This window comes from Eurosta solidaginis, chromosome 2, assembly GCF_040869045.1.
Source record: "Eurosta solidaginis isolate ZX-2024a chromosome 2, ASM4086904v1, whole genome shotgun sequence".
In the NCBI taxonomy this organism is placed as follows: domain Eukaryota; kingdom Metazoa; phylum Arthropoda; class Insecta; order Diptera; family Tephritidae; genus Eurosta; species Eurosta solidaginis.
This window is the reverse complement of record NC_090320.1, coordinates 88,792,855-88,864,943: the sequence shown is the minus strand read 5'-3', so window position 1 is coordinate 88,864,943 and position 72,089 is coordinate 88,792,855. Positions and strand designations below refer to the sequence as shown.

At 40.2% G+C, this 72,089-nt stretch overlaps 1 pseudogene; it reads left to right on the top strand.

Moving 5' to 3' along the window:
• The first annotated feature begins 44,428 nt into the window (after window positions 1-44,428).
• Window positions 44,429-48,021, top strand: LOC137241563 (uncharacterized; annotated as a pseudogene).
• The last annotated feature ends 24,068 nt before the right edge of the window (window positions 48,022-72,089 follow it).

The following is a 72,089-nucleotide window of genomic DNA, read 5'->3' as shown; positions in this document are numbered from 1 at the left end:
AGTTCTATAGGTGGACGGCTTTTCGAGATATCGCCATTAGGGTGGGCCAGGTGTGACTCTAGAATGTTTGTACGATATGGGTATCAAACGAAAGGTGTTACTGAGCATTTTAAGAGGGAGTGGGCATTAGGTCTATAGGTGGACGCCTTTTCGAGATATCGCCATTAGGGTGGGACAGGGGTGACTCTAGAATGTTTGTATGATATGGGTATCAAACGAAAGGTGTTACTGAGCATTTTAAGAGGGAGTGTACATTAGGTCTATAGGTGGACGCCTTTTCGAGATATCGCCATTAGGGTGGGCCAGGGGTGACTCTAGAATGTTTGTACGATATGGGTATCAAACGAAAGGTGTTACTGAGCATTTTAAGAGGGAGTGGACATTAGGTCTATAGGTGGACGCCTTTTCGAGATATCGCCATTAGGGTGGGCCAGGGTGACTCTAGAATGTGTTTGTACGATATGGGTATCAAATGAAAGGTGGTAATGAGTATTTTAAAAGGGAGTAATCCTTAGTTCTATAGGTGGACGGCTTTTCGAAATATCGCCATTAGGGTGGGCCAGGTGTGACTCTAGAATGTTTGTACGATATGGGTATCAAACGAAAGCTGTTACTGAGCATTTTAAGAGGGAGTGGGCATTAGGTCTATAGGTGGACGCCTTTTCGAGATATTGCCATTAGGGTGGGCCAGGGGTGACTCTAGAATGTTTGTACGATATGGGTATCAAACGAAAGGTGTTACTGAGCATTTTAAGAGGGAGTGGACACTAGGTCTATAGGTGTACGCCTTTTCGAGATATCGCCATTAGGGTGGGCCAGGGGTTACTCTAGAATGTTTGTACGATATGGGTATCAAACGAAAGGTGTTACTGAGCATTTTAAGAGAGAGGGGGCATTAGTTCTATAGGTGGACGCCTTTTCGAGATATCGCCATTAGGGTGGGACAGGGGTGACTCTGGTATGTTTTTGTACGATATGGATATCAAATTAAAGGTATTAATGAGGGTTTTAAAAGCGAGTGGCCCTTAGATGTATATGTGAAGGCGTTCTCGTGATATCCACCAAAATGTGGACCAGGTGATCCAGAAAATCATCTGTCGGGTACTGCTAATTTATTTATATATGCAATACCACTAACAGTATTCCTGCCAAGATTCCAACGGCTGTTGATTTCGCCTTGTAGAACTTTTTCATTTTCTTCTACTTAATATGGTAGGTGTCACACCCATTTTACAAAGATTTTTCCAAAGTTATATTTTGCGTCAACAAACCAATCCAGTTACCATGTTTCATCCCTTTTTTCGTATTTGGTATAGAATTATGGCATTTTTTTCATTTTTCGTAATTTTCGATATCGATAAAGTGGGCGTGGTTATGGTCAGATTTCGCCCATTTTTTATACCAAGAAAAAGTGAGCTCAGGTAAGTACGTGGGCTAAGTTTAGTAAAGATATATCGGATTTTGCTCAAGTTATTGTGTTAATGGCCGAGCGGAAGGACAGACGGTGGACTGTGTATAAAAACTGGGCGTGGCTTCCACTGATTTCGCCCATTTTCACAGAGAACAGTTACCGTCATAGAATCTATGCTCCTACCAAATTTGAGAAGGATTGGTAAATTTTTGTTCGACTTATGGCAATAAAAGTATTCTAGACAAACTAAATGAAAATGGGCGGAGCCACGCCCATTTTGAAATTTTCTTTTATTTTTGTATTTTGTTGCATCATATCATTACTGGAGTTGAATTTTGACTTAATTTACTTATATACAGTAAAGATATTAAATTTTTTGTTAAAATTTGAATTTAAAAAAATTTTTTTTTAAAAAGTGGGCGTGTTCTTAATCCAATTTTGCTAATTTTTATTTAACACATATAGAGTAATAGTAGTAACGTTCCTGCCAAATTTCATCATGATATCTTCAACGACTGCCAAATTACAGCTTGCAAAACTTTTAAATTACCTTCTTGTAAAAGTGGGCGGGGCCACGCCCATTGTCCAAAATCTTACTAATTTTCTATTCTGCGTCATAACATCAACCCATCTACCAAGTTTCGTCGCTTTATCTGTCTTTTGTAATGAGTTATCGCACTTTTTCGGTTTTTCGAAATTTTCGATATCGAAAAAGTGGGCGTGGTTATAGTCCGATATCGTTCATTTTAAATAGCGATCTGAGATGAGTGCTCAGGAACCTACATACCAAATTTCATCAAGATGCCTCAAAATTTACTCAAGTTATCGTGTTAACGGACGGACGGACGGACGGACGGACGGACGGACGGACGGACGGACGGACGGACATGGCTCAATCAAATTTTTTTTCGATCCTGATTATTTTGATATATGGAAGTCTATATCTATCTCGATTCCTTTATATATGTACAACCAACCGTTATCCAATCAAACTTAATATACTCTGTGAGCTCTGCTCAACTGAGTATAATGAACACACCATTAAACAAACATACATAAATATGTAAAACTGAGCCCGAGTTTGCAAAGCTTCTCATTCGCAACGAAGGAGAACTTTAAAAAACAAATATACATGGTACACAAATTAATATAGAGACAAAATGTCTCAATTGTGTTGTTAGTGCAGAAATGAGAAAAACTGAATTAAGCATGAAAACAAATACCAGCAGGATAGCCTAGTGGTTAAAGGCAACTGCAGTTTCCCCAAGTAATTCACGGTTCGAAGCCCGGTGAAACCTTTGATAACATTACAAATTTGCCTGATGATGATTACGTTGGCGGTTTTCGAAATGGTCCATCGCAATATGCCAGTAAATGTTTCTTTCTTTTCAGTTTCTCTTAGAAAACATAATAATTGGAATGCAATTATTATAAGCCGGTGTTAAGCTCATGAATTCTTAAATATAAGTATAAACTTAAAAAATTTTATTTAACTGTTTTTAGCTTTTTATTTTTTTCCATCTAGCATTTTTTCTGAAAAAGTTCTGGCAACACTGAGTATGAGTTTAAAGCAATAATTTTAAGAGTAAGCAAGCCACATTCTCACTTGTAGCAATCCAAGCTTGGCATCTGGCTCATACAGATCGAGATGTAAACAGTATTGGAAAAACGATCGGTGGTGCTCTCCGTCTCCTCCCGCCATCCGCCCTCCTTCAATTGTCTTTATTAGCACGCTTTTATTAGCTTTATCTGTATGTTCCTTTGTAACTTTTCATTCGTTGTAACGCGCCTGCGGCCTTATTTACATGGTTTTATAGTTGGCTTCACCTTATTTTTAATCCCGTTAGGGTCATATCGAGACCCTTCCGGGATCATTTCTGGATGGTTTTCGGGATCCGTCCGGCATCCCGCCGGGGTCATTCGGGACTTTTTCGGGATCATTTTGGGACCATTCCGGGGATCATTCCTGTATAGTTTTCGGGATAAGTCCGGGATCCCTTCGGGGTTATTTTGGGACATTTTCGGGACTATTCGGGTATCATTTCGGGACAATTTCGTTATCATTTGGGGACCCTTCCGGCATCATTTCTGGATGGGTTTCGGGATCCGTCCGGCATCCCGCCGGGGTATTTTCGGGATCATTTGCGTACCTTTGAGAGATAAATTCTTGATGGTTTCCGGGATCATTGCGGGACTTTTTCGGGGTCATTTTGGGTCCCTTCCGGCATCATTTCTGGATGGTATTCGGGATCTGTCCAGGATCCCGTCGGGGTCATTTAGGGACTTTTTCTCGACTAATACGGGATAATTTGGGGACCCTTTCGGCATTATTTCTGGATGGTTTTCGGGATCCGTCCGGGATCCCGTCAGGGTCATTTCGGGACTATTAGGGGATCATTTGAGGACAGTTCCGGCATTATTTCTGGATAGTTTTCGGAATCCGGACGTGGTCATTTCGGGACTATTTCGGGATCATTTGGGGTACCTACCGGCATCATTTCTGGATGGTTCTCGGTATCCGTCCGGGATCCCGACGGTGTAATTTCGGGACTATTTCGGGATCATTTGGGTTACCTATCGGCATCCTTTCTGAATGGTTTTCGGAATCCGTCCGGGATCCCATCAGGGTAATTTCGGGACTGTTAGGGGATCATTTGGCGACCTTTCTGGCATCATTTTTGGATAGTTTTCGAGATCCGCACGGGGTCATTTCGGGACTATTTCGGGATCATTTGGGGTACCTACCGGCATCATTTCTGGATGGTTCTCGGTATCCGTCCGGGATACCGTAGGGGTCATTTCGGGACTTTTTGGGTTCCTTTGGGTTCCCTTCTGGCCACATTTCTGGATGGTTTTCGGGATCCGTCCGGGATCCCTTCTGGGTCATTTCAGGACCTTTTCGGGATCATTTGGGTCCCTTCCGGCATCGTTTCTGGATGGTTTTCGGGATTCGACCGGGATCCTCTCGGGGCCATTTCGGAACTTTTTCCAGACTAATACGGGATCATTAGGGGATCCTTTCGGTATCATTTCTGGATGATTTTAGGGATCCGTCCGGCATCACGTCAGGGTCATTTCGGGACTATTAGAGGATGATTTAGGGACCTTTCCGGCATCATTTGTGGATAGCTTTCGGGATCCGTCCGGGATCCCGACGGGTCATTTCGAGACTTTTTCCAGACTAATACGGGATCATTAGGGGATCCTTTCGGTATCATTTCTGGATGATTTTCGGGATCCGTCCGGGATCCCGTCAGGGTCATTTCGGGACTATTAGGGGATTATTTGGTGTACCTTTAGGCATCATTTTTAGATGGTTTTCGGGATCCGTCCGGGATTCCGTCGGGGTCATTTCGGGACTATTAGGAGATCATTTGGGCACCTTTCCAGCATCATTTTTGGATGGTTTTCGTGATCCGTACAGGATCCCATCAGGGTCATTTCGGGTATATTAGGGGATCATTTGGGAAACTTTCCGAATCATTTCTGTACAGTTTTCGGGACTATTTCGGGATTATTTGGGGTACCTTCCGGCATCATTTCTAGATGGTTTTCGGGATCCCGCCGTCGGGGTAATTTTGGGGACCCTTCCGAAGTCATTTCTGGATCCGTCCGTGATGCCGTAGGAGTAATTTCGAGATTTTTTTGTTACTTTTCAGGGATAGTTTTGGAACCCTTCCGGGATCATTTCTGGATCCGTGCGAGATCCATCCGGGGTCATTTCCGGACTATTTCGGGATAATTTTGGGACCCTTCTGGAATCATTTCTGTATGGTTTTCGCGATCCGTCGTGGATCCCCTCGGGCCATTTCGGAACTTTTTCTGGACTATGTCGGGATAATTTAGGAACCCTTCCAGGATTTTTTCTGGATGGTTTTTGTGATCCGTCCGGGAGCCCGTCAGGGTCATTTAAGAACTTTTCCGGGACTATTTCGGGATCATTTTGGAACCTTCAGGGATCATTTCTGTGTGGTTCTCTGCATATGTCTAGAATCGTGTCGTTGTTATTTCGGGTTTTTTGGGACTATTACGGGAACTTTTGGAGACTCTTCCGGGTCATTTCTGGATGGTTTTCGGGATCCATCCGCTATATCGTCGGGGTCATTTCCTGGCTTTTTCTGGATAATTTCGGGATCATTTGGAGATCCTATCAGGTTATCAGCTCATTTAGATCTTTTTTTATTCAAATCCAAAAATAAAATGCATTAGACAGAAAAAATATTTAAACAGATAACTTGATAAGCAGGTTAACGTGAATAGCCCATATATTTCATTTTCTCCTTGCGGACGGGGCCGCGGGTAAAGGCTAGTACCAAATAAAGTAAAGAATTGAGATTTAATGAAATTTTAGGATAAGTTTTTATAAGAAATTGAGTTAAATAAAGTGAACTTGTACGACTTGGAAAAGGGCCCCAAAGTATAAATTTATTGTACGGAATCCTGGACACGGCGAGTATACTCCAGCAGTTAGTTAAGAAGCATCGTGGCACAGGGAAAGCTTCGTTACAATTGGCGCCCGAGCAGGGACCCCCCAAGTCGTATCACTTACTAATCAGCGGGAAAATTTCCCGAGAAAAATTCACAAGATGATTGAGCCACACGATACAACGTGGCTGGATAATGTCGCCAAAGATCAGCTGGTAACCATAGCCCAAGAGCTAGACATCGAGCAAACAGGCACAGCGCGGGAGATCGAAAACGGATAGTTCTAGCAATTTCCAAGGAACCGACCGACTCCGAGATATACGCAAAATTCATACTATGGAGGCCACACGCAGGGCCGCAGAAACCAACTCAGAGAACGAGAGTGGATCAAAGATAACAATCCCACCGTCTGCAAGTGAGACGGGAGATAGAGGTCCAAAAAAGACACCAGAACCGGCACAATTTACATTTCCGACACAGAAGCCACAACAATCACCCCAGTGCCCACCCGCAGCAAACACCGTATGCTCGAAGGTTGTGAAAGCCTAAGGTATTGAAGCATCGGCCCTCGTAATCGCACCCGTTATTGCTCAAGTACGGAAGTGGTCGGTGAAATACGATGGTGGATTGGATCCCCTAGCCTTCAAAGAACGATTGGAAGAACTGGCAGAAGTATAGATGGTAAGTGCAGACCTCCTTGCGAAAACCATGCCCGAATTGCTTTGCAACACCGCCCTCCAGTGGTACCGCAACAACAACGAACACTGAACCAATTGGGCGACCTTCAAGCGTGATTTCTTCGGAGTTTTCTTACCGGCCAGATATTTCGAGAAGCAGCCACCCGGATTACCTTCTATATATCCGTCGACGATATTTCAACAGCTTAGCCGAACTTCTCACCCTCGCGGAATGCCCCCCATTCACAATGGCCACCGACGGATGTCAGAAGTACCACAACGTGAGATGGCCAGACAAGTCGTAAGCGAGAAAGCAATGATCGCAAGATCACCTGATCAGCAGCCACCTTAAGATACGATTCCAAACATACAGCACCACTCCCCACCCAGAACTCCGAACAACGTATGCAGAAGGTGTGGCCGTCTCTACGCCCTAGTCCAACTTGACGGACAACCAGCAGAAGCCATCATCGATACCGGGGCCTCACGAAGTTTCATATCAACCGTCGCAGTAGAACGCATAGTAAACTCAAGAGGCGGAGAAAGGGTAGCCGCAGCTCTCCAAATAGCCATGGCCGATGGTATTAACAACCAAATCTTCGATGCCATACACGTTATGCCTGGGGTCAGTAATGACATTATGATCGGCCTAGATACGCTAGGGGGAATGGGAGCTGCAGTATCCTGCGGAGGAAAGCCACATCGTTTTGGCCGAACCGTTTAGGTAAAACGCGTCCATACCATGTGTTATCGCACCACAAGTGGCGAACGGTAGAAGAGAACCTCTTATTACGAATGCTGTCCCACCCAAGGAGACCAAAGGAAGACGCTCAAGGCGAATCAAAACAAGAGGTGAGACCGACACGACAAATCATGACAATTCCATCACACAAGCCTCTGGGAACGTGGATTACTCGGATAGTCATCACAGCAACAACCTGGGTCGGCTAGTAAAATCAACACGTTCAGCTTCCAGCAATGAAAATAACTGCGTCACTTTCGAGCATTACGAAACATGGCAAAGGTTGCCCGGGGCTCCAAACAAGCAGCACAGTCCAATCAACTCAGTACCGGTAACCCAATCCCAGATGTACACCAAAACCACTACGCGCCGGACTTTATCACACGCCTTGAACAAAGACATAGTACCAGCGACACATACAATAACATTAACCAGAACGTGGCGTATGCACTGTCGCGACAGCCATTGAGGACCCTACTACAGGCCACGACAACGAATCCACAATTTAAGTGGTGGCAGCGACGCGTCTAGGAAGTACATACCAACCCGGGGAAGCATGCCGACTATGTGCTAGTGGACGGACAACTCTACCGCCACATTCCATGCCAATCCCACGACGAGGATACAGTGCCATGGAACTTACGCGTACCTACCCCGCTCCGACAGGGTGTACTACAAGAAAACGACGACACACCAAGCGCGGCACATATGGGTATTCGCCGGACGGTAGCAAGGATCGCCAACCGCTATTATTGGCTAGGGATGTTTCGCGACATCAGCCGTTACGTACGCCAATGCGAGTCTTGCCATAAGTGGGCAGGAGGGCAACAGCCTTTGCTTTAGAGTATTTTATTATTAATTAATTACTTTTTAATTTTATTATTTTAGTATTAGTATTACCTGTTATACTTTTAATAGCTTTAATAATACATTTGTTTATTGAATAAATTAATTAATTTATAACCCATTCTATTAGTTGTCGTTGTTGTTGTTGTAGCGATAAGGTTGCTCCCCGAAGGCTTTGGGGAGTGTTATTAATGTGATGGTCCTTTGCCGGACACATATCCGGTACGATCCGGTAACACAGCACCATTAAAGTGTTAGCCCGACCATCTTGGGAACGATTTATATGGCCAAATTAAACCATCAGGCCATCCCTCCCTCCCCACCACAGAGTTCCATGAGGAGCTTGGGGTCGCCAGAGCCTCGTCTGTTAGTGAAACAGGATTCGCCGCGGATAGGTGAGGTTGACAATTGGGTTTGGAGAAGCTATATATTGCGCTGGCAGCCTGAGAGGGTTGCGCTGCACAACCCCTTGAATCAATTTGGTATTTTAGTCGGCTCTTATGATAGGCATACCTAGCGCGGGTATATTCTAGCCCCCTAACCCGCTGGGATAGGGCGAGGTTATATTTAACGTACACAATTATAAATCAACTATAATTAATAAGTTTGATTTTTTTAAATCTCTATCGTCATATCGGAAGGCAGTCTTTATTCCGGGAACGCAATCCAATCAACTAAAACATAATAGTTTACTTAAATGTTGCAATTTTTCGGTAATATCTACAAACTGCAACCTTATCGAAAGAATCCAAATGCATTTGGGATACCATTTCGTGCTCTGCCTGTTATGAAATGGTAACTCAATCTCACTAATTTACAATAATTTCACAGCATAACCGGAAAAGTCACCTAAAGCTGTTTTCGAGAAAATTAGCCTTAACATTTTTGAAATGTTTTTCAAAAGTTGCTAACTTTAATAACTTTTTAATTTACAATATCATTGTATGCGTTGCAAAAGCTAAAACGTTAAATAAAAATTTTGTTTTTCACATTTACATGTATCGAATCGCGCACTAGCTAAATCTTGGATAAAGCGACTTTTTCGGTCATGCCGGCAAGCCACAGCATTGTTGTGTCTAGTATAACATCGTTGAAATATCGATGTACATAAATGGTAACTTCGGAATAATCACGGGCGAGAAAAATTAAAACGTAAATTCTTTGCAAGGACTTACTTACTTAATTGGCGCTTAACCGTTTAAACGGTTATGGCCGTCCAACAAGGCTCGCCAGTCGCTTCTTCGCTCTGCCAAATAGCGCCAATTGGTCACACCAAGTGAGTTTAAATCGTTTTCCACCTGGTCCTTCCTGGTATGGGGGCCGCCCTCTTCCTCCGCTTCCATAGGCGGGTTCCGGGTATTTTCTTAGCCGGAGCGTCATCTATGTTGATGCGTAAAGCTCGTACAGCTCATAATTAAATCTTCTTTGGTACTCGCCATCGCCAACGCCTAATATTTCGAAGAAACTTTCCACTGAACACTCCCAGAGCCGGTTCATCTGATGTTGTCATGGTCCATGCTTCGTTGCAGAAAACTTTTAAAAAATAAAGTAAACTGCAAACTCATTTTAAATTAGTTTGATTTCCTGCAAGGTATCAACACATAACAAAAAATATATACATTTGTATGAAGGTGTATAACAATGCGTATTTTGAAGACCTTAATTCGTTGTGGAAGGGAAAAGACCACGCCGCACATATTTAAAAAGAATTTTATACATATCGTAAGACTGGTGCTAAAACACATTGTGGCTTTTAATGGCTATTGACTTGAATGACCTGCATCATGGGGATTATTTGCACTCTAACACTTGTTTAGTTTTTTAGCTTAACGTATGTGTGAATGTGTGAATGTTTTAATCGGCAATTGGCGCCCCTGTGCTGGTCTCATTCGCAGGTCAATTTTGTGGTCACGCTCCATATAACAATTAACCTAGCGGTCTATACATAGTTGAAATCTTGTACAATCCAACCCTTACTTATAAACATATATACATATGTATATAAACACAAAGAATGGTAGGTATATTCGTCTTCTCTTTTTGCTTTAACACTGGTAAATCACGACTTCAAAGTGCTTCGTAGTGTTCAAAGACTAACTAGCAACAATTAAAATGAAAAATGTGGTCAAATTACCATTGCCAACTCAAGTCATACTGCAAATACTGCAGACCTATACGATATGGTTCCCGAGATGGTCGGGCTAGTAGCTTAATGGTGCTGGTTACCGGAAAGTACCGGATCGGCATCCGACAAAAGACCTTCAACATTGATAACACTCCCCAAGGTCTTCGGGGAGTATCCTTATCGCTACAACAATAACAATGATATCACAGTGCTCCTTGGAATACCCATATATTGCCCTAATACTCTGTTCCATCTCTAGCTTAAAATGTTTAGATTAATTAAATCTCATAATTTAACCTACTTGGTCTCTTATTATTATTTATATGATGTTTTGTTATATGGAAAAAATGTTAATTATGAACACGCAGTTCAAATTATCGTTTAAAGTTTTTCAGATAGAAAAAAATTTAAAATTTTCGAAAGAAGCACATTAATTTGAACAACCTTTTTTTAGGAATATCCGTAGCTCAAAACTAATGCGTTTCTCGTGCATACGGAAGCACTACTAGTTTGCCCTCAATCTCTTATACATACTTTCAACTGGAGATGTCCTAGGCGGTGGAAATTGTCCCCCGTTACATACCTTATCTATAGTTCCGATCTATATGAAGGTTGCCAGTTTATATTTTGCACTCTTATTGGCACTGTTTCGTTGTTACTTAAATTGTTAAGATCTAATTCCGAAATTCAAAAGTTGATTCTTGTACGATTTTAACCTGAAACAATTTTTTAAACGGTTTTATTTAGCTTGACTCTGTGTAGCGGCCGACCGGCCGTTGTTTACGAATTTTGTACTTAAAATTTAAGTATTTTCCCGATAATTTGTCCATTTCTCCCTTAATTTAGAAAGTATAAACATGAAACTCGGTGATATATATTTTAATATATCATATAAGATTTTCTGCTAAGCTACAAACTTGAAGCTTGGAATATATGTAGTTCAGAACCCGATGAAAATGCAATAAGAAACAAGTAAGGACGGGACTGTCTGCAGCTGTGCCGCTGACTTCATACCTTTCATGACTGGGGCTGAACAATAATCTTATCCCATTCGTAATCTCCAAATAATGATCTGTATAAGATAAGAAATATATTGTAACGAATTTGCTGCAAATCCTCTTATTTGCCCTTCTGCTAAGTTCGAATCACTAAACTGTTGAATAAATAACTCCAATATTGAATAATGGAAAAATGGCCTTTATTAAAGTTCTTCACAATAACACTTATACTTTGCAACTAGCTGGCTTAATAAACAAACTGATAGCTTAAATGAAACTGACTTTCAAAATAATACTGCTATTGCTCGCTAGATAGCGTCTTAATCGAAACTGCCCATAGCGCCTCTACCGCTGATGCTTTTATACTCTGTGATTTCCTCGTGGCATCTTCTAGGCGCTTCCAGAATTTTACTTAGTTAGTTATAAATTTCTCAGCTACAACTGCAGATGTATAATTTTTCATTTGAGTAATACTTGCACAAATGATTGCCCTCTCTTGTGACAACTCAGATAAGATATATGCAAGTGTTTGTGCATTGCTTCTCCGCTGCTCGTATACGTGCATGGTACATATGTGTAGACGCAATTATTGATTCGTTTATGTAGACACATAATGATTGAATTATTGATGTGAATTCACGTCACTACTTAGCATCGGCCTAGAGATGGCAGTACCCCTTAGTCTTGCTAATATTCGTAACACTGCCCTCCACCTAAGTCTGATCGTCCCGATCAGACAAATCTCTGGATCTAAACGCCGCTAGCATCTCCAAATGTACCACTCTTCTACTTCGTGGTTTCCCATAGGTTTGTATGCGGTAGATGGTGTGACTGATCTTCTTCACAACTTTGTAAGGGCCTTCCCAACTGCACCGAAATTTGGCTGGAAAACCTTTCCGCCGGTTAGGGTTGTATAACAGTACCAAATCTCCCGCCAAGAAACCTTCCGAATTAAAGTCCTTGTCATACCGTGTTTAATCTTACTACTCATTACCCTGGGCCGCTCCTTCACACTCTGTTGTTTGGCCATTGAACTACTTCGTAGAGCTTGCGCCAGATGGATTTGCTTTGCATAATCAGTATCGTTCCGACGCTTCACAACAGTAGTGTGCCCTGGCTTGAAACCACCCTTGCATTCTTTCTGCGAAATTATTTCCTTCGTTTTAGTACGTCCGTTAGGGCTTTTCCATGCCAGTGTTTCTCTCACAGGTACCTTCGGTTTTGATTTGTTTGGCCCATTTGTTCCAACAACCTTTACCTTTGAATTTCGTGGTCTTTGCCGAGTTTGCTGCACCCGATTAATGCTGAACCCTTTCCCCAAACTAAAGTTAAGCAGTATTTCCTGGTTCTTTTAGCGCATAATTTTTCTCCGCATATCGATCCTGATGTCATGGTCAACTAAGAAGTCCACTATCAATATGACTTCATCAACAATCTCCGCCACAATGAATTTGTGTAGAACCATGACCTTTCCAATTAATACTTCACATACCACTTCTCCCTGGACTTGGTTATACTCGCCAGTAATCATACGCAATCTTGCTCCAGGTAATGGCTTTACTCTCCTGTTTACCAGATCAGATCGGATCAAGGAATAAGATGCGCCCGTGTCTACAGTCAATACACGCTCCTTGTCATCCACATTTCCTTTGACGGTAAGACTGCTCGATTTCCTTCCTGTTTGCGAGATAGGTATCACACGACATTCAATAGCTGGCGCAAGTTCTCGATCATTACATTTGACTCGCTCTTGTTTATCTCCTCCAGCTTTGCGTTTACGACCAGCCAAGTTGGAACTACAATGATCGGTGCTGCAATGACGTGCAATGTGACTTGGGTTACCGCACTTGAAACACTTCATAACTCCGGCATTGTTTTGTTGTAAGCCCTTCAGTGCTTCTAAAATTGTGCCTACCCAATCTGGTATTTCCACTTCCACGCGATGAGCTTTGTATACGGGCTTACTCAAAAGTGACGATGTTTGCTGAGTCAGTGCATGGGATACCGTTTCAGCAAATGTTGGCTTTGGGTTCGCTTGTGTGGCTCCCTTCGTTTTGACGTCCCGTATGCCGTTAATAAAGCTCTGAATCTTTACCCTTTCAGTGTATTCCACGGGTGCGTCCGCATTTGCAAGATGAGCCAATCTTTCAACATCCGAAGCAAACTCCTGTAATGTCTCATTTGCTTTTTGGTAACGGTTTTGCTACTCAATTTGGTATATCTGTTTTCTATGCTCGCTTCCATAACGTCTCTCGACAGCGCCATTAATGCTTCATAGTTGTTCCGCTCTCCCTCGTGAATCGTCTGTAGGATTTCGGCTGCTGGCCCCTTCAATGCTACGAATAGAGTAGCAACTTTATCTTCAGCATTCCAGTTGTTCACTGCTGACGTCTTCTCAAATTGAAGCTTAAATACCTCGAAAGGAACAGAGCCGTCAATAGATGGAGTTTTTACCTTCGGATTGCTCGCTGGAACAGCTGGGCGATTTAGTTGTAACTGTTGCATAAGACCTTTCAACGCTTCTATCTCGGCATCAATTTTGTCCTCGAGTTGTAAAATTTGTGCATCCTGCTCTTCCAGTTTCGCAAAGAGCTGCGATGATACCTGTTCCGAAATTTTTGTTGACATTCCAGATATACGTGCCCCTTGCGCTTCCAGTTGAGATGACATATATGTATGTCTTCTGTTCTTCCAATTGCGACGCCATTTCTGAAATGCGTGCCTCCTGTGACTCCAGCTGAGATGCCTAGAGGTGGCAGTACCCCAGCCTAGAGATGGCAGTACCCCTTAGTGTTGCTAATATTCGTAACAATATAGTGAACAGATGTACATACCTAAACGATTTTAAGATAAATATAAAAAAATGGCAAAAAACCCCCTTATCTGAACGATCGGTTGTATGGGATATATATTATATATAGCTCCAATCGAAATGGTTTTTACAGGAAATCTTCTATGATATATTAGAATATATATCACCAAGTTTCACGTTTTTATATTGGAAACTTTATGGAGAAATGGCCAAAAATCTTTCTATCTGAACGATCGGTTGTATGGGATATATATTATATATAGCTCCGATCAAAATGATTTTTTCATGAAATCTTCTATGATATAGCTCCGATCGAAATGATTTTTACAGGAAATCTTCTATGATCGGCTGTATGGGATATATACTATATATAGCTCCGATCAAAGTGGTTTTTGCAGAAAATCTTCTATGATATATTAAAATATATATCACAGAGTTTCATGTTTATACTTTCTAAATTAAGGGAGAAATGGCCAAAAATCTTTCTATCTGAACGATCGGTTGTATGGGATATAACTATATATACCTCCGATCAAAGTGATTTTTTCAGGATATCTTCTATGATATATTAGAATATATATCACAGAGTTTCACGATACTTTCTAAATTGCGGCAGGAATTACCAAAATCGTCTTGTCTGAACGATAGGTTGTTTGGGAGATATATGTTATAGTGGTCCGATCCTACCGGATCCGACAAATGTCTAATATAATACAAAAATACATCCTTGTGCCAAATTTCATTGAGATATCTCAAAATTTGAGGAACTAGTTGGCGTTCAAACAGCCAGACGGACGGACGGACATGGCTATATGAACTCAGTTCGTCGCCCTGATCAATTCGGTATACTTAATGGTGAGTCTGTCTTCTATATTTCTCAACGTTACAAACATCGGGCCAAAGTTAATATACCATTTCATGTTCATGAAAGGTATAAAAAAAATTAGTTGATGATTTCATACACTTACAAAGGGGTCTGTAAGAGAACCTAACCTAATCGAACATGATTCTTTTACCTGTGCGGATAGCGTATGTTATGAAGAAGCATTCGGACCCAGAGACAATCAGCACTCTGGCGGAAAATTTCACTCCGTTGTAGTGTATATTAACACGTGCTGTTCCTAATAACACCCCCTTAGTTGCATTAGCATGACACGAAGAGACGTTATTAATTTTCTCTTTCCTTTTTTCGGATTCCAGCATTGCCCTAGCCTGCTGTGAGGTTGAAGGTGTGTAGTCGGTGGCGTTTTGAGTCCACCTTGAGTCCAGACAGCAACTGTTGCTTTTGACAAAATCTATTTTCCCCGTGGATAACCTACGGAATTTTTGGAAATTTCGTTATTTGTGCTCCGTACTGTTGCACATCTTACATGCCAATTTTGGTGCTCTGGCTTGGGAAACCCCCAGTTTTTTTTAATTTCCCTAGACTTCGAATTTTGACTTTTGGGCGCTTTTGTGGGTTTGCTACTCTTAAGGTCAGAAACAATCTCTAATGGTTGGAAGCGATTGGACAGGAATTTGCCCATATCCTCCCATTTCGGGATATCTCTTTTCCTTTTCACGGTCTGTTCCCAAAGAGCTAAGGTAGATTCAGGGAGTTTTGTTGAACACAAGGTTATAATTGCATCCTAATTTGTGATGTCAATCTTTTGACATTGCAGCGCAGATATGGAATTATTTATTTCACGTTGCAATTTTCTAATTGAGGTTCCACACTCCTGTTCGACTGACGTCAGATTAAATAAAAGTTTTAGTTGCGTGTTGACTAGGATACGCTTATTTTCGTAACTGTCGCTTAAATTTTTCCAGGCGGTTGCAAACCCCTCGTTTATTAATAATCACCTCCCCACTATTTCTTTTGCCTCCCTTGCATTTTTTGTTTTGTTTGTTTAATATAATTTCTCGACATCTTTCAGATCGGTATTGAGAATGTAAATGCCGTGAACATGTCTCTAAAGGCCACCAGGAAAGGTAGTCGCTTTTAAATATATCGGTATCGCAAGGCGGAAGCCGCATTTTATGTCCACTGCGCGAAGGATCTTCATCTTCTGCTTCATCTTTTGCAGGCTGTCTGGTGATAGTTGCGACTTCAGCCGCCACTGCAGACATGTATTGCAGGCAGCATGCGCATGAAATTTTATTCTTTTTCCTAAGCGCGTTGAGTTACTCTTTGGACAGCTCAGTATTGCTGAGAAGACTTTCATATGCAGACTTGGTTTTCTTCCAAAATGCCCTTAGCTCCTCCTGCAATAGTGCAAGGGTGTGCATATTCCGGGATTCGACCGGGGTGGAGTTGAAGTCTTGTTCAAACTCTACTAATCCGCCAATCTAATATAAGTCTCCATTGCTCTAATTAATCTGAGTATTAAGTTTATTTAAAGGTGTCGAGAGCGGGGGTAAACGACTTACTGGCGTTGGTGTGTATGCAACCGCAGCGAAATTTATAAGTGTGTTTTTTGAAAGTAGTAGTATAAATCCTGCTGTGGTTGTAATGTGTCTCTAGAATTTTAAAAACACGTATAGAAATACGGATGTGAATTAAATGTGTTAACACAGAGAGAAATCCTGATGTGGATTTAATGTGTTAAAGCATAAAATTTGAAACAGATGGAAATCTTGACGTGGACGTAATTTGTAAAGAGTGATATGAAACACAGATAGAAATCCTGACGAGGATTTAATGTGTATACAAAAAAAAACAACAATGTGAAGTGAACGCTAATGAGTATACCAGAGTAGCCAACCAGGGTACCTTTCCCAACACAAAAGAAATCAATTTGTTTATCTAACTTTACGTGGACAAGTACAATTTCAATTATTTATTATAAAAAGGGTAAAAAATACAAGCGACATAGTATAAATTGTGTTTGTGATTAATTGTGTGATTTGCAACGAATATGAAGCCACCCAACATAGTGATACTTTTTCGGCTTTTGGTATTATTTTGATTAAGTGCGCAAACTGATTAATAAAGTGAGTTCCGTGATGGATATGCTAAGGCTATCAACCAAGTGAAAATATTGCTCCTGTCGCAAGATTTTTATCAACGTATGTGACGACGAGGGGTATCCACAGTGCAGTGATGAGTGTAACAAAAAAAAATAATTCACTGCTTGTCTGCCTTGAGCTGTGTCGGATAACCTTTCCACTGGTGGGGGGAATTACCCAGTAGTCAAAAGGCGTTGTGTGTGCTTTAGCAAAACACGAAATTTATCACTTTCCTATCACAGAGTGCACTTTCGTACGTAAATCGCGTAAATCAAAAAGGTTTTGTGCACTACCGAGCAACCACGTACCTTAATTGCTGTGAGAGAATCGTTGATCGTTGGATTGGGCTGCGCTGTATTGATGTCATGTTGTGTGATGACGTGATGGACTGTATATGATGATGAATGGACTGTATGTGATGATGTGATATCGGATGATGATTTTGTATTGTCATGGACTGTATTTGAAGTTATGATTTATGATGCGACGAGTTGGCATAAACTACTCGTTCGTTTTTTACCTTCCATGAACATGAAATGGTATATTAACGTTGGTCCGATGTTTGTAACGTTGAGAAATATAGAAGATAGACTCACCATTAAGTATACCGAATTGATCAGGGCGACGAACTGAGTTGATATAGCCATGTCCGTCTGTCCGTCCCTCCGTCCGTCTGTCTGTTTGAACGCAAACTAGTCCCTCAAATTTTGAGATATCTCATTGAAATTTGGCACAAGGATGTATTTTTGTATTATATTAGACATTTGTCGGATCCGGTAGGATCGAACTACTATAACATATATCTGCCATACAACCCATCGTTCAGATAAGACGATTTTGGTCATTCCTGCCGCAATTTAGAAAGAATCGTGAAACTCGGTGATATATATTCTAATATATCATAGAAGATATCCTGAAAAAAATATTTTGATCGAAGCTATATATAGTTATATCCCATACAACCGATCGTTCAGATAGAAAGATTTTTGGACATTTCATTAATTTTATCCCAAACAACCGATCGTTCAGATAGAAAGATTTTTGGCAATTTCTCCCTCAATTTGTAATATAAAAACGTTAAACTTGGTGATATCTATTCTAAGATATCATAAAGGTTAGGTTAGGTTCAAGTGGCTGCCGTCCATATTGGAGCGGCACCCTTAGGCCTTTATAGGCCCATTGTGAAACCACACGGATTTGTTCCTACTCTCCTAATCAAACCACTCCGTTGAGTTTATGAAGCGTCGTGTATTGACCTCAGCTATATCAGTCAGATCTACGAGAAACATCTTGCCCATAAAACGTTGCCTTCTTCTACCGAGCGCTGGACATTCTAACAGTTTCAGGTTCTTCTTCGTTGCCGCAGCTTCTACAATAATCATTAAATGGAGCGCCAATCCTTTCCGCATGCGGTCCAATACAAACATGACCGTAAGAAGACCTACAACTAAGGAAATATCCCTCTACGGAGGGCGAGAAGCTCTCGCGATCTCTTCTCATTCCATTCCGGCCATGTGAGTTTTGCCATGTGGCATCTATCATGATGCTTCCACTTGGCTCCCGATTCCATCAGTAGAACCTCCTTTATCTTGAGCTAGCAGGTGCAGAGCGGCATGCTAAACCTCTTCCAGGATGGCGAAAGCGGAAGGGATGTACCCTTTCTTGAAAGCTCATCCGCCATCTCATTACCTGGTATGCCCTTATGTTCCGGAACCCATACCAGATGCAGAGTAAACCGTTCAGCCATCACGTTAAGTGATCTGCGACAGCCTACTACAGTTTCAGAATTAGCTGTGACAGAGTCAAGGGATTTCAGTACTGCCTGACTATCTGAGAAAATATAAATGTGTTTCTGAGAGACTGCCTTCTCCCTAAGGCAGTCCACAGCATCTTGTATGGCCGCAAGCTCGGCCTGAAATACGCTACAGTGATTCGGAAGGCGAAACGATCTTTGCATCCCCAATCGTTCCGAATAGACACCCCCTCCGACCCTGTTATCCAGTTTAGATCCATCTGTGTAGATCTGAATGCTGTTAGTGGGCCAATCAGAGTCATTCGCCCACTGTTCGCTCTCAGGGATTAATATCTCGTATCCCTTATTAAAGTTGGTATGTGGTTTGCAGAAATCTGTCCATTCTGGTATGCAGAATCTGTCGAGAATTTCAGTATGTTTGCAGTGCGATCATGTGGTCAGTTTCCTCAGCCTTATAGCTGCACATGATGCATATTTAATGCCTACTATATCTATGCGTATTAGGTTCAGTATTACATTCATAGCCTCCGTTGGCGTTGTGCGGATGGTTCCGCTTATGCATAGTAGTGCAGATCTTTGCACCTTTTGAAGAGCAAGAACCGTCGAGGATTTATTCAGGGCGGGCCACCATACCACAACCCCGTATAGCAATATTGGCCCAAATATGGCCGTGCATATCCAATGTACTATCATGGGGGACATACCCCATTTCCTTCCAATTGCCCCTGTACATGTGTAGAGGGCAACCGTGGCCTTACGGACACGTTCCGTAGTGTTTTGTGTCCAGTTCAATCTCTTATGAAGTGTGAGCCCTATATAGTTGGCGGACTCACTTAACTTAAGCACTATGTTTGCCAGCACTGGAGTTGAAAGACGTGGTATCTTATACCTCCTCGTAAAGGGCACCAGCTCCGTTTTATTTGGGTTCACACCCAGACCATTATCAACGGCCCATGCTTCGACCCTTCTTAATTCCACCTGCATCATATCGCAGAGCGTTTGTGGAAACTTCCCACTTATCACCAAAGCAAGGTCGTCAGTATATGCTATAGCTTTACAGCCCCTCCCCTCCTCCATATCCCTTAGCAGCTGATTCACCGCCAAGACCCACAGTAGAGGGGATAGGACTCCACCTTGGGGAGTTCCCGTACTGACGAACCTGCTCACCGATACCCCTGCAAGTTCTGCCTGTACTACCCTGCATAGCAGCAATTATTGCACAAGACCCACCAGCTGAAAATCGATGTCCAGATCAGTCAGTACCTTAATGATTGAGTCAGGTTTAATGTTATTGAATGCTCCTCCTATGTCTAGGAAGGCTGCCAGGCAGTATTCCTTGAAGGAGAACGATCTATCTATGCACGATGTAATTTCGTGCAATGCCGTTTCGGTTGATTTACCCTTCATATAGGCGTGTTGTGCTTCAGAGAGTTGGTCATTCACTGCCTCCCTGATATGTGTTTCCATCAGCCTCTCCATCACCTTTAGTTGAAACGAAGATAGACTGATGGGGCTAAAATCCTTAGGCTTCGCTTGGCATGCCTTGCCTGCCTTGGGAATAAATACCACTTTAGATATTTTCCATATACTTGGGATGTGGTTTAGTGCCACGGCACCTCCTATTATAGCATATAGCCAGCTAGTGCTGCATTCCAGTGACTGTTGCAGTTGTATAGGTGTAACTCCGTCTGGCCCTGGAGTTTTGAATGGTTCAAAATATTGGATGGCCCAAGATATCTTATCCCTTGTAATTAGGTTGTGCAGTATAGGTTGCACTGTTGCTTGTGTCAAGTTTGTGTATCCCCTGGTTCGTTCCTAGCTGCACCTGGAAAGTGTGTATCCCGCAGGAGATCCAGCGTTTCCTCCCCAGTTTCGGCCCACGAACCAACAGGCTTTTGCAAGCATCCTGGGGCCGTATTAGCCGATCTGGAAAGTACTTTCCTGAGTCTTCTCCCTTCAGACACTGTTTCCATGTTGCTACAGAAAACTTGCCAGGAGGATCTTTTGGCTTTCCTTAGCTCAAACTTATAGTTTCTAAGATGTTCTTTATATACTTCCCAATGCTGCTCATCGCCAGAGGCTTTAGCTGCATTGTAAGTGGTCCTACTTAACCTGCGAAGGTTTTCTATTTGTGAATTCAATCATGGTGGCTTCTTTTTACCCCTTTGAATTCTCTTGGGACAGACTTTATCTAGTGCATTGCGGCATGCCCCCGTGAAGTTATTTACCAGTCTTTCTAGTTCTGGTATGCTACCTGGTGTTTCGGGTACACTCTCAAGCAATATCTTAACTAGTTCCCTATTGTATTCTTGCCAATTTGTATTTTTAATATTTCTGATGGCAGCGCTCTGCTTTTTCACCAAGCCTAAGTGTAATTGGATGTAACAATGGTCAGAGAATGAGTGGTCCTTAAGGACCCTCCAGTCTCTGACCCACTTTTCCGCATTTTCTGAGACTAAGGTGACATCGAGAACTTCACTTCTTGTTTATGTAATAAAAGTTGGTTCAGTTCCCCTATTGCTTATGATTAGTCTAGAGTTTAGGATGAAATCAAAATGTAACTCACCCCTTTCGTTTTCGTCATTGCTCCCCTAGGTGGAGTGGTGCGCGTTTACATCTCCTCCAAGAATTAGAGCACCTGATGTAGCTTCCACCAGCTTCCTGACGGTCGATGTCGGCACCGTCTTCTCATGGGCTAGATAAAGTGATGATAGCCTGATTTGACCCATGCTCAGGCTCAGGCTGATCGTTGTTGTGTCTTCATCACTAAATTGAGAGGAAGAAAGAAAACATTAAGTTTGGTACTAACAAGTATACACGATCTTGGCTTTCTCGAGGTGCCACAACTTACCAGTGTGTAGCCGGTGGACTTGAGTCCGCAAATGTTTTTTCCTACCACCCACGGATCCTGGATGAAGACAATATCAGCTGCGCCTTTAGATGTCAGTCGGAGCAGCAGTGCAGCTGAAGCTGCTTTACTATGGTGCAGGTTTATCTGGAGGACCCGCACCAACATCGCACACTTTCTCTCCCTCCTTGAGCGTAGAGTTAAACGCATCCTCCATCATCAGCTCCTCCTCCGTATAATGCAGGTGTAACCCGCCTATCCCCATGGATGAGGTAGACGAGGCGTAGCCGTCCCGCGTATCCGGCTCTCCCCCATCTGCCTTCGTAGCCACGTCCTCGTCGCTACATTCTTCTTCTGGCTCCAACTCGGCTGCCATGTTCCTAGCGGCGTTGACGTCGTTACTATAGACCCTTACAGTCACGGTGTCTAAACCATAATTTATCTCGCCTCCAGTTTTCCCCAATACTGTCAGCGATTCTTCATTCAGTAGGAGGACAGCCTAACGTGTGGCTCTTTCCCCCTTTTCCACGCTGACAATTCTCCAGTTGGCGGCTGGCAGCGTCGGGTTGAGGATACTTATCATACTGAGTATCCTCTCTGGTTCAGCTGGTATTGCCGGTAGCCACACCCTTGCTCGTGGCCGTGACGGTATGTCTTTGAAATCGACCGCCCTGAGCTTCGCTGCAGGGTAGACTTCACCTAAAGGCTCTACCGCCTGTTTGTATATGGCTGCGAATTTTGTCCTTAACCACTTCTGCAAAAGAGCGCCCATGCACCTTCGGCCTCTTTGGTTTGGTAGGCACTACTTCCGCCGACCTTGCCCTTTTGGTTGCCACTAGTGCCCCCCTTTCTTCTGCCAGACGAAAATCGGCTATCACCTCTTTCGCCCATTGAATCTCTGCCAGTATTTCTCCTACGCTGTTCCCTACGCTTTCCGCTCTACTCTCGAGGTCTGGCGTACGTGCGGATCTGGTTAGGATCCTTGCAGCCGCTCTCCTGTGCTTGTATCCAACTTCACTGGGATTTGGCCGTTCACTAGGCTTCGTGAAGGGCGTGGGTGTCGGGGGTGGGCCACGCAGGGCCTGCGCACCAGCTTCAATCGAGGCTGCATTCTGCATACCTGCTGCGTTTCTGCTAGTGCCAGGAGTATCCCGGAGAACACCCCCTTGCCCTGGCTCACTGCCTAAAGTTTTGTTAGGGAGAGGTTTCTTACCCGGCATCGCCACTGGTCTTGAACCATCCACTTTTTTAGCCATATTCTGGCGGTTAGAATGACCTTGCATCGCACTGGTCACCGTTGTGGTGGGCAAAAGCCCTCCCGGCCTTTGAAGAGCGCCGGTCTCTTTTTATTTTTTTGTATTTTTGTTACTTTTGTTCATGTTCCCACGAGTGGCGGAGAAGAGGAAAGTCCACCCGGGCAGAGATCCGCAATACCCGGGTAAGGTCTCCATACAACCTGGTGCGACCTGGTGCCAGGAGGGCTCCGTTCGCGACTGGGCTATTTAGGGGCCCCCGGCCTGGCTGATCCTCGGCACGGAAACGCATAACTCCTTGATCCAGCCCCCGAGAAGGAAAGGGAACAGGAAAGAAGGAGTCATAGAGAAAGAGTAAAAGAAAGAGAGAGAAAGATACCCCAGAAACCATGGTCAAGAATCATTTCCGTGTAGCCATGCTATTAATGAGTCAGGCACACAGCCCTGATTCCTGATCTTAGCTGGACACCGTCCTGACATCGTACAGGCTCAATACTGTAGTGTCCATTTCCAGTCGGCACACTCGTGGAGGGTTCAGTTGGGGATTTACGCCGATTCGTTGGGGATGGGTTTAGAGACAAATTGAGGTTGTATATAGTTTTTACTTGAACCGGTTTCAATTAATATTTTAAGGATTTTCCCGTTCCTCGTTCTAAGCTCAACGTAGGGTAACGAGGAACTCTTCATCCTAAAAAATTAACGTCAATATAATCTGCTTGATTATTATCAGGGCTGGTTTTTCGCAAAAGATAATGCAAATTTAAAATTTTTTATTTTGCCAGAATTAAAATCCTTTGATGGGATCATCAGCAACGATAGTCTCAAAGATCTCCATGCAACCATTAACGGTCGTGATAATATAATCAAGTTCGGTAATGGTAAAGAAGTTAAAATTAAACAAATGCTTTCCCCTGCCGTAAAGAAAATCGAAGTTAAGACCGAACATATGACACCCTCTCAAAAATTTTATATGCAACAACTTGTAAAAAAATATGATCCATTATTTACTGAGCCAAATGAAAAGCTAACCTACACCACTACCGTAGTAGGCGAAATAAGGACGTCTTCCCACACGCCCGTATACACTAGATATTAACATACCCTGTTGGAATGAGAGAACTCGTCACCAACGAAATTCAAAGCTTACTTAATGATGGCATAATAAGGCCATCGCGTTCCCCATACAACTCACCTGTATGGGTAGTCCCAAAAAAACTAGATGCCTCTGGAAAAAAAACGCTCCTCCTATGTCTAGGAAGGCTGCCAGGCAGTATTCCTTGCAGGAGAACGATCTATCTATGCACGATGTAATTTAGTGCAATGCCGTTTCGGTTGATTTACCCTTCATATAGGCGTGTTGTGCTTCAGAGAGTTTGTCATTCACTGCCTCCCTGATATGTGTTTCCATCAGCCTCTCCATCACCTTTAGGTGAAACGAAGATAGACTGATGGGGCTAAAGTCCTTAGGCTTCGCGTGGCATGCCTTGCCTGCCTTGGGAATAAATACCACTTTAGATATTTTCCATATACTTGGGATGTGGTTTAGTGCCACGACACCTCCTATTATAGCATATAGCCAGCTAGTGCTAAAATTCAGGACGGTACCTCTTATTCACGTAATTGACTTTAATAAGTACGAAGCACTTTTGACAGACATTCACACTCACATAACAAAGCGACTACCTAAGGACAGTTTTCTTTATCCAATCCTTATACATGAAAAAAACTAAACCCTCGAAATCCTTGAATCCCTTAAACCAATAAAGAAACTACGTAAAGAAAGAGCTATTAATATCCTAGGCCCTGCGTGGAAATATCTGGCTGGATCACCGGACCACGATGACCTAAAAATCATTAACAACAACCTGATGAACTTAAACGAATATAACAATAAACAAACGATAATAAATGAACTTTTTAGTAAAAGTTTAAGCAATATACCACAATGACAAATTCAATTTTAAATGCAATAAGTAATTATAATAGTATAGTCGATGAAATTGTAGTAGATTTGCAAAGTAAAATAAAGTTAATAGAAGATGAATTAATAAATATAAAATACGCCATACAATGGGCTAAAGGAAATATCCTTAATACTGTAATACTTAACAAACAGGAATTAAAAGAAGCATTAGAAAAATTAAAGACAGAAGAAATAACATTTAAAAACGCAGAATAAGCATTAGAATTTTCAAAAATAAATGTTTTATGTAAAGAAATGATAATTATCTATATGGTAAAAATTCCACTTACAAGTAATGAAACTTAGGAAAGTAATATTAAGGCCAGTAAAAAAGCAAAATAATATTGCAATAAATATTCAATACGACGAAATTTTTAAATGTAAAAATAAAACATACGGCATTCGTAAGCCATGCGAAATATACAATGAAATATCAATATGTAATAAAAATAATTTAGTAGACTTAAGTGAAGATCAATGTATACCTAGATTAATAAATAGTTTGAATTCAAGTTGCTCTACGATGTCAGGTCAGCACATATCTGCGGTAGAAAAAGTACAACCAGGCATTCTCCTGCTAAACAACTTCAATGGTCAGATAGAAGTTAACGAGGCACCACAAGAAATTAATGGGACACACCTTATCCAATTTTATAATTCAACAGTAAAAATAAATAATCAGTTATACAGAAATATTGCATCCCAATAATTTGAAGCCATACCTTCAGTCCTGCAGCTAAACCCAGCTGAAAAAGGTCATATGGACATTTTATCATTAGAAGTTCTGCAAGAACTATATATCAACAACACAAAGCGAATTGATTTTTTGAGAAAGACAACATTTTCTATTGGGACACTGACAATCGTAATCATCATAGTGCTGGTGGGTATATTAATTATCATCCGTACACGTAAATCAATTAGTATTGAGTACATTGAAAAAAGCCAAGCAGCTCAAGCTGAAATTTCTACAGCCAGACAAATAAAATCCCGACCTACATCAAGTTCAATGATCTTCCGTTCTTCTAATGACCGAGGATGTTCATTCTTGAGTGGGGAATAGTTAACACAACAAACGTTGCAATAACAAAATTATTGCATCACAGCAATATCAAGTGAAAATGCGAACATTTAACCTGATTGTCTCCCATGGGCAAACGACACCACACGCGCTACCAAAATATGATGACGCTGCTACAACAAACCCGGCAAATTTCCCAGCACATGCAGGTGCAACGTGACCTGACAAATATACAAATGTAGAATTAGCCGTAAAGTAGAATTAAGAATAATTGTGAAATCAGTTCTAATTTGAAAGTGAACGAATAAAGTCAGACTTCGTGTCCACAAAATATATTTTTTAAGGATATAATGTAGTAAAATCCTAACTTATATAATATATATCCCATACAACCGATCGTTCAGATAGAAAGATTTTTAGCAATTTCTCCCTTAATTTCCAATATAAAAACGTTTAACTTGGTGATATTTATTCTAATATATCATAGAAGATTTCCTGAAAAAATCACTTTGATCGGAGCTATATGTATATAGTATATACCTATCCCATACAACCGATCGTTCAGATAGAAAGATTTTTGGCCATTTCTCCCTTAGTTTCCAATATAAAAACCTGAAACTTGGTGATTTATATTCTAATATATCATACATTTTTATATTCTAATATATCATACATATCATTTCGATCCGAGCTATATATAATATATATTACATACAACCGATCGTTCAGATACGGGGATTTTTTGCCATTTTTTTATGTTTACCTTAAAATCGTTTAGGTATGTACATCTGTTCACTATATATTTCTTATCTTATACAGCGCATTATTTGGAGATTACGAATGGGATAAGATTATTGTTCAGCCCCATTCATGAAAGGTATGAAGTCTTCGGCATAGCCGAAGACAGTCCCGTCTTTACTTGTTTTTAATTTTATTTTATAATTATTTAAATTTTTAAATATTAATATTCACATTGAAAATTTATAAACACTGACAATAAAATTTTATTTTTGAAATAATATTCAAAATAAAGTAATTCAAAAATAATTTACAAAAATATAGTATATTTAAATAAAGTAGATAACCCTACATTTACTCCCCCTCCAGTGAAACGAAAAATAAATTTTTTAATGTTAATTTTCAGTGTATATTGATTACTGTAAGAATTTTGTGTTATAGTTTGAAAGATATTTGAATTTTGTGTTAATTGCTTTAAAATTTTATGTTGATATTGATGTAAGTACCCAATCTTTTGATGATTCGATGTACTTAATAGCTTATTTTTGTTGTTGTTATTGTTTACTTATTGTATTAATATTTTATGTATATTAATATTTGGTTGTGTTATTGTTATGTTGTTGATGCTAAAAATAACTTAATAGCTGTTTGTTAAATATTGTCAATTATAATTATGTTTTTGAAAAACCTAGAATGAGGTTGAAAGATAGTAGATGACAACTTTGTGTGCACAATCACTCAAAAATTAAAAAACTTTTATTATGCAGAATATATGTTCAATATATAATTGTACTCTGCTTAATGTATTTCCAAGTTGTTGATAAGGAATGAAAAGTTGATTCCTTAATTCGTTTGAGGGTGATATGAAATTGCGAATTATTCGTGTCATGTTAATGAGTTTAATATTGAGTTTTTATATGTTTTTAATTTCAATATGAAAGAACTGATATATGGAGATATATTTTCCATAAAAAAATTATTTTTGGAAATCTTTTGAAATTTTTTAAAATTGATTGTAATGATTAGTTTTAGTTTAAAAATTTTAAGTTATTTTTTGGTTTTTTTTTTTTTTTTGTTTTCGAATTGTAAATGAGGTTATTGTATTGACGGTTCTTATATACATAATTGATAAATGTATTTATTTATATACTGGAGAAGAAGTTTAAATTTTTTGTAAAATTTAATAAGTATTTAGTGTTAAGATCAAAATTTTACTCACACATAACAATTTAATAAAAATTATTCATTAAATTTTTATCTTTATGGAATAGTGGATTGATGAGTTCTTTTGTAGAAAATTATTGATTTTTGTTTATTTATATTGAAGTATTAAAGTTTGATAGAAGAAAAATGTCTTTTGCACAATGTAGAATTTGGAGTTGTTATATATTTGTAATGGTAGAGGTTTTTTATTGGTTGTTTAACTTTTGTTGTCACGATGTTGAAGCTGGAATTTTGCAAAAAAAATTTTTAATATATAGTGGTTATTGTTTTTTAAAAAAATTCTTTGTAAATTTTTTTCCTTTAATCAAATAACTGTGCTCATATAGTCGATATGTATCTTGCTATATTTTCATTTATTTAGTCCATTCTTTAAATTGGTTTAAAAGTTTATGTGTATTTATTTCTTTCACTAATTTGTATGTGTTCTTAGTTAAGAAGAACAATTATTTGTCGTTAAAAATATGTTTAAAACTATGATTTTATTTGTATGCACATTCCTCTCTTATTTTTCTTCTATACATCATATTGCCTAATAGTGAATTCCGGATAAGATGCAGGATCGCCAAATATATTAAATCATAAGGAGACCTTCCGGCCTGCCAAGTTAGCGCAACGACTCGGCAAGCCTTCCCTGATTTGATCTTGGTGGATAAGAGGTTCTCCATGAACGAACCAGTCGACCTCATACTTGGCGGCGACATCTATCCCCAGATAATCCTAAACGGCATACGGAAGTACGTTTTAACTTAGATAACACTGGTTTACAGCCAAAATGCACCAGAGACGCCATTATGAAATTCCTATGTAAAATCACCGCCTGATTCCGAAAATCAAGGTTATTTTAATTCTATGGTAAAGTTTTTGAGATATTTACGAATAACCGTTAAAAAAAAAACAAGTAAGGACGGGACTGTCTTCGGCTGTGCCGAAGACTTCATACCTTTCAGGAATGGGGCTGAACAATAATCTTATCCCATTCGTAATCTCCAAATAATGCGCTGTATAAGATAAGAAATATATATAGTGAACAGATGTACATACCTAAACGATTTAAAGATAAATATAAAAAAATGGCGGTTCTGTTGTATGGGATATATTATATATAGCTCCGATCGAAATGATTTTTACAGGAAATCTTCTATGATATATTGGAATATATATCACCAAGTTTCACATTTTTATATTGGAAACTAAGGAGAGAAATGGCCAAAAATATTTCTATCTGAACGATCGGTTGTATGGGATAGATACATATATACCAAGGGCGTAGCGACGGGGGATTTTGGGGGTTCAACCCCTCCCCTTGCCACAAGATAATTTGATTTTTTAGGTCGTTACAATTCAAATATTTGATGTTTTTATGTCTATGTTAATAAATTTCTTTATAAATCCGCTATGTATTTACTTTGTTGGGGATATTATATTTTTAATATGCAAGCATATGTATGTACGAAGTGAACACTTATATTTTAATCATATTCTGTTTCATAATAATTCTGAAATTTATTAAATACTTTTACTATAATTTCATAAAGAAGTTTCCTTGTAAATTTGCCTAACGACCATCTACGTACATATCAGAGAACAGCAAAAATCGAACACAACAACGTTCGATTACATTCGGCAACATGATCGTGTTCAATGATCCAACTTGCTTAAACGAACATAACCGACATTGATTTAAAATCAAGCAATTTATTGCAGAAACGATATAATATAGAGACATTGCATAGACGAAAAATCGTGTGAGGCAAGCTTCACAAAATTCTAGTAGGTCACATTCACCACTTACCACAGCAGAATTTGTTAAACTACCACTGTCTGTATTTGTTATTTAATAATTATTTGTACACTTTTTATTCAGCTAATGTGTTCAGAATTTTAACGTTTACTCACTAAAACTCCAATCAATGTATTTCTGTGCATAAATTATGTTAAAAATTGTGTTAAAGTTTTTGGTGTGGTGAAAGTGACCTCCTAGAATTTTGTTACGCTCCGCTGCTTTCCACCGAAGTTCGCGCATGCAATATCTTTATATTCAAAAATTTTTGTTTATTGCATGTGTGAATATAATCAATTCAGGCGTTTGCTCGTTTGCCTCAACCGCGATTACATTCATCGGAATGAAAAGGCAAATATAAAAACTCCATGCGTCTGAATATTTGCATGATTCTTCTGCCCTTACGTCACGGCGACAAGCTACATATGTATAAACATTTCTTACGGTTCTGTTTGTTTGCCGAACTAAACGATACTAATTCTCGTGCTTTGATTTTATTCTCCATATTTAAATAATGTTAAATTTACAGCATTTTTTTGAAGTACACATTTCCTATTTTGAAATAGAATACAAATTTGACATTATTTTCGATGTGGAAAACACATTATTATAGTGAAATAGGTATCAAATTTTTTTTTCATAAAAAAAAACACATTTCAAACATGTAAAATTCAAATTATTTGATAAATGAAAAAATAATGTGGCTTTCACATTTTAAAATGTAAAAACCACATTAGTGTTTTTCCCGTGTAGGTATGACTTTTTTATATTAAATTTTTTTCTATTCGATCAGTTTCTTTTAAATTTTATATACGTAGACGTTAGATCTCATGCATTGGCTCAAAAAGTATGAATTCTACTTATTCGTGAAGGAGGTACTTTGGTTTTTTTTATCAATTTATCTATGATTAATATTACAGGAATGCGATTCTGTGGCTTTTCCTAATGTTCACATGTTGTTGAAAATCTTGTGTACACCTCCAGTAATAACGGCAACGAATGAGAGGTCTTTGTCAACTCTTAAGCTGATTAAAAACTATTTGAGAAACACGATGAGTGAAAATCGATTGAATGGCTGTGCATCTCTAAGCATCCTCCGTGATCAAATTGTTACCGCTGACGAGATTTTAGATGAAATGGCAAAGAAAAGCCGACGCATGCGCTTGAGTTTTTAATGTAACCTCTGTCAGCTCTGCTGTGGACGCTGGTCATCAACCAACTGCTCGGGCGATTCGATGAGGGACCCGTAAAACTTATGGCTTCCGCAGATGACGTTGCAATTGTCATAAGTGGAAAGTGCCTTCCAACGATTAGCTCTTTGATGGATCGGGCGCTTCGGGATATTCATACCTGTGCATCTAATGTCGGATTGAATGTCAATGCGGAGAAGACGGATATGGTCTTGTTTACAAAGAGGTACAAATTCCCAAATTGGATCAAGCCTAAGTTAGGAGAGGTGACCTTACAGGAGAAACCTTGCACACAATATTTAGGAATCATCCTAGAAAGTAAGCTGTCATGGAAGCTCAACGTGGAGGAGAGGGTGAAGAAGCCTTCAACGGCACTTTATGCATGTAAAAGAATGCTGGGGTGTACGCTTATCGCCTTATCTTTCTCATTGGGTTTTTACAGCGATTGTAAGCCCTATTCTATACTATGGGGTTCTTGTTTCGTGGAAAGCCACATAAAAAACAACCTACCTCAAAAAATTAGAGGGGGTATGCAGACTATCAATGCTTAGCATTACGGGAGCCCTGAAAACAAAGACGGCTGCACTGTATGCCATTCTGCACATTCCACCTGTAGACCTGGTAGCAAAGAACATAGCGTTAACAACTGCAACCAGGCTCGGTGCCTCGGGGTAGCTTGAGCGCCGATCATACGGCCATAGTAGTATAGCGTCATAAATCACAATACGAACAGAGTACCTGATTCCCTATCTGCGCTTCGAGGGCGATCTTAAGGCCACAATAGAGGTGGACGGATGGCGCAAGGTTGCTCAAATGGCAGACGAGACGATACATGTGTACACAGATGGTTCCAAAGTAGTGGAAGGAGTAGGGTCTGCGGTATACTGTGGTGATGCCGAAATAAACAGATTCTACAGGTTGCCTGATTACTGTAGCGGTTTCCAAGCAGAAATAGTAGCCGTAACCAAAGCGGTAGAAACCCTGGAAAAGAGTAGCTTAAGCTGCAGCCGTGTTAGCTTTTATATTGACACTCAAGCAGCAATTAAAGGAATAATCTCGCATAGCACAGCATCTAAATGCGTGTTAGAGTGAAAGCAGTCCCTGGAGAGAATCGGGACAGGGAGAAGCATACATCTATATTGGATCCCAGGGCATATGGGAATAGAAAAAGGACGCATCCCTTGAAGCTTGCTCCGTAGACGTCCCAATTAGACTGGGCGAGATTAAGCGAAGGCGAGAGGTGCACATAATCGACCAAGTCGGAAAGGCGTAGGTTCATGCGCGGCGCTGTAAAGTGTCGAAGATTATGTGTAGGTCTTGCAACCTTAGACTAACAAAGTTGCTTCTGTCATTAAAAAGAGAGGACTGTAGACTCATGACGTGTATTCTGACTGGACACTGCCTTCTGACGTCACATGCCTTTAAATTAGGCTTGGTCAGTGATAGCAGATGTAGAAAGTGCGGGCTGGAGGAGGAAACGATGGAGCACGTTCTGTGCTCGCGCCCTGCGCTTGCCAAGCTAAGAGTCCAGATATTAGGAGTGATACAGCTGTCAGATCTAGCAGCAACTAGGGGATGAAGTCCTAGGAAGCTTCTAGTATTTGCCAAGAGGACGGAGTTATTTTATAACTTAGGTCCTAGTTTTTAATAGGGTTTTTTCAGTTTCGTCATTAAAACAAACTTCTGGTAACACTACGGACTCATTCAGTCTATGTGAGGTCCTCATGGACCAGCCAATTCAACTTAACCTAACTTAACGCCTTAGATTGATGAGGAGTGTGAAGACTAGTACCTACCTAATTATTTTCTAGCTTTTAGTATTATTATTACTTAATGTAAGTATTGTTTTCAATAAAACCGTTTATCTTAAACATTTTTTAAAATAATTTTTTCAAATATGTCGAGCCTTAACCGCACAAAGGGCTTAACCGACATTATTTTTGATTTTTTGTTTTTGATGGAAACCGAAAGACCATTACCACATGCACCAGCCCCAAAAAAATTAAAGTCCTACGAAATACCGATACGAAGTTATAGATAAGCCAATTTTGGCTCAAGTGCACAAAACACTTTTTTTTATATTTTTTTATGCTCGCAATGTGTAGGTTAAGCCTTTTTTCCGAGAAAATTTTGTCATTTTAATACAAAGTTTTTACATTTTGATATGCATGTTTCGTAGTTTTCGTGTTTTTAATTTAAATATGGACTTCTCGCAAATACAGATGATTATTTTTTAGATTAAGATTTTTCTTAATAAGGATTATAGTGAATATAGCCATATGATTGTTGCAGATTTCAAAAAAAGTTGCACTAGTTCCATACAGCGTCACCTATTCTTCAGAGGAAATAGTTGAAGAAGATACTTGTGTTGGTAGGAGGATCCCGAAATCAATACCCAAAAGACTTCTACGAAATTAGGGACCTTCTACTTCAGTTTATACAGGAGCTTACAGAGAATTTCATCGTTAAATTATTAAGATTTGAAATCACTTTGTGATAAAAATATAATTCCCGAAATATTCCACAGAGAGTACCTCAACTTAAAACACAACTCTTTTATCACAGATACATTACCAGTTACAGATGTAGAAGACGGCAATGTAAAATGAATAGATTGTACCTTTTTTATATAGTTTTTATTTAGAAAAACTTAGTATGGTTGTAAATTTAAAATATTTGTTAATCAGTCTGCATCTTTAAATATGAATTCCGTCTTGAAATCTTAATAAAAACATTGATCTGCATTACCGACCACTATTTTTATTGTTTTCAATGTGTATTTTTATTAGTTTAGTTTTGGCTTAACCAACACTTTCAAGTAATAAAGTCTTTTTTTTGGAAAGCAAAAAGGGCGTAAGCGACAAATGCGCCATTCTTATTAAAGAAATGCAACGAAATCCTACATTAGTATACGTCAATTATATAGTCTTATATACATCCCAACTTTCACGTTACTATCTAAAGTAATCGCAATATAAATACAAAAAAAGCGTCTACTGAACAATTTTGTTTGTGACGGTTAAGCCCTTTCTGCGGTTATGGCTCGATATGTTTAACTAGCTTTTATCCGCAACCCAGTCCGCACTGAGAAAACACAATAAGAAATTATAGCAATGTAGCCCCGATTTGATCCTGTAAACATTACGCTATCCCACAATGATCCAAAGAAGGAAAGAAATACTAGAATTTTTAAAAAGGGTGGGGGCCAAGTCTGTTGTGAAATACTTTTTTATGAAATGAACCCAATATATAATAATAATATGGCTCCGAAAACATTCCCCAAATAGTTCTGAACTAAATCCCTCATAAAAAATGAATTATGTTTTTTAGAGACTTTATGATTAGAAATTTGTATAAAAATGTCATTTCAAAAAGCTTTATAAACCGTTTGTATTTTTTATGAATAAGAGGTAAGTCTACCGGCTTATAGAGGTGTAACAGTTTTGGAAACTTTCGGATACACACTTTAACATTTATAATATTGTAACGAATTGGGGAAACTCTGCTTTTTTTACACCTTCTACTAACGTTCGAATCGCTAAACTTTTGAATAAATAACTCCAATATTCAATAATGTAATATCGTCTTCATAAGACTACATTGATAGTACTTCACAATAACACTTGTACTTCGCAACCAACAGCGTGCTAAAATCAAACTGATTCAATGATTGCTTAGCTTGCGCTCTTTTCTACTCTCTGCTGTTTCATTCGCATATTTCTACTACAGTCTAGATGTTTCGCTAAAACTGCTATACATATCTCCTACTTGTAATTCGCTATATACATGTACATTTGTAGTTTGTATCCATATGCGTGTGTATGTGTAGCAATTTTCGGCTACAAGTGTGCGCGCGTATATATATATGGGTGTAAATGATGATTGATTTGTTTATGTACACAGTGTGGCTCGCTTCAATGTTTTTGTGTTGGGAGTTTATTACTAGTAATGGCAATGATGGCAATATTCGTCACACTGCCCTCCACCTAAGTCTGATGGTCCCGATCAGACAAATCTCCTGAACTGAACCACCCTTCTATTTAGTGGTTTCCCAATTGTTTGTATGCGGTAGATGGTATCACTGATCCTCTTCACAACTTTGTACGGACCTTCCCAACTGCAACAAAATTTGGATGGAATACCTTTCCGCCAGTAAGGGTTGTATATCAGTTCCAAATCTCCCTCCAAGAAACCTTCCGAATTATTGTTCTTATCGTACCTGTGTTTCGTCCAACTACTCATTATCCTAGACCGTTCCCTTACACTCTGTTGTTTGGAAAATGAACTACTTCGTAGGGCTTGATCTTGACGAATTGGCTTTGCATAATCACTATCGTGTTGACGATTCACTACAGTAGTGCGCGCTGGCTTGAAACCACCCATGCATTCTTTCTGGAAGATTCTTTCAGTCGTTTTAGTGCGACCATTAGGGTTTGTCAATGCCAGTGTTTTTCTCGCAGGTACCTTCGGTTTTGATTTGTTTTGCCCACTCATTCCATCAACCCTTGCTAGATCTGCTGCCTTTGACTTTTGTGGTTTTTGTCGAATCTCTTTCACCAGCACTCGCATACTGCTGAACCCTTGCTAAAAACTGAAGATAAGTGGCACATCCTTGTTCTTAAACTGCATAATCCTTCTTTGCATATCAATCCTGATGCATAGTCAACTAAGAAATCCACTCCCATTAAGACTTCATCAACGATCTCTGCCACAACGAATTTGTGTAGAACCATGACATTCAATAGCTGGGGCAAGTTCTCGATCTTTACATCTGACTCGCTCTTGCTTATCTACTCCAGCTTTGCGTTTACGACCAGCCAAATTGGAACTACCATGACCGGTGCTGCAATGACGTGCAATGTGACTTGGGTTACCGCACTTGAAAAACTTCATAAATCCTCCATTTTTCTGTTGTAATCCTTTCAGTGCTTCCAAAATTGTGTCTACCCAGTCTGGCCTTTCCAATTCCACACGATGAGCCTTGTATGTGGGCTTACTCATAAGAGACGCTGTTTTCTGAGTCAGTGCATGGGATGCGGTTTCAGCAAATGTTGGCTTTGGGTTCGCATATGTAGCCAGTTCCGTTTCGACATCCCGTATTCCATTTATAAGACTCTGTATTTTTACCCTCTCGGTGTATTCCACGGGTGCGTCCACATTTGTCAAATGAGCCAAACTTTCAACATCCGAAGCAAACTCTTGCAAAATCTCATTAGCTTTTTAGTTACGGTTTTGCAATTCTACTTGATATTTCTGTTTCCTGTGTTCGATTCCGTAACGTCGCTCCACAGCGGCCATCAATGCAACGTTTGTACTCTGGGAAGATCTGTATAATCTCAGCAGCTGGTCCTTTTAAAGCCGCGAACAGTGCAGCAACTTTATCTTCCGCATTCCAGTTGTTCACCGCTGACGTCTTCTCAAATTGAAGCTTGAATACCTGGAAAGGAACAGAGCCGTCAAAAGATGGAATTTTTACCTTCGGATTGCTCGCTGGAACAGCTGGGCGATTTAATTGTAATCGTTGCATAAGACCTTTCAGCGCTTCTATCTCGGCATCAATTTTGTCCTCGAGTTGTAAAATTTTTGGATCTTGCTCTTCCAGTTTCAAAAAGAGCTGCGATGATACCTTTCCCTTGCCGACATTCCAGATATACGTGCCTCTTGCCCTTCCAGTTAAGATGACATATGTATATGTCTGCTGTTCTTCCAATTGAGACGACATTTGCGACGCCGTTTCTAAAATGCGTGCCTCCTGTGACTCCAGCTGAGATGCCATTGTCGATGTTTGTGCAGATATTGTGCTCATCACTGTCTTCCGTGTTTCGTTTTTTTCTTCCATTTTTGTTGTTGTTTTGTCGCTATCAGAATGAAAGACATACTCGTCGGCATTGATTCCTTCAAATACCATAGCTATACATAGTCGTCTTTGCAGCTGGGATTTATTGCCAGTAGTAGCCAATCCACGGACTTCCAACTCCTCCTTCAGTTGCTGGATCATCAATTCACTCAACTTTGCCATGTCCAAGTTGTATTCAAAATCGTCGGAATTTATTCAACAATTCCTCTTCTGACACCAATTGTAACGAATTTAGGGAAACTCCGCTTATTTTACACCTTTTAATAACATTCGAATGCAATATGGGCTTTATTAGACTATTTTGATAGTACTCCACAATAATACTTATACTTCACAACCAATAGCGTACTTAAATCAAACTGATTCAATGATTGCTCAGCTTGCGCTCTTTTATACTCTCTGATGCTTCATTCGCATATTTCTACTAAAGCCTAGACGTTTCGCCTACTAGAACGTCTATACATATCTCCTACTTGTAATTAGCTATATACATGTATATTTGTAGATTGTAGCCATATGCGTGTGCATATGTAACAACTTTGGGCGCGTAATATCTCTTCGTGCCTTATATACATATATGGGTGTAAATGATGATTGATGTGTTTATGTACACAGTGTGGCTCTCTTCAATGTTTTCGTGTTGGGAGTTTATTACTAGTGATGGTAATATTCGTCACAATATTAATAAAATATATGTATGGTTCATGTGATTTATATAAATTTTTATCTGAAAATGCGTCAGTTTCCGGGTTACTTTTACGGTTTTCTCCGAGTTGTTTCGGGGTCATTTTAGGACTATTTCTGGATCTCTACAGGACTATGTGGGGTCATTTTTCGACCATTTCGGTATAACTTTCGGATTGTTTTAAGAATTATATCGGGCCCATTTCAGTATAATTTCAAAACTATTTTAGGATGATTTTCCGGATTTATTCGGGACTAATCAAGCCAGTTCAGGACTGTGCTCGGAATCATTTCGGGATTATTGTGAGAATAAATAAAAATAAATACAAAGCGCGATATGCCACCGAAGAGATTTAGGCAGAGTCTCCCTTCCAATCACCGTCATGCTCCTTTTTCTACAAATTGGAGGGACGGCACCTATACGTTTAATCCCGGCATCGAACAACATCTGTAAAGCAGATGGATTTTTACTGAGAAGCTTTTCATGGCAGAAATAAACTCGAAGTGTTTGCCGAATCACAGCCGAGGGGTGACCTCGCTTAGAATTTTTTTTTTCCAATTGATAAAACTCGTTTCTAAATTTTTTTGCTGCTTTGCCAGGGATTTGAACCCAGGTTCGTCAGTGTGGTAGGTGGAGTACGATACTACCACACCATGGGGCCGCCGTTTGATTACTTCAAGATTATTTCGGAATAGTTTCTGGACTATTTCTAAATTAAACCAAAGCCTTTTCGGGAATACTTTAAAATTTCCTACGACTAATTCGGGACCGTTTAGCGATTGTGATAAAAATTTTCTCTGCACTGTTACAATCAGTTTCATGCTGTCTTTATAATAATATCGCCGAGACCATCTCGAGAATATTTTTGTACAATCTTCATACAGTTTTCAGATTGTTTAAGGAAATATTTCAGGACTATTTTGGACCGTTTCGGGAATGTCTCGAATATTTCTAGGCTTATCATAAGAATTGCTACGAAATATTTTTAAACTATCGCCGGATAATTTCGCGTCTGTTTTCGGAACTATTTCAATGCAATTTAGAAATAATTAGTAATTCAGGCGAGTATGAGACCCAACCTTTTTAAATATCCAGTATTATTGCAGGATCTTTTCGGGACTGTTTCAAGATTACTTTCTGAACTGTTTTCAGAATAGTATCGGGGTTATATCTTAATATTTTTATGTTGTACCAGCAGATCTGGCAGACGTTGTTCTGCCCTAACTTTGATCTATCTATATAACTTAAAAGAAGTTTTTACCTCTTACTCACCCTATTCTGCTCTCTCCGTTTTCTCTATTTTTTTTATTCATTCCTGTCTCTGCCTATCTTTCATTTTGAGTCTCTTTCCCCTCTCCCTCTTCTCCCTCCCTTCTTTTCACTCTAGCTCCCTCTCCTTCCTCCTGTCCAACTTAACACATCCCTACCTCTCTAACTTCATCTAAATCAATATGTTTCGCAGTTTCCTTCCTTTCCATTCATTTCCTTTCCCTCCTTTACTATCCCTTATTTTCTTTCCTTTTTACTTACAGAAAAGTTCAGTGAAAACCTTTGCAATTATTTTCTTAAATGTACGCTATGATTTAAACTTTATTTAGGAAAAATATTGATATATTGATCCCTTGTAGTCAGCTTGTTCTTTTTTTTTAAATACACATTTGTTTTGATTTTAAATTAGTTCACTATGACCACAGCCTAATATGTAAATAACGTACAAATTTTAGTAAAAAAAAAAATCGTGCAAGGTTACTGTTTCTTCTAAAAGAACACATTTAGGCCTGCTATGAAAAAATATCAAAAATTTATACTCAGTTATTTTGTCTTTACGATCGGCATACAAAGTAGAATAAAAAATATATTGAACTGTTTAGTATCCTTGGTACGAAACACTAGCATATACGTACAAAGAAAACCAAAAAATTGTACTTTTGTTCAAGAGCTTTAACGAAATGTTTAAAATTTTTAATTTATATTTCATTAACTTGGCAACACCCAAAATATGTATTGGCGGCCACCGTGGTGTGATGGTAGCGTGCTTCGCCTTCCACACCGGATGCCCTGGGTTCAAACCCCTGGCAAAGCAACATCAAAAATTTTTGAAATAAGTTTTTTCAATTAGAAGAAAATTTTTCTAAGCCGGGTCGCCCCTCGGCAGTGTTTGGCAAGCGCTCCGGGTGTATTTCTGCCATGGAAAGCTCTCAGTGAAAACTCATCTGCCTTGCAGATGCCGTTCGGAGTTGGCATAAAAAATCATGTAGGCCCCGTCCGGCCAATTTGTAGGGAAAATCAAGAGGAGCACGACGCAAATTGGAAGAGAAGCTCGGCCTTATATCTCTTTGGATGTTATCGCGCCTTACATTTATTTTTTTTATATGTCAAACTGATATGAAATGCAAAATACACACATACATCCATACGTACCTATAAATGTACTTCTGAAGTTAATTAGCGCTAGAAAATGCTATCTACATATGTACGTATGTGACGCATAATGTCCCACTCAAAGCAAGTTTGCTCGCACAGTTCACGGCGAATAAAAGCACGCACTGCATTTTTCGGTACAAATGTTGCTTAAACAATGTTGCTCATATTAGAAACAAATTAGTACTTCTTTTGATGCAAAACGAAGGCAAATATTTCAGATTTATTGTAAAGAAGAAATATTCCAGTCGATCAATCCATTTTGAATTTATAGCATTATAAGGTAACAAAAATTTGATGAATTTTTACTACATTATTAGTTAAAAGTGTTGTTTTTGGACTTTTCAGGCAATTTGTATAATTTTTCTCTCCGTAAGAAAACATCCTCGTACCTCAAGGAATATTTAAAAAAAAAGAACGAAAGAAATCGATTCAACCGTTTTAGAGTTTTGCGCTTAGCAACACATTCAGCGACTCATTTTTATAATAAAGACTAGCGTACACGGCAGACTTCGTTTTGCGAGAAAACTGGTTTACCCAAATTTAAAAAGGGATAATCGCTTCCAGACTTTGCTCTCTACCCTACTATCTTCTACATTGTCTCCCATTTTTCTTCTTACTTTTCTCCAAAACTTATTCCATTTATCTTTCTCCCACTCTCAAAGCCCTTTCCCATTCCACTCTCAATCCCACCCCTAACCCCACTCCCAATTTCTTTCCAACTTCCTCTCCCAATTTTAATTTCACTCCAGATCCAACTTCCAAACCCATTCCCACACCCATCCCTTACCTCTCCCAATTCCACACATACTGCCAATTACAATCCAACTCCCACTCCCAATTCCACTCTCACTGCGACACCCACCCGCATTTTCTATCCCATTCTCTTCAACTTTATCTTCGATCTTTCTTCCTATCTCCCTCCATACCTTATTCCTTTTATCCACCTTCCACTCCCAAACCCCTTTTCGCTTCCACTACCACTACCACTCCCACCTGAACTGTTACTGATATCCCAATTCCCATTCCCACTGTTAAGGCCAGTGGCCTAAATAATTTCCTTCCGGGTAGCCGCCCTTGACTTAAGTATTTTTGGTTGTGCCAGCAAGCAACGGAAGTAAGCATCGACAATGCAAAGAGAGTAGACGTGTATTCCGTCTTCGCTGCTGATTGCGGGGGGAATGTGGCACCCGTGTCGTGGGGCGCGATCGCACGCAAATAAAAGAAATAGAAAAGAGAAGAATTATTACCGATTCGTTACAATTTATTTATAAACGATAAATATTTTACAATAATGGTTTATACAAGTGAAGCACTCACAAACTTCCTGGACGTCAGGAAGTTTAATTAATTTCACAATATAAATAGCAATTCCGAGTGAATATGCCGTAGTGCAGTTAGGAAGAAATTAATCGAATTACCAAATGCACTTAACACGTTCAAATGTATGCCAGTAATTAATTGCAAATAGCAAGTTAAAAATTAAAATTTAAGTGACAATGGCAAGAAGTTTAATTATACGAAATAAGTTCACTTGGCAGTTCACAATTTAGAACACAGTTTAAATTTTACGATGTACACTCGAAAAAAAGTTGGGAAACTCACCTGGGGCTGGCTGCTGGCTCGTTGACGTTCCAAAATAGAAAAAAAGATTTAAAAACGAAAAAGGTCCGCACCACCTGCCGATAGCTAACTTTCGTCGAGTTTTTCCCCTTTGAAGTTAGCGCTCGGCAGGGGTGGGCCGTTACCGGTAAATAATAATATTGCCAAAAAATGTGCATTAGGGTGGTAGCGAATATTTAGGCTGGTGGCCTAAACATGCCGGCCCCCTTGCGGCGAGCAACTCGAAAGAGCAAAAGAAAAAACTGGTGAGTACGCCAGCAACCTTCCCGAGGCAGGATAAAATAAATAAATTAAAACTATGATGTGTATGTATCGTTGGATCGTAAGTACGATCTCCGGCGGACACCGGTACTCGCAGTAATGCAGCCTCGCTGAACTGTGGATGAAAAAGAAAAGCGTTAGTATTCAAGTACGTGGGGTTGCTTGGTTTAAAATGCACCTTGTGGTATAGTTTAAGGTTTTATAGTGGGTGGGCTCCGGACACGACGAGGCCGAATATTGTGGCTTGGGTGAGGAGCCCGCCGACAGTCGACGCGGGTGTGCCGCCGACCATAATATTGGCGTAGACGTCGGCGCCCAAAGTGAGCAACACTGGCGACGATCGGTAAAACGTCGGATCGGTCAGCTTCATGAACTGGAATGGGGCCGCTACCGACGGGTCCAGATTTGCCGTGGGGTTTAACCTGGCATAGTTTGCTATTACGGTGGCTTGGGTCGTGATCTTTCCCGCTACCCCATACTTTCCTCGAAGAACGATGGTGCACCTCGAAAGACGTGCGGTATTGTTACGCTCCAGGTGTAGATTCTTGCACAGATTGGCATCGATAATGCTGGTGGGAGCGCAGGCATCTAACAGGGCGCGGACCAGGTGTAAACGGCCTCCTACCTCAATTCGGACTATGGCTGTCGGCGCGATGGCGATCAATGCTCGAGTTATCGTCGGTGCCGCTAAATTGTCCCGGACTCTACCACTCCTGAAGCCAGTGGGGGTTTGTTGTTGCCTCACGAGGGGTCGATGGTTGTTGCGCATCTTATTAGGGGCCGCCCTCCCAGTGAACTGTCGTGACGAGCGGGACGGACGCGGTTCCGCGTCGTCACGCTGGTTACCAGTAGGGCGGTGCGATGGGCGGAAAGGACGTGTCTCCGCGCCATCCCCGATTTGTAAGCGCGCGAAAGCGCCGTGCATAGGCGAGCGGTTCTCGGGTCTCTCATGACGTAATGGGGGCCGGAATCGCGGCTTTTCTAAGCTGCCCGATTGGGCTACCTCTGCTGCATTGGCCAGCCTCTCTTTTTCCTCTTCTTCCTCGACTTGCTGGGCCCATGATTTAGTTTGCTCCGTGACATAGATGGAGATGACCCCGTCCGAGCTCGCATCGTCGTCGTTGTGCTTGCTTTGAGGTGGCGACGGCTGATCCTCGTCCATATGTAGCGTCGTGTGATGTGGTTCACTGCAACGTCGGCATCGGTCTTGGCTGGGGCAGATTTCCAGGCGGTGGAACGGGGATAGGCAGTTGGGACAATAGCGGTGAATGAGTATTGCACGTAGTCGCTCCTCAGTCGACATAACACGGTAAATTGGGCACAATCGCACTCCATGCGGTTTGGTGCACAGACGGCAAGCGATGGCGAACGCATTTGGGCGTGCCTCGGTTTTGGAGCGTTTGAATGCAAATCCAGGCATGTCTAGAAATGGTAGCGTTTAGTAATATCGCTGCATAGGCTGGTTGAGTGGCTAATTGCCGGAGACCTGGGGTCGATTCTGGCTGACCTATTGGTTGGCGTACTCGGGATAAGGGTTAATTTGGGATGAATAATCTGGTTAAGTTATTCTGCCGATATAGTGACGTGTAGTGGTTGAACCCACTGTTAGGTTTAGTAAACTTTGATTGACATACGCCTAAAATGACCTTTCGTTTTGAAAATAGTTTCATCAGAATGAAATTGCTGATATTGAAAGCCACCAATAGTAAGATTAAGAATTATTAAATATAGACTTAGGGCAAACTATATTTTTTGGTGTTTGCCTAAGGCAGGCAATACGCGATAATATACGGTATATCACGGTAAACTCGTGTGTTGTCACGGCTCCTTGTAATTGCCCTCCAACAATTTGGTCACAAACTTACCCACGCCCATGCAAATGTGACTATGAATATAACCTATGAATGACTGTAAAATGACTAGTCAAATAACTTCGTGCAGATAAAATGTGCGACAGATGTAAAGAGGCCTTTATTCGTTGTCTGGGAACACTCTTTGTGTTGATTTGAGCCATGTTGTGTGAGAATCACAAATTGTGGTGTGTTTGTTGATTTCAACACAACCCTGGCAGGGATAGCCTACACTATCGAGTGTGGCAACTTGTAGAGCTGTCAGCTGATAACTCTTCCACTCACTGGAATGAGGCAGTTGTGTGGTGCTGCCAATTTGGCAGCGTAATGAGACATAATGGTCATGTCATGAAAGTATTTAGGGACAGCTCGCGTCTGAGTCCTGACGCGACATTAAATTTATAGCTGTTCTAAAAAGTTTAATTCCTCCCTTGTTTGTAGTATCGAAAGCATAGATGACATTACTTTATTCCTGCTGGGATTTCAAGCTAAAAAGGGACTGACGAAAGTCTGTCGGAACTTCAATACACAAAAAAAAAACAATTTCTGTCATGAAAGCGAGACCACCGTTGAGTGTGCCATGTTTTTGTTTATGTTTTACATTTTAATTTTGCACTACCCTTTTTAACAATGAAAACAATGCAAATAAACCGCGAGAATTATTTTGGTCTCGAGTGGTTTCACCTTTTGTTTTCACAAGAAAGTTGGTTTTAATTGTGTGTCTTTGCACCAAATTGTCAAACTACAAACTTTTCTCAAAAAAAGAAAAGAGAATAAAAAATACTGCCGAATGTCAAAAAAAACTATCGACATACAACCTGGCGCGTGGTTTTTTCAGTGAAACCAGGCTGTCTCTTCAGGGTTTTCGTTAGTTGGTTTTTTGTTCGGTTACTAACACTCGAGTTTGTTGGATCCCGCGGATCCAGCTTGCGATCTCATGGGGTCGCGCGCAATGTGCTTACGGCGTAAGAAGAGACAAAAGCAAATGTCATCGAGTGGCAACCTTGATTCATTCATTCAAAATGTAATTCATTCATGGAAATGAGTATAGATACATTTTGAATGAATTTTCACTATGAAGAATGGGTAAGTATGCAGGTATCGTTCCTTTTTTTTATAATTTTATAAAGATTCTAATTTCTTCTTCTTTTGTTTCGTTTCAGATGATGATCAAACAAGGCGTTTTTTACATAGACCACACTGGATTTCCGAGCATGGAGCCTTTTGACATGCACAAAGAATGCATAAATGATATTATTCGCGGTGGCCAAGTAGATTCCAGCTAAGTGGACAAACACTGGGCCAGCTGGTGTTTTTTTCCTCTTTTTTTTTTTATATATGTATATATACGCGTACCAGTATACGCGTTCAAGAGGCACAAGCCGCAGTTATGAAGGAGACAATTTCAATCATATAGATAAAAGTGTGCTTCGAGTTGTTTTTTTTTTGGACCAGTAAAACATTAACGGAACCATATACCCGTATGAAAATTGATCTTAGCCTCTACTTAGCCCTGTTGTTCCTTGCTAAGCTTCGACCATCCATATATAACCAGGATGTTACTCCTGCTCCTATTTATATATGGCGTGGGGATGTTACTACTAAAGCGAAGCAAAGTACCAATTCAGACGCGATTGCTACTAACTTGGTAACCGGAGCGTATTATGATAACACCAACTGGCCAGAACAGTTTATGCGTATTTACATAGCAGATGATATTACCGAACGTACGTGGGCTGATAATGATTTATGTATGTCGTTTATGAAAATGTCTGCACGCGGAATCTAAAAAATAGTGGTTACTTTCCAGAGGGAATAATTTGGTGGAAATATCGACAATTAGATCCACGTACTTTTGTTGCCATTTGCGGAAATGGTATGGAGGAGAATCGTGATAATTCGTATCCACAAAATGCTACGTTTGCATAGCCATCTGGTTTGGTATTGATTGTACCAAAAAAATGTACTGTTTGGAAAAGGCTTTTAGGATCGGGGGCTAGAGTAATGGAGATAAAAATCAATTTGCAAAAACATCTCGCTTGACCGTGGTGCGACCAGCCTGGGTTTATGCTGCTTGTGAGAGACGCGATGAGGTGCAATTTCGTGCAACGACCGATAACTTTTCGCGTGAGCATAAATTGAAAGCGTTTGCAGGTCAAAAGATTTGTTTCTTTGGTTTCCCCGCGGATGAACATCAACATATTGTGGATGTTTTGATCAGTAATGGAGGCATGCCGGCAGAGTTGGACGATCCCGACTGCTCGCATGTCGTCATGCCTAATACTGGTGGCTATTTTCTCGAAGCCATAACCACCACTTGTAATTCTCCCAAACCCAATCCTCCAACCAACCCACATTCAGATCCACCAACTACTAAACTCATCCCAAAATCTGATACATGTGACCATAAGCCACCAACAGATGTTGGAGAGGAAAGGACATTTCTTGCAGGCAAGACCGCAACCGAAATTCTTAAGACTGAAGAAATAATGACAAATGAGACTGATGTTGCTAAATCAATAACAGAACCTGATGATCGTCAAACCAAACAACAACAACAACAACATCGTCAAATGGATGTCGATGAAGCGCACATCAATGACAAAGCAATTGAATCTGATGGAAATGCGGATGATTACTACTTTGATGAGCGTTTAGTAATCGACTACGATCGTAATACAGAGTTACAGCTTGGTTCACCACTACCAGACGGTGTTGATATAGATGAAGCCGATGAAATAATTATCGCAGACAAACTGTCGAGTGTGAAGACGCCACAAAAGCAAAGTGTAATTTTATTGCCCAAATTTGATATAAACGCTAATTGGAGTTGAGTTACAGCAGGACATGAAAAAGGCAGAACCTCTAACGAAGTTAATGACAATGCTAGCACACCAATAAAATCTAACACAAGTGATTCTGTAGATGATCCTAATAACGACAGGACCACTGACTGTATTATACTTACAAAGGAAACAGGGAATGCATTTCAAAATCCAAATCTTTCGCCAATATTAAATGCCTTGCCTGAAAAATGCCCGGCTATAGCACTGCAACCGCCAACTTTGAGATTTACCGAAAATGAACCAACTGCTATGGAGACAGACGATATGAACCTGGATGATGCCGATTTCGATGATCTTAATGATTTAAAGCGTAAACGTGAAAGCTTTGATAGCATTTCTCTAATGTCGATGGAGTCATTTGCTTGCCAAATGGCACCAAAAAAAAACCAAAACTTATACGTACTGGTTCGATAACAAGATCAATACGCAGATCTATGAGTTTTGTGGCGGTGCGTACACCGATTGCGAAAATATTACGCCCACGACGAAGTTCAGTAGCACTTGATGGCGCTGAAGAGCGTTGTAATGCAGATGAATCATTCTGTTCGATCGCATTAATGGAAACAACATTTAATGAATCGATACGCAAACCAGTCAAAGAAAAATTTCGTAGTCTACGTGATCGTATTACGCGTAGCAGTAGTAAAAAAGATAAATACAACAACTCAACAAAAATACAGGCAACCACACCAGAAAAGGATGAAAAATGTGAACGCGAAATGCCAAGTAGTGGTTTTAAAAAAGCCCAAAGCGCCAGGTGTAGCGGATCGTTCTGATGGTGTGTCAGAACGAAATACATGTACATTGGAGGAGCCACATCAACGCGATTTGGCATTGGAGCTGTGCGATGCAGCAATGACTCAGCAGCGAAATGGCTCTTCGATCACAAAATTAGGTAGACGTTTAACGCCCATACCAATTATGTATAAGGACCAGGTACTTGTGTTGGGCACAGATGGTGTGGGTACTAAAATAAAGATTGCATAGCCGACTGAGCGTAAGGGAACTGTGGGTGTCGACTTGGTGGCGATGTGCGTGAGTGATATTTTATGCACTGGTGCGGAACTGTTAACTTTTTCAAGCTACTATGCACGCTATGCATTGGTGGCCGAGCAAGGCAATGTAACACCCGCCGAAATGCAGCGTACATACACAAACAACCAACTAACGTAATATCTCCGTTTGGTTTGTAGTACTGTCATGCCAGCCCTTCCGAGTTGGAATTGAACCTCGACGATATGAAGGGGCCACAATAAGTATTAGAAGTGGATCACGATAATCCACATAAGGACGAGAACTGTGTCTTACGCAAAAATTGACCTCACGGTGGAACAATGGGAGACATAACATGTCACTGAGCGGTAGGTTGTTCACTCTGCGGTGGTTTCGTTGCAAGGTAGTTTTATTGGTTGTTAATTTTGTTTCAGACTTGTAAATCGGATGCTCTAGCTGCACACATCATGTCTGATCTATCCTTTCCTACATCTTGGTCCGACACCCCTTAACGCATCCACAGCATGCATCGCTTGCCGGTATCACTCCACTGCCTCAAAGTTTACCGTGGGCTCTCATTTATGTCGTTGGATGGGCAATTATCAATTATAGACGTGGTATTGGACAGTACTCTAGGCTGCACTTGACGAGTGTGAGATTCCCATGGATACAGCGTTGGTGGATAAGGTGCCTTAACAAAACCAGTAGGCCTCAGCTGGTCTGGTAAGTGTTACAGAAAATATCTCTTGGAGCGTAGGGAGACTGTTATCCATATTAATACCTTGATGATCGAAAACTGAATATAGTTCTCAATCATTTTGGAGTCATATGCCAGTCGAAGATGTTTACTTTAGATGGTCAAAAATTTCTACTTAGTACATTTTTAATTGTCTGAACATTAGTGGCCTTTTTTGCAATTTTTTTAATTTCAAAAAATGTGCTTAGAAAACATAAAAATTACACTTGTGTAATTGAGTCTTAAGCTCTGAGTTGTTTTCATGGTTTCCAATAGAAAATTTTAGTGAAACATAGCACAATCGGTGAATAGGAGACCTCGTGAATTGCCTAATTGTACGGCGCCTGGGTTGTTGTTGAATTTTTATGAGCCATAAATAAATAAGATAAACATTTGTTTTTTCCATTTCCGAAGCTAGTAGGTAGGCTTTCGAAGTTTGAAATCAAGATCTTCCCTCTTTACCGTTTTTCGAAGCTAGTTTGCAAAATGTAGATGTAGGCTTTCGAAGTTCGAAATCAAGATCTTCTCCACGCATTTTTATTATTATTTTTTTTTTTTTTTTTTTTTTTTTTTATGGCTATTCTGATCAATTTGGTAAATATTTTAAAGTTGAAAGGGCTTCTTACGTTTTCTGATGCTAATAATATAAGTCTAGTCCAGTATTCTAGCCCTGTTGTGTTTTTGTTTACGGTTCGTGTGTTTGTGTTTTTGCGAAGGAAACATGGTATTTCGAAATCTTTCCAACCATTAATAAAAGTAACATCTATGTACCGAGTGGTTATAGGCGTCTGGACTGACTGATGGTCTTGATTCTTTAAGTTTAGGGGCGGAAGGATACAATACGAGATGAAGTGAGTTGTGTGTTTTCCCCAGTTCATATTTTCTCTGGGTGTAATTGTATTCGGTGGTGGATAGTGGATCTGCTTTAGGCTTCTGTTGGCCTCGTTCGTGGTGAACGAGAGCTGGGTTATGGGATTTGTTGGCCTCGTTCGGGGTGAACGAGAGCTGGGCTACGGGGCCTGTTAGAGCGGTTGGGAGTCACAAGTCTCCCCCACCCTCACTGGAGGGTGGTAGTAGGACCAATTTCGTGATTGGTCTGGTGGTTTGTCCCCTTGCCGTATCAATTTCGACGACTCGAACTCGGTTATCGGGGACATAATGGAGGCTGGCTATCCGACCTAGTCTCCATTCGTTGGGGGGAGATTGTCCTCTTTAATGACGACCAAGTCCCCCTGTTTGAGATTCGATTGTGGATGCTTCCACTTAACGCGCTTCTGCAGTTCGGTGAGATACTCAGTTTTCCACCGTTTGCAGAAGGTTTGATGCAGCGCCCTAAGTTTTTCCCATCGATTGACGAGTGATGCGCGATTCTCGCTGACGTCAATCTCGGGTGGCGCTAGTAGATGGCCCCCGACTAGGAAGTGGCCGGGGGTGAGTGGCTCCAGGTTCGACGGATAATTTGAAGATGGGCTCAGGGGTCGGGAGTTGAGACAGGATTCAATCCTGCACAGGAGGGTGCTAAACTCCTCGAGAGTAAATTTATGATCCGATGCGATCTTTTTGAAATGGGTTTTGAAACTCTTGACTCCCGCTTCCCACAGCCCGCCCATATGAGGAGCAGCTGCTGGTATGAAATGCCATGTCAGGGTTTGGTGGGCGTATTTCGAGAGGGTTTGGTCGCGCGCATCAACGAGGAATGCCTTGAACTCCGAGCGGAGAGCCCTCGACGCACCGACAAAGTTCGTCCCGTTGTCGGAGTAGAGGTTTTTCGGGCATCCTCGTCTGGCGACAAACCGACTAAACGCTGCTAGAAACGCGGCGGTGCTGAGGTCGCTAGTCGCCTCTAAGTGGATCGCCTTAGTTGCAAAACAGACGAATAGGCAGACGTTACCCTTTGACATGCGGCATCCTCGTCCGCTGTAAGACTTGATGTTAAACGGTCCTGCGAAATCCACCCCGGTGTTGGTAAATGCCCTGCTAAAGGTAGTGCGTTCCGTAGGGAGGGTTCCCATGAGTTGCGTTGGGGAACGTTTGCGGAATAGCGTACAGGCCTTGCAGTTGTGGATGATGGATCGGATCATGTTTTTGACCCGAGGTATCCAATACTGCGTGCGTAGGAGCCGCAGCATTAGTTGGTTTCCACCATGTATGGAAATGGTGTGGACAAACTGGACTAGGAGACGGGTGAGTCGGCAGGCGTAAGGGAGGATTATCGGGTGACGCTCGTCGACGGGAACGTCTCTGGATGCGTTGAGACGACCCCCCACCCGAAGGACATTATCTTCGTCGATAAAGGGGTCTAGAGAGAGAATCTCGCTTTTGGTCGCGATGGGTTTCCTAGTTCTCAGAGAGCTTATTTCTTCGGCATAGTGGTTGGTTTGGGATATCCTGATGAGGCGGCTAGTCGTAGCCTTGATTTCGTCATCTGGTGAAATCTGGTGCGACTCTGCTTTAAAGGACGTTTTAGTTTTTGGATGGATTCTATTGGCGAATCTTATAATGTAGGAGATTACCCGCAACGCCCTTGATAGATCGGAAAACCGATCAAGAATATCCTCGCTATTGTTGATGTTCGTTGCTACATGCACTCGTTTTTCTTCGATGTTTGTGTGGTACTCCTGTTCGCCTTGAGATGGCCATTTCGCTTTGCCTTCTTGCAGCCAAGAAGGTCCCTGCCACCACAAAGAGTTGTCGACTAGGTCCGTGGCTGGAAGTCCTCTGCTGGCTAAGTCCGCTGGATTTGATGCGGACTCGACATGATGCCATGCTTTCGTTCCTACCTTCTCCACGATTTTTGTCACCCTGTGAGCTACAAATGTTGACCAGGAACACGGGGGTTTTCGAATCCATGCTAGGACGATGGTCGAGTCTGTCCATAGGTGAATGTTAAATGTGCCTAAGTGCAGGTTCTCCATCACATTTTCCAAAGTCTCAGCTAGCAAGACAGCACCGCATAACTCCAATCTTGGTAGTGAAATTGTTTTTACTGGTGCCACCCTTGTTTTTGCCATGAGTTGGCTAACGTAGATCCTATCGTGGATCTTAGCTCGCGCGTAAACAGTAGCCGCGTAGGCTTTTTCGGACGCGTCACAGAAGCCGTGAATTTCGATATCGTTGGTTGGTGTGAAGTGCACCCACCGAGGTATACGAATCTGGTTAATGGCGGGGTACTCCTGCATAAAAGTTTGCCACCGATCTAAAGTGATTGCGGATACCGGTTCATCCCAATCCGTCCCCTCCAGCCAAATGTTCTGCATTAATATCTTAGCTACGATGATAACTGGAGCAAGCCAGCCTAACGGGTCGAAGAGTTTGGCGATGGCAGATAGGATCACCCTCTTTGTTAAGATATCCTGGTTTTCGATTGGTTTCGCTGTGAAATAAAAGTAGTCGGAATGCGCGTTCCAACGGATCCCCAGGGTTTTTACCATGCTCGCGTCCTCGAACTCCAGAAAGTCTTCCGTAAGCCTGTGAGGTTTGGGTATGGCCTGTAGTATACTTTAATGCGGCTGTGATTTCATCGCGAGCAGTGACTGCTGCCTCGATGCTATGCCCCCCTGCCAGCACGTCGTCGACGTACATGCTGTTTCGCAAAATGTGCGCTGCGGTTGGCAGAGATGCCTCGACGTCATCTGCAAGTTGATGTAAGGTTCTGATCGCTAGATAGGGGGCACAGTTTACCCCAAAGGTTACCGTGTTGAGCTCAAACACGCTGACAGGGTCCTCTGCTTTGAGTCGAAAAACTATTCTTTGGTATTGGGTTTGATTTTCCTTTACCCAAATTTGCCTGTACATCTTCTCAATGTCGCTGTTGAAGACGTACTTGTAGAATCTCCATCGGAGGAGTAGTATTGTTAAGTCAGATTGAAGTACTGGGCCGGTGTGTAGCACGTCGTTCAGGCTTGTGCCATTCGATGTCGGGCACGACGCGTTGAATACGACCCTTACTTTAGTCGTTGTACTTTCCTCTTTGATAACCGCATGATGCGGCAAGAAGTAGCAATCAGATGATTGTGGTGGTACTACGGTGTGCACTTTAGACATGTGCCCTAACGTGACGTATTCTGTCAGTACCCTATTGTATTGCGTCTGTAGGGCCGGAGTCTTGGCTAGGCGCGTCTCGTTCCGATAGAACTGAGAGCAGACGCTCTTGAGAGATGGGCCCAAACAGACGGTTTTTGGGAAGCTTTGTTTGAATGGAAGGGCGACGGTATATCTTCCATCTGAATTCCTTTCCGTTGTGTTTTTATATAGTGCCTCGCAATAGGCATTATCTTCGGTTAGGGCCTTTTTTGTAGGTACGTTTTCAAGTTCCCAGAAAGCGGCTAGCTGCTTGTCTAGGCTAATTTCATTGAAAAAAGGTGAGGTGCATCTGCACGACCGGTTAAAATCCAACCGAAGACAGTTTCTTGGGCGAGAAGCGTATTTAGAACGTTCTTCCGTATACCGTTTAGTATTATCTTCGGATAAATGTCGCCTCCAAGTATGAGATCGACTGGTTCATTAATGAAGAACCTCTTATCCGCCAGAATCAGATCAGGGAACGCTTGCCGAGTCGTTGCGCTCACTTGGCAAGTCGGAAGGTCCCCTGTTAATTGAGGCAGGACTAGGGCCACCGTATTGATGCTTACTAAGGGGTCTGTAAGCGAACCTAATGTAATCGCACATGATTCCTTTACCTGTGCAGATGGTGTATTATTTATTCCTGACACCTGCACATGCAAACGTTTGGACGGAAGGTTTATTCGCTTCTTTAGTCTTTCAGTTATGAAAGAGCATTCGGACCCAGAGTCTATCAGCGCTCTGGCGGAAAATTTCACCCCGTTGTAGATTATATGAACCCGCGCTGTTCCTAATAACACCCCTTTAGTGGTGTTAGCATGACACGAAGAGACGTTATTAGTATTATCTTTTCTTTTTTCAGACTCCATCCTTGCCCTAGCCTGCTGTGAGGTTGAAGGTGAATTGTCGGTGGCGTTTTGAGTCCACCTTTGAGGAGTTGTCTTTGGTTGTGCTGTCGGAGGATGGAGCAAGGTGTTGTGCCTTGCGTGGCACGTGCTGCAATTGAATTGGCTAGTGCGTCGTGTCACGGTGTGTCCACCCGACAGACAATTCAGACAATAACTATTGTTTTTGATAAATTCTATTTTTCCTGACGTGGACAACCTACGGAATTTTTGGCAATTTCGTAATTTGTGCTCCGTACTGTTGCACATCTTACATGCCGACTTTGGTACGCTTGCTTGGTAAACCCCAAGTTTCGTAGAATTTTCCCTAGAATTCGAACTCTGACTTTTGGGTGCTTTTGTTGTTTTATTACCCCTAAGATCGGAAACCGTCTCTAATGTCTGGAAGCGATTGGACAGGAATTTGTCCATATCCTCCCATTTCGGAATATCTGTTTTTCGTTCTACGGTCTGTTCCCAAAGAGCCAGTGTAGATTCAGGGAGTTTTGTGGAGCATAAGTAAGTTATAATTGCATCCCAATTTGTGATGTCAATATTATGACATTGTAGCGCAGAAATGCAATTGTTTATCTCCCGTTGCAGTTTTTTGATTGAGGTTCCACACTCCTGTTCGACTGCCGTCAGATTAAATAAAAGTTTTAGTTGTGTGTTGACGAGGATACGTTTATTTTCGTACCTGTCGCTTAGATTTTTCCAGGCGGTTGCAAAACCCTCGTTTGTTAATGAGCACCTGCCCACTATTTCTTTTGCCTCCCCTTGAGTTTTTTGTTTTAGATAATATAATTTCTCGACATCTTTCAGATCAGTATTGTGGATGTATATCGCGGTGAACATATCTCTAAAGGCTGGCCAGGAGAAGTAGTCGCCTTTAAATACATCGGTGTCACAAGGCGGCAGCCGCATTTTATGTCCACGGCGCGAAGAGTCGTCATCCTTTGCTTCATCTTTCGCCGGCTGTGGGGTGATAGCTTCGGCTTCAGCCGCCACAGCAGACATGCATTGTAGGTAGCATGCGAAGCAACTTTTGTTCTTTCTTCTTAGCGAACTGAGTTCCTCTTTGGACAGCTCAGGATTGCTGAGAAGACCTTCATATGTGGACTTGGTCTTCTTCCATAGTGCCTTTAGCTCCTCTTGCAGTAGTGCAAGGGTGTGCTTGTTCCGGGAGTCGGCCGGGGCAGAGTTGAAATCTTGCTCAAACTCCACTATGGGATCAGCCAATCTAATATAAGTCTCCATTGCTTTAATTAATCTGAATATTTTGTTTCTTTGAAGGTGTCGAGCTTGAAGGCAAAAGACTTAGTGGCGTTGGTGTGTATTCAACCGCAGCAAAAATTACAAGTGTGTTTCGTTTTTTTTTTTGAACGTAGTCCAGCTATCACTCCTGCTATGATTGTGTAAGTGAAATCTTTAAAAACGCACGGATTGAAACTCTGAACTGATTGTATGTGTTAACACAGAAAGCAATCTTATGTCAATTTAGCGATAAGCGAAAAAATGAATCAGATGTAAATCTTGACGTGAATGTAATGTGTGGCCAGTGATATGAACCACTTATAGAGATCCTCACGAGGATTATGTAAGCCACGATAGAACTCCTGACGAGGATTTAATGTGTATACAGTGATATAGATAGAAATCCTGATGAGGATTTAATGTGTATGTAAAAGTGATATCAAATGTGTACAAAGTGATATCAAACACAGATAGAAATCCTGACGAGGATTATGTAAGCCACAGATAGAAATCCTGACGAGGATTTAATGTGTATACAGTGATATGGAAATAAACACAGATAGAAATCCTGACGAGGATTTAGTGTGTATAAAGTGATATAAATGTAGTGATATGCAGCACAGATAGAAATCCTAAAAGGTTCTAGTATGTGCAAAGTGATATTAAGCACAGATAGAAGTCCTGAAAGGATTTAATGTGTCTACAGTGATGTGCAATGCAGAGAAGAGAATCGTCTGCAAATATTTAATGTGTCTTAACAGGTGTGTTGGACACAGATAGAAATATTTTCCAAAAAAAAATTTGGCGTGTTTAAAAAAAATTAAAACGCAGATGGTAATCCCAATGTGGATATAGTGTAAAATGTGAACCACAGATAGAAATCCCAACGAGGATTTAATGTGTATGCAAAAAGTGTGATGTGAACGCTGATGAATATCCTCGAGTAGCCAACCAGGGTATCTTTCCCAACCAAAGGAAATAAATTTTGTATATTCAACTTGACGTGGAATACGTACAATTTAAAATATTTATTAAGAAAAAATGAGAAAAAATACAAGCTATATAATATAGTGATATAGTTTATTTGTGATCAAGCCACTAGCCACCCAACGCAGTGCTAATTTTTTGGCTTTTGGTGTTATTTCAGCTCGCAAACTGATTACTAAAGTGATTTCCGTGATAGATAAGCTAAGGCTATCAACCAAGTGAAAATATGGTTACTGACTAGGAAGTTTTGTCAACGTATGTGACGACGAGGGGTACAATACAGTGCAGTGATGAGTGCGAAAAAAAAACTAAAAAAAAAATTCACCGACTGTCTGCCTTGAGCGGTGTCGAGTAACCCTTACCACTGGTGGGGGGAATTACCCGATCGTCAAAAGGCTATTGGTGTGTTTAAAAAACACGAAATTTAGCAATTTCACTTGCTTTGCCTTTATTATATCTAACATGGAATGCACTTTCCGTGCGTAAAATCACGCAACTAATAATAAAAAAAGGTTTTTGTGCAACCAAGCAACCACGTACGTACCTTGAGTTTTTATTTGATAAATTGATCGTTGGGCAGAGATGTGTTGATGTGATGGACTGATTAATGTGATGATGTGATGAACTGAGTAATGTGATGATGTGATGTTTCTAATGGATGCGATATATTATAATAATTTGATTGTGATGTTGTGTGATGAAGCTAATGGACTGTATGATATAATGGCTTGTATGTGATGCTGGATGGATGTGATGATTTTAATGTATGTGATATCGAAGATGCTTTTATTCGTTTTAGCTGTATGATGTGATGATTTGTGGCTGTATGTGTGCTCGCTTGTCTTGTGTTTTCGCTGGTTTTATGTTTATAGTACCTCTTCAAACTTTTATAATATTTATCCAAAATGTGAATTTCCAATAAGAATTTTTTAAAAAAGTGCTGATTTTGCTTTTCTCGGCTCGAAGGACCAAATGATTGCGGGGGGAATGTGGCACCCGTGTCGTGGGGCGCGATCGCACGCAAATAAAAGAAATAGAAAAGAGAAGAATTATTACCGATTCGTTACAATTTATTTATAAACGATAAATATTTTACAATAATGGTTTATACAAGTGAAGCACTCACAAACTTCCTGGACGTCAGGAAGTTTAATTAATTTCACAATATAAATAGCAATTCCGAGTGAATATGCCGTAGTGCAGTTAGGAAGAAATTAATCGAATTACCAAATGCACTTAACACGTTCAAATGTATGCCAGTGATTAATTGCAAATAGCAAGTTAAAAATTAAAATTTAAGTGACAATGGCAAGAAGTTTAATTATACGAAATAAGTTCACTTGGCAGTTCACAATTTAGAACACAGTTTAAATTTTACGATGTACACTCGAAAAAAAGTTGGGAAACTCACCTGGGGCTGGCTGCTGGCTCGTTGACGTTCCAAAATAGAAAGAAAGATTTAAAAACGAAAAAGGTCTGCACCACCTGCCGATAGCTAACTTTTGTCGAGTTTTTCCCCTTTGAAGTTAGCGCTCGGCAGGGGTGGGCCGTTACCGGTAAATAATAATATTGCCAAAAAATGTGCATTAGGGTGGTAGCGAATATTTAGGCTGGTGGCCTAAACAGCTGCAATAAATCGCATTAATTTAAAGTTATCGTCATTATAGTTTCGCATAAACACACGGAAAATCCTTATACATTTATTTTCTATCACTGCGTGAGATCCGTTTGCAAAGTTTCGCTGTGATTATATTTGTTTAAAATTAAATAAAACTATTTATCTGAATTCGTTGCTATTATTACATAAACATACATAAATATGCCACCACCAAAAGCAAAGATAACAACACGCCAAACGTCTTCTGCTTCTCCTCTTCACACTCCTACATTTGTGAAGGCTTTGAAAATGGAGAGCCCACCGCCAAGTTCTAGGAAGATTTCCCGCCTAGAGGCAAAATTGATCATATGGAAAGAGAGCATAATTCAGTATAATTTCAACTAGTAAGAGAGTCTGAGCAGAGAGTTCTTCAAAAAGTTTGTAAGCTGACGGCAGAGATCACAAATCTGAAAACAATCTACACTAGTATGGAAACCCGGGTCTAATCAGCGGAAGCTGAATGCAAACAGCTTCGTTTGGAGGTAAATTCGCTTAAGACGCAGATAAATGAATGTAAAAAGAATGCTGTGCTTTCGGACGTTTTGGCAAGTGGAGTTCCACAGACTGCAAATGAAAATTTAGGTGAAATATTCATAAACATATGTCGCACTGTTAAGATAAGTCGCCTATAATTGTTAAGTTAAACTCTCCCTCTGACCGCTCTTCACTTCTAAGAGCAATTGCAACGTTTTTGTAAAACTAGCAAAAGGCCAATGACGGATATTGGGAACAAAGAAATCGGCAAAGTTTGTGTGCACGAATGTCTAACGAGGAGCAACCGTGAGATTTTACAGCATGCGCTGCAACTAAAAAAATAGAAGCGGCTTACTTCTGTTTTCTCAATTCGTGAAGCTGTGTATGTGCGTACTCACCAACAAGATGAAGCAGTTAAAATTTATAAAATGAGCGCTGACTGAATGGCAGTAGAAGAGAAATTATGAAAATACATATTGTTTTTATTTTATCGGCCTATTGATAAAGGATTCAAGGTTCGATTCGAGCTCAAGGCCAGAACAATAATTTTTTTTCTAATGATAATTATTAAAATTTTTTAATTTTTCTAAATTTGAAAAATTGTATTTTGTTTTCGGAAGAGTAAATAGAAAATTTTTCAGACAACCTGCCATAGCTGCGCAGATAGATCCATTTCGAAGGGTGCTAAGCCTTCATCATCAGTACGCTTTAGGCACGCTGCGCTAACCATTTAGCTATACAGCGGTGGTTTGTTTGACTGGCAAATTGCTACTTCTATTCCTTTTTAACAACTATATTTATTCAGTGTTGCGCCATCTGTTGCAAATCACTGATAATGCTGGATTTGTTTATTGTAAATTACTTTTTTTGTAATGATTATTGTTGTTTTTTTTTTCTATAATTGCAAAATTGTATTTTTGTGTTTGGAATAGTAAGTAGAAAATGTTTCAGACAACCTGCCATAGCTGCGCAGATAGATCCATTTCGAAGGGTGCTAAGCCCTCATCATCAGTACGCTTTAGGCACGCTGCGCTAACCATTTAGCTATGCAGCGGTGGTTTATTTCACTGCTAAATTGCTACTTCTAAGCCTTTATACCAACTATATTTATCAGCGTTGTGCCATCTGTTGCAAGACACTGATAAATGGTTAGCGCAGTGTGCCTAAAGCGTACTGATGATGAAGGCTTAGCACCCTTCGAAATGGATCTAACTGCGCAGCTATGGCAGGTTGTCTGAACAATTTTCTACTTACTATTCCAAACACAAAAATACAATTTTTCAGTTATAGAAAAAAAAAAGAAAAAAAACCATAATCATTACAAAAAATTATTGTTCTTGCCTTGAGCTCGTTTCGATCCTTGAATGCTTTATCAATAGGCCGATAAAACAAAAACTATTGTTAATAAACCAAGAGCACTTGGGAAATTTCAAACAAAGTAATTGACAATAAACAAATCCAAAATTATCAGTGTCTTGCAACAGGTGGCGCAACGCCGATTAAATATAGTTTGTAAAGAGGAATAGAAGTAGCAATTTATCAGTCAAATAAACCACCGCTGCATAGCTAAATGGTTAGCGCAGCGTGCGTAAAGCGTACTGATGATGAAGGCTTATCACCCTTCGAAATGGATCTATCTGCGCAGCTATGGCAGGTTGTCTGACAAATTTTCTACTTACTATTCCAAAAACAAAAATACCATTTTTCAATTATAGAAAAATAAAAAAAATAAAATAAAAATAAAAAAAAAACAATAATCATTACAAAATATTATTGTTCTGGCCTTGAGCTCGTTTCGAACCTTGAATGCAATATTTATATTTAATACAGTATGCTAATGCAATGTTTCACTCCTTAGTTTTTAGTCTATTGTCAATTTATGTTGTTTCTTTTTCTTTATTTATAACTCTCACCTTATTCTTGCGCTCTAATTTTTCATACTGCTTTGTTGAGCACATTTTGCTCGTTTTTTATGTCAATGGGTGATTTGTCCAATGATTGTGCTGCCAATGGGCATGTGAGGTGTATTTTGGGCCAAATATTCAAAAGACGTAAAATCTTAAATATGTGCCATTTAAATTCTCGAAGTCTCACGGCTGCCAAGTTAGATTATCTTTCATATATATTTGACGATAACGTTATTGATTTATTTGTATTACTGAGACCTGGTTCAGGTCAGCGTTGATGATCACTCCTATAAAATGAGTAATTATGTATTATTGAGAAACGACAGAAAAGGCAATTTTCGCGGTGGAGGAGTTGCTATATATTGCAAAGGTATTTTAAATCCTAGAATAGTGTATCAGTCGGAGACTGGAAGAAAAGTGGAAAGCATTTTTATTGAAATAAGCGACTCTCGGACAAAGTGTTTCGTTGCCTGTGTTTACAACCCTAACAGTTCCAGCGACCTAGCTTACTTATTTCAGAAGTTGACTGAGTATTCTGTAAATTATGAGCACGTTATTATTTGCGGCGATTGCAATGTAGACATTCTTAGTAGTAACTCCCGTAGTAAATCCATCATAGACAGCTTTGAATCGTGTGATTTACATATTATAAATCAATTCGCGACCCGTTTTGCTCCCAACGGTGAACCTAGCCTGCTAGAACTGGTAAGTGCTAATAATGTCAATTTCGTAAATCATTTTGACAAACTTCCCATGGAAGGCATTTCTGACCATGAAATGCATGTATTATCGTATGACTTGAAATTTAACAATAAACAAACTGGCTTTGAATTAACATATAGGAACTACAACGGTGTTAATTTAGAAGTTCTAAATGAAGAGGCCTCTCGTCTTGATTGAAGTGGATGTGTGTATTTTTCTACGTTAGATGAAAAATTGGAATATTTTTATAACATTTTTAATTACCTCTTTAATGCACATGTTCCTCTAAAAACCATAAAAGTTCAAAGCCATACGAAGCCGTGGTTTACAGCAGTAATTTTAAATTTAATAAAAAAGCGTGGGAGAGCATACAGGGAGTGGAAGCGATCTCATAATGCAACCGTTTGGGAAGCTTACCGCGTTTAACGAAATCGGGCTAATCTTTGCATCCGCGATGCTAAGGTAGCTTATTTGAATGCTAAGTTTGATACTAATTTACCTCCTAGAATGATTTTGAAAAATCTTCGTTCCTTAGGAGTATCCAAAAAGATCGTCTTGAGTGCAGCATTGATCCCAATTTTATGAACTAATTCTTTTTACGCGGTCAATGAAATGATAGTGAAACTAATGCTATTATTTATGAAGATGATACCGATCATGGTACAATACCTACCTCAGCCTACCTCAAGTACCTTTGATTGCACTGTGGTAACTGAGAATGATGTGCTAGGAGCTGTTATGGCTATTAAGTCTAATGCCGTGGGAATCGATGACATTAGCATGCGTTTTATCAAACTTATATTTCCCTTTGCCATCTCTTCACTCACACATATATTCAATTTTTTTTTAATATCCAATGGATATCCAAGTGAATGGAAAACGGCGAATGTTATTCCCGTTCCTAAATCAAATTCTCCGGATTCCTGCAAAAACTTTAGACCAATTAGCCTACCGCCTGCTTTATCCAAAGTATAAGAAAAGCTACTATCAAAGCAGATAACTGACCATATTCATGACAAGCACTTGCTGTCTGGATTCCGATCAGGTCTCAGAAAAGGGCATAGTTGTGCTAAACCCATGTTGAAGATTCTTGAAAGATATACGTCCAGCTTACAACGACAACAATCTTACGGTATTAGTACTTCTAGACTTCTCAAGAGCTTTTGATATGGTTGGTTTTAAAATATTACTTCGCAAGCTCGAAAATTACTATATTTCATCCCTTATGCAATTAAGTTAATGCAAAACTATCTCACTGGCCGATTCAAGCGAGTTCAGTGCGGTGATAGACTCTCTGATTTAAAGTACATAACGTTGGGCGTTTCACAAGGATCCATCCTAGGACCACTATTATTTACACTCTTCATCAACGACATAGTCGCCTGTTGCTGCCACTAATCTCTACATCTTTATGCTGACGATACCCAGCTCCACATGTCGCGCTCGATCGGACTCTCCGAAGACTTATATGTTAGGCTGAATAATGATTTAAAGCGCATAAGTAACTGGGCTCGCTCCAATAAGCTACATCTTTATGCGTCAAAATCTAAGGCGATTGCAATATCGAACGCAGTATACGATTTAAGCAGCCTTCTTTAAATTTTGCTAAATGATGATAAAATATGTTTCCAGGATGTGGTTACCAATCTAGGCTTCAGAATTAATTCTAGTCTTACTTGTGCTGACCATATCAGCTTTGTGGTGGGTAATATCTATAACACCCATTGCAATCTTTACAGAACTGCCTATTTACTACCGCGAGACACTAAACTGAAACTTGTCAAAACTCTTATAGTACCTCTCGTTTCTTACAGTAAACTTATATATGGTAACCTTGATTCGGTATCGCTTAACAAACTTCAGCTGGCAATAAATAATTTCGCCCGATTTCTTTTTTCTAAAAGAAAGTACGATCACATATCTTCGTATGCCGTGCAAATACTCGGGAGTTACGTTTGCAATTTCTTAAAAATGAGAAATCTATGTATCTTACACAAACTTCTGCATTCTCAATATCCCCCTTACCTATTTAATAAGCTAACCTTGTGTCAGTCCACCCGAACTTTGAATCTGTTGATACCGGCTTTTAAATATTTGGCATCGTCTAGAATATTCTTTGTCAGTACAATCCGTGTATGGAACTCACTTCCTTCCAAGACAAAAGCAATTCGTAAGGCAGGATGTTTCAAACAAGCAGTATTATATTTACTAAACTCTTAACTTACCCTAATCTACATATCTCACACCTTTATTCATCAAACGTTGGTCTGGAATTGTTTCTATCACACTATTAATAATTATATACATATGGGCATTTTCACAAAAACGTCAACCACGAGTCAAACTGTTCCTGAAAACTTTGTGTTAACGAATAATAAATCTCAAATGTGTTTACTTTATAAATATAAAAGAATTTTTATTTTATTTTAATTTTGAGCCGAAATATACAACTAATATACAAAATTTACAAAAATCTATCTCTTTTGACCAAATATACCAACTTTTTCCCTTGTTATATTCCCTTATTCAAAGTAATACTATGATGTTTTTATAATTTAAAAATCTTCTACTGATAGTAACATAATGCTTAACAAGCAGACAGACTTAGTGGAGATCGAATAACGGCAATGGGATGCTATAATAGTGCACCTATTATTAATAAAATTGGATCACTCCACTGAAGCGTTGTTTGAGCAATCTCTTAATGACAACAAGAGGCTCATAAGCATAAGTGAGCTGTTAAGATTCTTATAACATCGCTTCCAAGCATTGGAAACTCGTGGAAGGACCTGCGAAACTGGCTCGGTAAGGGACAAGGTCAAAACAACGGAAATTGCCTCGACTACTGGGTGTAAAGTATGTGGATCAGCAGATCATCCCATATATTACTGTGCGAAATGACAGATTAAAATGGACCCAAAGGAATCGGTTGTGTGTCATCTGTTTTAGGACGAACCATCGGAGCAAGGAATGTACCAGACGCTCCTGCTCCAAGTGCATGAAGAAGCATAACACATTGCTACATTTGTAGACGTCAATACGTAAGCCAACAACCATCTCAGAAGAAACCCAACACCAGAAGGTACGACCACAAGAGTCTTCTCCAATTAAGAGTAATAAAAGCTCAACCAGTCCAATCGTAGCGTCAGCAAACCAGCCGCAGTCCGATAATCATTACATACTACAAACAACAGCAAGGATACAGGTGATGGGAAGAAATGGCCGCAACGGCATATTTAGAGCACTACTCAAGTTAATTTATTAACGGAGAGAGTCCTGAATAAATTAATCATTGAGCTGTGCATTGAAGGAATAGGCCCCAAGATTCGCAATGTATCCAGGCGAGTCAATCTCGAACTTCAATCAATTACAGGCAGCTATTTCACCCGAATCGAAGTTTTTGTTCTTCCTAATATTGTATCACCAAATCCCACATCGACACATCAAGTTGGGACATTCCGGAAACAATTCAGTTGGCTGATCCGGGTTTCAGCTCAACTGGTAAAATCGACATATTGATTGGAGCTGAGTTTTACCACCAAATCATGTGCTCTCATCAGTTAAAACTCAGCAATTAATTGCCAATCTTACAGAAGACGCAACTCGGTTGGATCGTTACGGGAAAACTACAAGAAAGGACTAACAACATGGCTACTTGCGCAGTCCTAAGTCAGGAGGAGCAAACAAACCACCTAGTCGAAAAATTTTGGAAACTTGATGACACAGGCGATGCAAAACAAGCAATGTCACTGAACGACAAAGATGTGAGAGCCACTTTATTCAGAATATAAGAAGGAATGAAGAAGGACGATTTATCGTTCCCCTGCCATTTTCGGAAAATCCAGCAATCCTCGGGAGCTCAAAGGCAATGGCGTGCAACCGATTTATAGCTCTAGAAAGGCGTTTGGGTAGTAATGCTCATCTTAGATAAGAGTATAACAAGTTTATGCAAGAGTATGAGTCCCTTGGCCATATGGAAGAAATTCGGGAAGAAGACATTCCAGAGTGCCACTACGTATTACCCCACCACTGGTGAGCTCTACCACGAAATTACGAGCAGTATTCGATGCATCGGCTAAGACATCTAGCAGCTCGTCACTTAATGACATTCCTCACGCTGGGCCAACTGTTCAGAGTGACCTTTCTTCCATTCTGTTGCGTTTTCGAATACATAAGTATGTCTTTACAGCGGACATTGCAAAAATGTATCGACAAATCCAAGTCATGGATACGGATCAACTATTCCAGCTTATCATTTGGAGATACCACAAGGACCAGGATATAAGATGTTATCGGCTAAAAACCGTAACCTATGGAACCTCTTCAGCACCGTACCCGGCAACAAAATGCCTTCAATACTTAACCACATAAAACGCTACAAAATATCCTCTAGGAGCTCCAATCTTACGGGATGATTTTTATGTGGATGACTGTCTTAGTGGCGCTGATACTCTCCTGAAAGAGGCTGGGTTTAAACTTCCAAAATGATGCTCAAACCATCCTCAACTTCTAAGCGGAATACCACAAGAAGATCAAGAAATGACCTGAATCTGGATGATTCCTCAAACTGTTCAATCAAAACACTTGGTTTGATATGGCTACCAAAGGCTGATCAACTGTGCGGACGAGCACAGAAGACAGCAGCAGCTGGAGGGCGCATCACAAAAAGGGTCGTTAGCTCAGAACTTGTAAAAATTTTCGATCCATTAGGACTTTTTGGCCCAGTAGTTGTAAAGGCTAAAATATTTCGACAAGAACTGTGTCAGTTACCAATCACATGGGATGACGAATTACCCCAAGGGCGTCAAAAACAATGGAACGACTTTCGATGCAGCATAGAAGCATTAAATTATATCAAGGTAGATAGATTTGTGCTTAAACATCAGAAGGCAATCTCAACGGAAATTCATACATTTTTCGATGCATCCGAACGTGCCTATGGGTCTGCAATCTACATTCGGTCAACATACACCGATAGTACCATCACAACCAGATTGATCTGCGCTAAGTCAAGTGTAGCACCAATAAAGAAACAAACCCTACCATGATTACAGCTATGCGCGGCAGTGTTAGGTGTAGAGTTGACTAACAAGGTAAAGCGAGATCTACGGCTCCGAGATAGGGAAAACTTCTTTTGGACAGATTCAAAAATTGTCTTAGCCTGGATCAACTCATCGGCAGTCTCATTTCATACCTTTGTGGCAAATCGGATATCCAAAATCAAAAGCCTAAGTTTGCCAATTCAATGGAATGACGTCAACTCTAAGGAAAACCCAGCAGACGCAATATCCCGGGTAATCGCCCCAGACACCATTCCATATTGTTTTATGGTCCTCTATTTCTCTCGGGAAAAAGGGAGTGGCCAAAGCCATGGTCACAAGGCATGAACATTACATGCGACGGAGAACGAAAGATGACAAAATGTGGTTTAACCATGATGCCAAGGAAACAAAATTGGGAAGAGATAATCTTTTTGGTGTGCTCTCCTTTTGATCATTTTGATAAAATTTAGTAGCCTTGAATGTTGCAATTAATTAGATTAGTTGAGCTGAAAGGCCGCGGTTAATGAATAAAACTTCCTTTTGGTTTGTTTTATATTTATAAATTTTAATTTTGGTCGATATTTCGACTTCAATCTGAAGTCATTATCAGGGATGAAGACAAAACAATAACCATAGTTAATTACACAGAACATACATATGAACACTTGAATAACAAAATATGACTTACACATATGGACATGTATGATCGACTGATTGGGAATATGGCCAAAAAATTACAAAAAGGTCGAGAAAAACAAAAGAAGAAATCAAAATATAAACAATTTGGAAAAGTCCCGTAAAAATAAACAATTTTCATGAACAGTAAGGGTAAACAAAAATCGTGCATACAATAACAACATTTCATCCCATTTAACTATTTTACAATATTTCAAAGGACCGCCTTGTGGTGTTGTTGCTTCAAAATTAAATTCCTGTAAGACTGCGCACAATTGTCTGTGTCTTCGATAATTTAACTATACTGGACAATGAAAAACATTACAGAAAACGATACACTTTAGAAATGCTACATATTTTGAACACCCCTAATGAAAAAAGAATGAACTTCAAAATGGACACAGACAATTGTGCGCAGTCTTACAGGAATTTAATTTTGAAGCAACAACACTACAAGGCGGTCATTTGAAATATTGTCAAATAGTTAAATGGGATGAAATATGTACATACATACGTACATATGTATTAAGCTAAGTCTAGTTGTCATATCAATGTTGTTATTGTATACATGATTTTTGTTTACCTTTACTGTTCATGAAAATTGTTTATTTTTACGGGACTTTTCCAAATTGTTTATATTTTGATTTCTTCTTTTGTTTTTCTCGACCTCTTTGTAATTTTTTGGTCATATTCCCAATCAGTCGATCATACATGTCCATATGTGTAAGTCATATTTTGTTATTCATGTATTCATATGTATGTTCTGTGTAATTAACTATGGTTACTGTTTTGTCTTCAGCCCTGATGATGACTTCAGATTGAAGTCGAAATATCGACCAAAATTAAAATTTATGAATATAAAACAAACCAAAAGGAAGTTTTATTCATTAACCGCGGCTTTTCAGCTCAACTAATCTAATTAATTGGAAGAGATAATCGATAGAATAAACCATCGCAATTCGTTCAAAACACTTCAACGAACGATCGGCTATGTCCTAAGATTCATAAAAAATGCTAAAATTGCCACTCAACGCATTTGAGATGGAAGGCGCATTACCCGTGATATTAAGAATCTTTCAAGGACCTGAATTTGAGGAAGTACTGGAAAAACTCAAATAATACGCACAAGCACTGTTAGCGGCATCCAGGGCACAATTCTGGATCACGAATGGAATGTCAGTAGCACGTAGCATCGTACACAAATGCGTGCGGTGCACTAAAGCAAGGCCAATCTTCTTCAAACAATTAATGGGGAATCTACCAGCGTCCAGGGTAATGCCAACACGCCCATTTATAACAACAGGAGTAGATTACTTTGGGCCAATTTGGATTCATCACAAGGTTAGAGGCAAAAGACCGAACAAGGCTTATATTGCCGTGTTTTGCTGTTTTGCCACAAAGGCCATTCATATTTATTTATTTATTTATTTATTATTTAAAGTCGACGACAAACAATGGTCGACTGCATAATATAAAAGATATATAAATATACAACTCAAAAGATAAAATTTAAGATATATCGAGATTTCGACAATGTTATATTACAAACAAAGAAATATTAATGAACATTACTCTTCAATTTCAGAATATAATAATAATAAGAAATATGAGCAGAAATAAGATCTTATGCCGAAATCTTATACTGGCGGAATGCATCAGATTCCGCTCAGCATGTCATGGGAATCCGGCAGTGCTAAGAGTAGTGTAATGAGGATACGCCATCACAAGGCATAAAAAAGTAACATGACCTGTGTTGTTGGAATGCACCGGATTCCAATCAGCTTGATGCCTGACCCATAAGATTATACTGCCGGAATGCATACGATTCCGGTCAGTGACTTATGAAAAAGCATGTTTTTTACGTTGTTGGAATGCATCAGATTCCAATCAACACAGTACTGTCTTGTTCCTTCTTAATGATACATGTTGATAAATGTTCCTCCATCCTTAAGCGAGATAGTTCCTGTTTTTTATGGAAGGAATAAAATGCCGGCAAATTAAATTAGCTTGTATCTCTTAAATTAGATAGGCAAGTATTGCATTACGTATAGTGGCAAAAGTACATTCAAGACTGATACAGCTATACAAGTCATTGTAGTGCGCGCACCAGATAAGAAGAGGATTATTTTTAGCAAATTTTCGTCAACAAAGGGGTAAATAGAAAGGAACGTAGTGTCTGGATACTCTAGGGGGAACCGCAAAAAACAAGCGCCTGAGGAGGTCCGCAGAATCAATTTCTCCAATAATGAGCTTATGGATGAACAATACCCCCCGTAATATTCTCCGATTTTCCAGAGTGGGTAAGTTAATAAGAAGAAGTCTACTTCTGTATGGAGGAAGGTGGAGACGTGAGTCCCAATTAAGGCCGCGCAATGCAAATTTCAAAAATTGCTTTTGAACTGACTCAAGACGCTTTATATGCTTTTGAGAAACAGGGGACCAAACGCATGAGCAATACTCGAGTATTGGACGAACCAGCGATGTGTAAAGAACCTTAGTGAGGTACGGATCATCGAACTCTTTAGCCCATCTTTTAACAAATCCAAGTAAACCCAACGCTTTGTTGGCTATAGATGAAATATGCATGTTAAAATTCAATTTCGGATCAAAAAGGACACCTAGATCATTTGCAATAGATATACGCTCCAAAGGCGTACCATCTATTATATAAGATTTCAATGCTGGCTTCACTCGGTGAAATGTCATATGCTTAAATTTAGAGCAATTTAAAGCTAGTAAATTTGTTGTGCACCAATATTGGAACGAGTCCAAGTCGGCCTGAAGAAGATCCAAGGAACTCAAATCGGTAGGACAGTAAGTGTAGCAAAGTTTTACATCACCCGCATACATTATAGTATGGGAATATAATATTGTCTGTGGCAAGTCATTAATGAAAAGGGCAAAGAGCAAAGGGCCTAGATGACTTCCCTGGGGTACGCCGGAGGAAAATCCGAACGATTCCGACAGATTGCACTTGAACAGGACTTTTTGGGTACGATTAGAAAGATAGCTTTTCAGCCACATTAATAGTTGAAACAGAAAGCCCAGTAAATCAAGCTTATGAATAAGCAACTCATGGTTGACGGTATCAAATGCTTTGCTGAAATCCGTGTAGATGACATCCGTTTGCTTGTTCGCTAAAAATCCTTCCATAACTATAGAGGTGAATACAAGCAAATTTGTAGTGGTTGACTTTGACGACCTTAGCAATACCCCTGTAGTTTTCAACTTTTGACCTACTACCTTTTTTATGCAGGGGTATAATAAAAGACTGTTTCCAAAGTGCCGGGAATGACGCAGATCCCAGAGATAGCTCAAATAATTTTAAAATAGGCTCATACATGTTTTCGGCGCATTACCTAAGCACGCAACTAGGAACACCGTCCGGTCCCGTAGAAAAGGTGGGCTTCAAAGATTGAAGACTCTGAAGAACAATATTACCATCAATAGCAGGATTCCTAATGTAATTCGAGCTATCTAAGCGATAGGGATATTGACCGGAATGAAAACCACTGGATGAATACGTGGACTTAAAGAACTCAGAAAATAGTTCAGCAACGTCGTCATCAGTGCAAGCTTTTTTACCTCCAAAGGTTAATGAGGAAGGATACCCAGAAGTTTTCCGCTTTGAATTTACGAAACTGTACAACTTTTTTGGATTTCTAAAAAAATGGGCTTTACAACAACTCAAGTAATTTTTATAACAAAGCTGATTAAGACGGTGAAATTTAGAACGAGCTATTAGATATTTAGAGAGGTCTGCAGATGCTCCAGATTTCTTGAATCTCTTATAAAGCCTAGATTTAATGTTATTAAGTCTGATAAGTTGCCTTGAAAACCAAGGGGACTTATTCGAAAATAGGGTATAGCGAGTAGGAATGCAGGTATCAAAGAAGCCATCAAGCGTACTGTAAAATATAGAGATAGCCGAATCGGCATCAGTGCAAGCATAGAGATCCGACCAATCATGGAAAGCCAACAGATCATTGAGCATAATGAAATTCGCTTTGTAGAAGCATCTAGATCGGGGACGAGACTGTACTTGAATCCTACGGGGTAGGCTGATATCAAGTGATATCTCTAGCGTAGGGTGAAGAGGGTCTTCTGGAAGGGATAAAGGTGGTATTTGCGTAAGGGCAGTACCCACCGAGCCATCCACAAATACTAAATCCAGCATTTTATTTCCACTATTTGGGACATTGTTAATCTGTAAAAGAGACGAGTCTAACAAGCAATTGAGAAACTCACGTTGAGCAGTGGGAGTTAAAAAGTTTGAATCACTTATATTAACACAATTAACTGTTGGCAAGTTAAAGTCACCAACAACAACAAGTCGATCGTTATCTCCCAACTGCGAATGCAAATCGCAGATGGCCGAGCTATTACTAGCATAGGCATCCATATCCGAACGAGGTGGTATATACGAACAGCAAACAATTACGCTATAGCTACCGAATGAAAGCATAACCGCTATTAATTCGATATGAGAGATATTTTCCAGCGAAATCAACTCAGATGATAGGTTAGATTCAACAGCAATAAGGACACCTCCCGCTCTAGAGATGCGATCACGCCGATAAACAGCATATTTATTTGAAAAAACCTCAGAATTGTAATTATCACGCTTTAGCCAGGTCTCCGTAAAAGCTACAACTTGTGGAGAAAAGTTGAAAGAATTAAGGAAGAATTGAACAAGTTTTGATCGTAAGCCACGAACATTGTGGTAATTAATGAGAAGAAGGGACAGATCAGCAATTACCTTTGTGTTGTTATTACTGTGTTCGTCACACCGTTTTTTGGCTGTAATAAAACAGGTTCGGCCCTCGCCTTTCTTGTGAACAAGTGAAACACAAGAGGAATCAAGTACCTTATCGAAATGTTCATCTGAAAGGGATATTTTAAATGAGGAGATGTCTCTCTCATATTTAAAGTTAAATTTATACACTTTGATGTTACTAGTGGGTGCAACACCAAGTTTAGAGCAAACGTAATGAGCAATGTCATTTTAGGTAAGCGAGGCGTGTAATCGGGACACAAATACAGCCCTACGAGGTGGCACGGCAGTCACCTGCAAACGAGTAGCGGATAGCGCACCAGAGAGCTGGGAGGGTGCGTCCGTTATAGAACAGTTGACAGAAAACGCATTGCTTGACCTAGCGTTGGTTATCGAGCCCGTCAAAGAAGTACTATTTTTTTCAGGTACACTTGTATCGCCAGCAACAACCCCAGTATCGGTAATTGTTTTTGTTGGAGCTAAAGATACCGGTGGAGGTGTAGGGTGAATTGGGGAGTCCAGCGAAATCAACATTGGTGACGTAGAACAAACAGCCGCAAAGGTACCACTATTAGTTCGTGCATCGTTTAATTTGCCAGAGATCGTCTCACTGGAAGTCTCGACACAGCCTTGTAGAGATTCCTGAGCTGCATTGTTCATAACGTCTTTGGTAAGCCTGTTCGTATCAGTCAACGCGGTTGAAGGGACATTCGTAGGAGGACAGCTATGCCCCTGACTCGAAGACAAGTTGGAGTCATTGTTGGGCATACATTTCTTACGTTTTGGGGATTCAGATATCACTTTCAATTTTTAAAAGTGAGCCTCCATCGTTTTGAATCTTTCGTTAAGGTCACGAAACCCAATAAAAATGTTGTTGAACTCTTTCTGAGTTTGCCTCATAAAAGCGCGCATGTCATTTTCTACGGAACGACAATCATGGCATGTCCAGTTCAGGCCAATTTTGCTGGATATTAGGTCAACCACCCGACCACCTATGTGAGAGAAACCGGCACAGATAACATGAGCCATATTATCACAGAGCCAACAACAAACATAAGTATCACCACGGGAAATTTTCTTTTGACTGGTGCACTTCTTGGCACAGCAATCCAACATAATTGCAAAGTTAAACAAACCCAGAAGAAAAATAGGCAAAAGAAACTATAAGTATAGGATAAATTGAACAGCTGTTAAAAAAATATGGGCGAGAGTTATTTTGGAGCACTGGATGCAAATCGCAAGACAGCGTATAGCTTGCAGCGAACACAACAGAAAGCAAAAAGGGCACACAATGACTTGCTAATAGCAGCTACCAATGGAAATTGTGTCGGACCTTACAACTGAAGCCTTCATAGCAGCCTTAAGGCGCTTCATCAGTAGAAGAGGGCACTGTCAAACATTGTACTCCGACAACGCCACTAATTTTGTTGGAGCAAGCAACAAACTGGTCCAGCTAAAAAACTCTATATACACACAATCACCTCAAGGAAAACATCACTTTGTACGAAGCGTCTCAGCAGCATCGCTAACTTATGAAGACCTAGAAACCGGTGTTGTGGAAATAGAAGCCATTTTAAATTCTCGGCCGATAATCCCACTTTCGTC